Source organism: Pinus tabuliformis, chromosome X, assembly GCF_031772625.1.
Source record: "Pinus tabuliformis cultivar Carrire ecotype Pingquan chromosome X, CPIR1, whole genome shotgun sequence".
In the NCBI taxonomy this organism is placed as follows: Eukaryota; Viridiplantae; Streptophyta; class Pinopsida; order Pinales; family Pinaceae; genus Pinus; species Pinus tabuliformis.
In genome coordinates this window covers 294,929,198-295,001,286 of record NC_142308.1, presented here as the reverse complement: position 1 = coordinate 295,001,286, position 72,089 = coordinate 294,929,198, and the positions used below count along the sequence as shown (strand labels likewise).

The 72,089-nt window shown below is 37.1% G+C and overlaps 1 protein-coding gene across 1 annotated transcript in view; it reads left to right on the top strand.

The window, feature by feature from the left end:
* LOC149139562 (uncharacterized) overlaps positions 1-522 on the top strand; it is a 2,535-nt gene extending 2,013 nt beyond the window's left edge. Inside the window, exon 3 of the mRNA XM_089450763.1 lies at positions 1-522. This exon is cut by the window's left edge and continues 249 nt beyond it. Coding sequence (XP_089306889.1) covers positions 1-522 — 522 coding nt within the window.
* The last annotated feature ends 71,567 nt before the right edge of the window (positions 523-72,089 follow it).

Sequence of the window (72,089 nt, the reverse complement as noted above, 5' to 3'; positions counted from 1 at the left end):
TTAAAGCATCTGCTCACCACAGCACCCATTTTGAGCATAGCTGATCCTAATAAGGACTATGTGGTGTGTACTGACGCGAGCAAGGAGGGCGTGGGAGGTGTGTTGATGCAAGAAGGTAAAGTGATTGCGTATGAGTCCAGGAAGCTAAAAGAGCATGAGCAGAAGTACTCTGCTTACGACCTAGAGTTGGCTACTGTCATACATGCTTTAAAGATGTGGCGGCATTATCTTATGGGCAGGAAATTTCTGTTACTGACCGACCACCACAGTCTGACTAATTATTTCAGCCAGCCCACTTTAAATGCTAGGCAAGCACGGTGGGTGGACTTCCTAAGCAGTTTTGACTTTGAAATCAAACATTTGAAGGGGAAAGAAAACCGGGTGGCAGATGCCTTAAGCCGGAAGGTACAGTGTCTGTACGAAATTTCCTTCAGCGAATGGAAAAGTCCCTTCGAGGAAATGATAAGGAAGGCAGCAGGACAAGATGCTGAATATCAGCAAATAAAACAACAAGTACAGTAGTCTACCAGTGAGAAGAATCAGCAAGGATATGAGATGGATGATGCTGGAATGTTGTACTACAAAAAAAGGCTATATGTACCTGATCAAAACAGCATTAAAAATCTGATTTTGGATGAATTCCACATCAGTCATTATGCTGGACACCCAGGTTACCAGAAAATGATCACTGCAATTCGGAAGGATTACTATTGGCCGGGAATGAAGAGGAATGTGGCTGAGTATTTGGCACGGTGCTTAGAGTGTCAACAAATTAAGGCAGAACATCAGCATCCAGCGGGGCTACTGCAACCATTACCCATTCCGGAATGGAAATGGGAAACCATTTCTATGGATTTTATCACCGGACTGCCTAGAACAAAGAAGAATCATGATTCCATTATGGTGGTGGTAGACAAGTTGAGTAAAGCCGCACATTTTATACCTGTGCAATCCACCTACAGGGCTACACAGATCGCTCATATTTTCATGCAGAATGTGTTCAAATTACATGGACTTCCGAAGACGATAATTTTAGATCGTGACATGAAATTCACGTTGGCCTTTTGGAGGACATTATTTGCAGAATTGGGGACTCAGCTGAACTTCAGTACAGCGTATCACCCCCAGACCGACAGACAAACAGAGCGAGTGAACCAAGTGGTAGAGGACATGTTGAGAGCCTATGTAATGCAGCAACCAACGCAGTGGGAGGAGTATTTGCACCTGGTTGAATTTGCATACAACAACGGGTATCATACCTCGACACAAATGAGTCCCTTTGAGGTCCTATACGGACGGAAATGCCGCACACCCTCAAGCTGGGGTGGACCTGAAGACAAACTAAGATTAGGGCCGGAAATGCTTAAGGAAATGGAGGATATGGTGAAAATGGTGCGCTCTAATTTGAAAGCTGCTCAGGACAGGCAAAAGAGTTTTGCTGACCAGAAGAGGAGGTTCAAGGAATACCAAGTCGGTGACCATGTTTATATCAGGATTCAAGCCAAAAAGAGTACACTGCAATGGAGTGGGTGTGCCAAGTTGGCACCCTGATATTGTGGACCATTCCAAATCTTGGCAAGAAACGGGTCAGTGGCTTACCAGCTCGCCCTGCCAAGTCACATCCGAGTCCACAATGTCTTCCATGTTTCTATGTTGAAAAAATATGTTTATGACCCTAAACATGTGATCAGATGGCAAGACATACAGGTGGGAAATTTTTTTCAATAGACCTGTCTAAAAGTTTACTTTTAAAGGAACTAACTTGGAACGTTGTATGTTGCAGGTCGAACCGGAAGGAGAAGTCTTGGTCGAGCCACTGAGCATCCTCGACCGGAGAGAAGTACAGCTGCGGAAACGAGCTATTACCCAAGTTAAAGTGCAGTGGCGGCACTTTGGGCCTGATGAGGCCACTTGGGAAGATGAAGAGCTCATGAGAAAGGCTCAATCAGGGTTGTTCTTAGGCAGCGGACATCAAGACGATGTCCAATTTCAGGGGGGGTAGATGTAATACCCCAGGAAAAATGTAAATATTTGAATTCACTGTGGTTAAAACCGAATATGGCATTATTAAGTGTTTTTGAATTTAACAGCACTAAATATGACATTATTAAAGTGTTTTGGAATTTAACAACATTGTTATTATTATTAATATTATTTTTAATATGATGGAAAAGGATCTCTTGGAAATGTTGGCAACTTCTGAGAGAGAAGTTGGAGAAAAAAGTTGCAGTGAACTGCAACCCTAACCACCTCCTCTAACTGCGAAGGTTCCTGGAGGTAAGGGGGGGGAAAAAGGTTGGTCTGGGCTGTGAGGACAGGAGACAACAAAAAAAAAGAAAAAAAAGACTCCAAGAGAAGGAAGGTGGCTATGTTTGGTGATGATCAGATAGCCTTGCTCGAGGTGCGAGCAGCTTGCTGAGATTGAGGTCTGGCAAGAAGCAAGGGGGGAGATTCTGGTCCTGAAGGACGAATCTCGTGGTCGGGCGGATGATAGAAGACAAACCCAGTTTTGGGTGGTTGGTTGTTTTTTTTAAAAGGAGAAGGATCTAAACACAGTTTCAGAAATTCCAATTCTCATTCCTCCAGGTTATTGCCGGAAAACGACATTTCAATCAGAGGAACACCAGGTATGAGGCAGTTCTCTTGTACTGATATTAATAGGTAGCTTATAAGGGCAGTTTAATTCCTGTTCCTGTAATAATATAGAGGAGGATGAAAGAAGATTAAACTGGGAAATCCTGCTAGAGTAAAACCTAGTGGTAGAACTGTACATGGGTTTGCTATTTACTGTTCTTTAATTTATAAAGGAAAACCCCATATAACTCAGGGAGTCAATATGAGCGGAACTGTCAGGAAACCTTCTAAAAGAGCTATAGAAAAAGACAACAAAAGAAAAGAAACAGATATATTTAATTGCATATATATAACTGCATGAAATAGCAGAGAATGCATTGTACAAAATAAAATAAAAACAGATATACATAATGGCTTAAAAATAAGAGAATATGACAGTTAGCGCTCTCTGTCCAGTTTTCTTTAAATCTTCGATAATATGGAAAACAAGGGGTAGATTCATTATTGGAACTTGAACCCATGTACAAGTAATCCAGTTATATCCAATTCACCAAAAACATCAAGACAAGAATTGCTAGGGTACCTTGGCCTCGGGCTGGGATGAACATTTTAATCATGCTGTAGACAGAACTGTGACCAATGCATGCGCACATCATGCTGTAGACAGAACTGTGACCAATGCATGCGCACATCATGTTGTAGACAGAATTGTGACCAATGCATGCGCACATCATGCTGTAGACAGAACTGTGACCAATGCATGCACATATCATGCTGTAGACAGAACTGTGGTCAACGCATACAAATATATATATAAACGGCCAAACATGCGAGGGTCGATGTTTTCATTAGACACAAGCAAGTAATAAATTATGATAGTAAGAACCAGGCGAGGTCGTGGAAGGACCCCTGTAATTATATAAGTATAACCTGTAGCAAGGAATTACGCAAGCAACCTTGCCCAATTCGATGAAATAAAGAGTAGGGGGTTACCCCTTTCTATTTGGGAAATAATGCGATGTGTTCAACAGAAATTACAACTGATAAAACTAAAAATTAAATTCATTGTACCGGCAATATGGAATCACGCACAACAAGGAAATAAACCAATTTAAACTGCAAAGTGTATATATTGCTGAGCAATCCCCATGTTTACATAGATAACAATCAAGGGAAATAAGAGCAATGCCTGTAGCTTAAACAAGAACCGAAAGATAGAGTGCTCAAACAAAATTTAGGGTTATACATTAACAGTAAGGGGGAGCTTGTAGCTTAAACAAGAACCGAAAGATAGAGTGCTCAAACAAAATTTAGGGTTATACATTAACAGTAAGGGGGAGCAGCGTGCTAATGCTCAACCTGGAACCCATAAACCTCACAATGCATGTACAGGTAAATTTATATCGGTCATAAACCACATAACCCCAAACTGAGGCAATAAATGGCGTAACAATATTACAAGGCCTCTGCACAAGCTAATATGATGCAGAGTATTGAAATGAGACTAAAACACAATAATAATCCCGAAATGTATGCTTGCAGATGAAACCCTTTACCGGGTTGTAGATTGTAGGGTATGGCCCCAGAGAAGCAAAGCCGAACGAAAGAAAACTCCTCAAGCAGGGACGGGTAACCCGACCTGGCAAGGAAACGTTCAGACAGTCATTGGAATTTAACAAGAAATCCTTCCACCCTGATTCCAAACGACAGAGGCGTAGAGGAACGGACTTACCTGTGCGGATCTGCACATCCATGCCTAAGAATGGGGAGAACTAACTACCACCATCGACAACGTAGCATGATTAAGGTGAATAGAACCCTCCATACAAAACCCAACAGGTGAATAATAGCAATTAAGTGGTATCGGAGCATATAGAGTGAAAACAAAATTGGTAGGAAAAATAATAGCAGTGGAAACAAAATTAACCAGACCTGTAGGAAGGAAATCTGCCAAATCTCTGCTGGAAGGTCGCTGGTAGAGGGCAAGGAATGCCTCAGGCCTGCTAACTCACGAACAACGGAGCTCACCCGAGAACCAATACCAAATGAACCAAATGAGCTCCAATCCTGGTGGTAAGAAACTGATAGAATGTAAGGAGCAAGGTTAGCCGTCCGATGAGATAGTCGGAATTTCCACCTTCGATCAGTTTAGGAATCCCGAGGAGAGCCATATCGTTGCAGGTTCTAAACGTTTAACAGTACCGTGCAGTTATGTCTCAGGGATAACGTTGAGCCAATCCTAAGGTGATGGCTGATGTGTCCATCTCTGATCCCGTTACCAGTTAATAACAGTACAAAAGGCGCTGTCACAAGTACTCCCCTGCATTAAAGGTAAACCAGACCCCGTATGTAGCGGGGTGGCATAGTAAATGTTATGTTGATTAAACCGCGGAGTAAAAGCTTTAAACTTTAGCGTAAAAATTTTTGTTTTGTTTGGCTGTGGGGATGTGACAGTCAAGTAATTGTCAATCCTAACTACTTTAACAAGTAAAACAATATTTGTCAATCCTAACTACTTTAACTAGTAAAATATTTACAGGTAAGTGTTATTTCACTTTTGCATAATTAAATTCAAGAAATAGTTTTTATAACTTAAAATAATAAACAGCTTGACCCAATATACCTAATATGCACCAACCATCACAAAAACAACAATATAAATATATACTATATAACAAAACTACATATCTCAGTGGAGCCTATGCATACTGACCATCACAAAGACAACAATATAAAAATATACTATATAACAAAATTATATATCTCATGGGAAGCCTAGGGATACTAAGAAGTTGGAAAATGCCTTGAGTCCTATGTGGTCCCTTGAGGCTTTTTTTAGATAATACATCTATACTGACCATCACAAAGACAACAATATAAAAATATACTATATAACAAAATTACATATCTCATGGGAAGCCTAGGGATATTAAGAAGTTGGAAGATGCCTTGAGTCCTAGGTGGTCCCTTAAAGCTTTTTTTAAAATAATACATCTATAATATTATCCTATTTTCTGTAAATATGTCCAAGATTTATGTCTTTTAAATAATCTATAATTGCCTTCAATTTCTTTATCTACTTTTATTTATTTTAAAAACTTATAAAATCCCAAAAAAAAATTGTTTTTAAACCAGTCCAAAAACCACTTTGGAACCTCCAAACACCATCAATAATTTGATATGGAGTCACTTCTCAGAGTAGAAGACCCCATAATGCAAGCGAGGAGATTTGTGCTCTTCCCACCATTCCAGTGAAAATGATAGAATGCGCACGAGTGCAAGACCATATATGCTCCATTTCGACAATAACCATTGCAGGTCTCCCCGTCAAAATACCTTACGGGGAATCTGTCCCAAATCTATTTAAACTGAATCGTCTATCAGTCCTTGTGTCCACCACCGGACCAATGGCACTTAATATGAGAGAATCCTAAAGCATGTCTTATAGATGTTCATTGGGATCCCTCAAAGATACAAGGGTTCTTTTATTGAATAAACTTTATATGAATTAAAAATCTTTTTATTATCCTAAATTAGAAATATTTCTATATATATAATTGAAATATCTTACTTAGTTTACATATATGTAAATAGTAAGAGTAATTTTTTTATTTTATTTTTAATTATTTTTTTTAGATTTATATCTTATCAAATAAGAATTATTTTATGTAAAGTGGGATTTTTCTTATTTTATGTAAGTGGGGAATTTTATTTTTGATAAACATTAAAATATTTTTGTTAGATTTGTATATTTTTCAAGGGAAATCATCTCTTATTGACATTTATTTAAATATTAATTAATAATTATATTCTTATGTTTTATTTAAGTTGAGATGTGAAATATGAAAAAATTACATATCTAATTCAGGTTAAAAAGTAAAAATATAGAAAAATAATTACTTCAAGTTTCCATATAAGTTATATGTTACTAGATACAGAAATTGAAATATGTTTTTTTTTATTAATATTTTTGTTTGAAATACCACATATTAATTCTATATTGAGAATGGAAAGAGTATCACATGTCTTTGTAATATCAATATCATTTTATATGTTTTATGTAAACTCTATATTGAGTAGCAAAATAATAACACTGCTCTTTTGAACCAAAAATAAAAATAAAAAACAAATCAAAATTTTATTATTATCAATTATTTTATTTCATTTTTAAAAGATGTAAAATTATGTTATTTACCGTGGATATTAAAGTATTTCACTGATGGATGACATTAAAATAATTTTTTTTTAAATATTTATATTGGATATTGAAAGATCAGTTTATTATTAGCATTTTTAGTTTTTTAACATAAGTATCGTTTTATTCTTTTAATATAAGATTAGAAGAATAAGGTCTAGTATTATTTAATTTAAAGTATAATAAAATTTATACTTTATTTATTATTTAATTTAAAATAGATTTTATAAATTCTATTCAAGTATGAAAAAATTAAAGATTAAACTTAATATTTTGAAAATTAAAAATCTATTTTCAAATTTTATAAATTTAAATTTTTATTTTTTTATTGGTTCATATAAATGAAGTGACTAATTTTATGAGGTTATAAATAGTATTTGTGAGAAAAAGAAAAAGAAAATTAAATAAATAAAAATTATATACAACCAAGTATCATCATAATACACATGTCAATGTCAATATTTATCACCAATTTTCAATTAAATCTCGTGAGTGGTGAATATTTTATTTGACATGTTATCATTAAAACGTCATTTACAACTTTTATTGATTTTACATGTTATCATTAAACTATTTTATAGTTTTTTTTTTTTTTGCTTACAGAGGAATGGACAACTGGAGCAGCCTCATAACTCGCCTTACATGAACTCGTGACCTTCAGTATGGAGCTCGCCTTTCTAAAGAACTTCACCACATTGTGATTACCAACTCACCTACCCCTGTGGAGCTAAACTATTTTATAGTTAAAATGAATTAGTTTATATTTTTTTTTGTCAAAATGTATTGTTTACAAATCAATATGAAATATATATGTAACTTTTATATTCACATAGAGTTTACATATAATATTTAAAGAAATTAATAGTAATAGAATATTTTAATATTTATTAAATGTAAAGTATTTTAATATCTATCTTAAATAAAATATTCTAAAATCAACTTTATCTAAATAATGCAAAGAAAGTAATTGAAAACGACTATTTTTTATTTAAATTTCATTCAAAATCATTTTTATATCTTAATATTATGGAGATATATCATTTTTTAAATATTTAATATAGAATTGGAACCTGACATTTAAAAATTGTTTCAATGTTAATCATAAATTTTATATATTTTATATATTAATTATTCCGGTGTTGGTTCATATGTGTGAGGTGTAATTTTTATCATGTTCAACAAGGAATTAGCTGTGTTTACATACATGTATAAACTCACATACTAAGAATTAATGGAAATCTATTTTAACTTTGAGACTACTCTAGTAGTTTTACTAACACATTTGTGGAATTAACTTTTGATCTTTGTGAAGGAGAAATCAGTAAAAAATACTATATTTACACAAAATAATTCTAAAAAATATTAAATTTACACAAAATTACTTGACTTATATGTATTTATATGATGGTTAAACGGATATATATTTATTTAAAAATGAATATTATTTATACAATGGTTAAACGTATATGTATTTATTTAAAAATGAATATTATTTGATGATGATGATGATGGTTAACGTCCGCTGAGACCAAATAATGATCTATCGGACCTAAAAAGACAAATTATTTATTTTGATTTAAGATTTTATTCCTATGCTCAAAAAGCTTGGAGAGAAGCCTCCCAAGTTCACTATAATTTTGGCATTGTAAAAGGCTAGGAAGGTCAGTATTGTAACAAAGGTTGTGAAACTGAGATCTAATGTGGTTGTATGCAGGGCACTCTAAGAGGAAGTGGTTTTCATCCTCGATGCTCCTATTCTCACAAATATGGCAGATCCTTTCCATCCATGGCGTTTTAGGAACTACCCAGCGGCCAGTTTCACTATAGAGCTCATGAGAATTCGTTCTAATCTTTGCTATATTAATTTTCTTTTTTGAGCTAGTTAGAATAGAGAGATACTTTTGATCTTCAAGGGTGGGGTTGATGACCTTCTTATAATAACTTAACTTTCTTTTAGACGCTAAATCTTTCTCACACCACAATTTTTCTTTGAACTTAGAAGTAACAATATCTTTAATGTTATTTATGTTTTGCAAAGCATCATTCTCATTGATCTCCCAATAGTTTAACCAGGCCCTTGTGTCCTTATGCCATCCTCGGTTAAGCCTTAGGTGATTTTGACTGGAATTTAAAGCTAGCTTAGGAAGTCTATGATTGTCTATGTTATTGAGCTTATGCTTGTACATCAGAAACCTGAGCATAGCTAGGCTCTCAATAGAAGAAAGACCTGCTTCTATAAGGAGAATAGGATAGGGTGTATTACTTTTAATTTTCAGGTTATAAGTTATAAAACGCTTCTGGATTTGCTCAATCTTCCTCCATGATTCTCTGGAGATGCTGCAGCCCCAAACTTCACAGCCATATAAGATAACAGGAGTGACTAAAGTTTCAAAGAGGAACTTCTTTTTATCCCACATTACGAGGTTTGCTGTTTTACAATTATTTTCAAGACCAAAATAAGCTTTCCATCCCCCATTGATCCTTTTCTCAATGCTATGGTTCCAGTTGAGCTTGTGATGGATATCAATTCCTAGGTACTTGTAAGAATACACTTCCTCCAAGTTATTATTGTCATACGTAAAATTAGCGCAAGTGTCCTTCTTAGATTTGATAATCATAACTTTTGTTTTGTCTGTGTTAACAGTCATACCCATGGTAGAGCAGAAATCCTTAAGAAGCTTGAGTTGCTTATCAAGATCAGAAGGGCACCTTGCCAGAAGAACAATATCGTCAGCATAGAGAAGAAGGATAATGACTATCCCAGCTAAGATTGTGCCACCACATCCTGCTTCTTCTAAATAACCTTCGAGCTTATCGATGTAAATTCCAAATAGAGTAGGGGAGAGGGGGCAACCTTGTTTAACTCCGATGTTACACTTAATATCTTTTGACCACCCCTCATTGTTCTTTAGCTTGGAAATTACATTCTCGTATAGCCTTATAGCAGCAGCTCTTAACTCAAGAGGAACCTTTAGCTCTTCTAACCTATTCCAAAGGTTGTATCTAGGAACCGTATCGAAAGCCTTTCTAAAGTCTACAAAGCAGCAAAATAAATTGGATTTATCATTACGACATTCCTCCGCAATGATCCTTAGCGTAACAAGGTGGTCTGTTGTTGAGTGATGCCTTCTAAAACCTGCTTGGCCTTTAGCCCGCTTACCTTCACTTTCAAGCCATATGCTTAACTTTTTTTCCAGAATACTACCATATAATTTGGCTAAGAGAGGGTTGATCATAATTGTTCGATAATTAGAGGGGTTATTTGTATCTCCACTTTTAAAAATAGGGATAATGAGGCTCTCAGTCCAGGGTTTAGGGAACCCTTGCCTAACAGCTTGATTGAAAAGCGTGTGGATGTGGGGGATGAGGACAGGGCCTCTAATTTTTAAGATTTTTGCCTGGTAACCTTCAATGTCCTTAGCTTTCCCATTCGCGAGGCGATTAACCCCAAACTTAATGTCTTCTAAAGAGAAGACTTCTTTCGTTGTGAGCAGGGTTTCCAAATTATCCGTGACATTAGGAGATTCATAAATCTTTTTAAGATAAGAATTCTAATCGTGAAGAGCAATTTTATTATTATCCTTAGTCTTCCTAGTCAGAATCTGCCTCCAAAATTTCTTAGGAGCTACCTTAGAGAGGTGTAAGAGATTCTCCTGTTTTTGACGAATGTACTGCCTCTTTTTCCTTTTAATTAGGGCTTTGTATATTCTTATCTTGTCCATTTTAAGAGAATCATCAACAGCTTCCTTAATTGCTCTCCTCGCATTTTTACAATCTTTGTCATACTAAGGATTGGTTTTGCTATTTCTTTTATTATTTGAGACTTCAATTGAGAACTTTTTAATAGAATATGAGAGGGTTGTAGTAAAATTATGGTATAGGTCTTCTATGTTATCTATACTAGATAAAGGAGGCAAATTAGTTTTTAATTCATTTAGAAAAAGGTCCTTTTTATTTTTATCAAATATTAAGTTCTTTTGGTTGTAAGTATTATTTTCTATGGGAACTCTATGCATGACAAAATTGAGGGTTATAAGTAAAGGCCTATGATCGGAGTGAGGCTCGTGGTCGTTTAAGATGTCAAAGTTTATCATTTCGTTGTATAATGGAAGATCGGAAATAACGTAGTCTACCACGTTGCTACCAAGTCCATGGATGCAGGTCATTTATATGATGGTTAAAAATATATGTATTTATTTAAAAATGAATATATGTATGTAAACACATTTTTATTTTTTTGTAAGTAATTACGTAATTAAAGTTTAATATTTTTTATTTTTAAATTTTATATACAATTATGTTTTAATTTTATAATTAATTAATTTTTTATATTAATATCCCCTAAAAAATAATAATAATAATATTAAAACTTAATTTTTTCATAATTAATTATTACGGTATATATCAAAATCTAATTTAAAAAAATAATATTTCTAAAATATTTTTATCACCAAAATAAATAGAATTATATGAATTATATAATTAGTAATCATGTAAAAAATTATTATTACAGATCACATAATCTCTTTTATGATATTCTTCAAAAAGCATTATTAATATAATAAAAATCAATTGTATTATTAAGTACTCAATCACATATTAAGTTGATTGATCAAATTCACTTGTTGATATTTCCAATGGAATAAGAAAATAGCTTTAATGTTATTTTGATTACAATTCCTAGTTAGATATAAGACAAAATTGATCGAGAAATGTACCTCTAAAAAGACCAAAACATCCAATAATTCTACTAAACTTTGTCTATTCATTTACTATTATATATATCTCACATACACTCATATTAAATAATAATTTGAAAATATTTATTGCAATACTAACTTCCAAACCTTTAAACTCATAAAAAATTTGAATGATTTATAATTAGATTTATTAAAAAAATCAAATATATAAATATTTTTTCAAAGAAAATCAAACAATTCTTTTACATTTTTAAAAATTCCATTAACCAATTTTAATCTTATTACCATTATTATATGTGTGAACTATAGACAAATAAGACAACGGTTAAATTACAAGTAACCAACAAAATATAAACAATTTTAATGTTTCCTGAATATATCCAATATTTGCCTATGGGGCTTTGGATTGACAGTGAATGGGTGCATTGTTAAGGCACTCTTTGCAATAGGTCACCGATTCAGATCTTCCATGAGTATTTAGGTAGTATTATATATCTATATATATATATGAGATCAATAAATAAAAAAATCAATAATATTACTAGTTTTTTTAAATATGATAGTATTATTAAACAGCAACCGTGCATATTTATCTTATTAAATTAAAAACATATCACTACTACATCTACATCTACATCTACATCTACTATATGGCAAATTTTAAAGCCCATTCGAGGCACTCGCTATGTTTATCAATACTTCATCAACTGTATAGCAAAAATTAAAGCCCATTCCAGGTAATCGCTATCATTGAACGTCATTGGCTCCATCCTTTTTACCAACTCAGAGGGTTGGAATAATGAGGCGGAGATATCATCCCCACCCACACCCCCTAGGCAATCCTATCATTTACTTGGACTTGGACGTCTTTTGCCGTCTTTATAGAGATAGTCTAACGGTAACACATCTGCATAGAAATTTCGTTCTATCTTCACGGAACATTCACATTTAAAAGTTGATTCAGTCACATCAGCACATCTAAAAGGCGGAGGTTTTTCGGAAAAGTAAAAGACTAAATATTAGATACGACAGCTACTACATATGAAAGCCCATTCGAGGCAATCGCTATCATTGAACGTCATTGGTCTCCATCCCCTTTATCAACTCAGAGGGTTGGAAAAAATGAGGCGGAGATATCATCCCCGCACCTCCTACGCAATCTTATAGAGATAGTCTAACGGCGGCACATGTGCATTGAAATCTCGTTCCACCTTCAAGGAGCATTCACACTTCAAGGAGCATTCACATTTAAAAGTTAAATCAGTCACATTAGCGCATCTAAAAGGCGTACATTATTTGGAAAAGTAAATAATGAAAAATCGGAGAGTGCAGACCACGCTATTGATCTCAATCCTTTCAGTATCTCCGAGTGGAAGAGCCGCACATTTTGATTGAACATTCGAATTTTGGGAAAAGGGAAAAGTAAAAGACGCGTATGGAAAATCACATAGTGCAGTAATCATCATCACTGCATTATGTGATTAATCATGATTACTGTACTATGGAAAATCAAATAGTGCAATAATTATGATCACTGTACTATGTGATTAATCATGATTACTGCACTATGGAAAATTATATAGTGCAGTAATTGATTAATCATAATTACTGCACTATGAAAAATCATATAGTGCAGTAATCATGATTACTGCACTATGGAAAATCACATAGAGCCGCATATCTTCATCAAATTTTGGAAAAAGTAAAAGACGCGTATGGAAATCACATAGTGCAAAAGTGATTACTGCACTACCTGATTTTGCAAGATTCATTACTGCACAACTGGAAAATCACATAGTGCAAAAGTGATCACTGTTGGAAAATCACAGTGCAAAAGTGATTACTGCACTACGTGATTTTGCAAGATATGCTGATGTGACTGAATCAACTTTTAAATGTGAATGTTCCGTGAAGATAGAACGAAATTTCTATGCAGATGTGTTACCGTTAGACTATCTCTATAAAGATGACAAAAGGCGTCCATGTCCAAGTAAATGATAGGATTGCCTAGGGGGTGTGGGGATGATATCTCCGCCTCATTATTCCAACCCTCTGAGTTGGTAAAAAGGATGGAGACCAATGACGTTCAATGATAGCGATTACCTGGAATGGGCTTTAATTTTTGCTATACAGTAGATGAAGTATTGATATGTTTTTAATCTAATAAGATAAATAAACATAGCGAGTGCCTCGAATGGGCTTTAAAATTTGCCATATAGTAGATGTAGATGTAGATGTAGTAGTGATATGTTTTTAATTTAATAAGATAAATATCCACGGTTGCTCTTTAATAACGGTTTCAAAAGTAAAACTAATATCATCATATTTCAAAAAACTAATAGTATTATTAATTTTTTATTTATTGATCATATATATATATATGTTTTCTACATAATACTACCTAAGTACCTATGGAGGATCTGAACCTGTGACCTATTGCAAGGAGTGCCTTAACAATGCACCCATTCACCGTCAATGCACATAAATAAGGAAAGGTAAGGAAACATAGTTCAAGAAGTAAGAAGAAAATGAACACAAGATACACTTATGAAAAGAGAAAATTTTGTTAATTCAATACCAAATTCCTTTGAGCCACCATTCATGGCATCTACAAGATATTTTAAGCCATTTGGATAAAAAAGAAAACCTACTTTACCATATATTAATCTAAAACAACAAAACGTTGAAGAAATATTAGCAACCATTGGAGCGAAATGGGGTAGATGATGCAATTTATGATATTTTCAGTGGCTACAAAAATACTTTTAATACTATTAAAAGTAGCAACCATTGGAGCGAAATGGGGTAGATGATGCAATTTATGATATTTCCAGTGGCTACAAAAATACTTTTAATACTATTAAAAGCTAATTGTTTGAGGACATATTAAGAAAGATTAGCTGTCATATTTGATTATTCATATCTTTCAATATTCCCAAATTTGAAAGTCTTTGTACCAAAGGAGTTGAGAGGAGCAAACATGGAATGGAGGAAATATTTAAACCTATAAGGGAGATGAGAAAAGATATAATAGAGGAAATATTCATATATGAACTCTTGTTAATAATGGTTAGACCAATCATTATTCTATACCTCTTTTTAACACCCTTCCTTGTTGTCCTTAGGGAGTGATTCATTTCTCTACCATTTATTGTATGTAAAAAACAAAGATTCCCAAATATTTATTGAAATATTGAGTGACATTATCTTATTCACAGGAGAGCATAATGTAGCCCAAGTTGTCACTAATAATTTATTTACTTGTGTCCATGTTAGTGAGCTATTAATGAATCATTTTCCTAAGTTGTTTTAGATATATTGTGTAACACATTGTATTGATCTAGCCCCCCATGGCATGGTTAATACAGTTTGGGTGTAGGTAAGTATATCTCAAGCAAGACAAATGTTGAAACTATTGTTAATCATTGACCAAGTTTGAGTATATTTAGAAAATTTGAAATAGAAGTCTACTAAAACCTTGTGACAATGGGTTCACCACTCATTTCATTGCATTAGAAAGGGTGGTAGAGAAAAAATCTACATTGAGATCATTTGTATGAAATGAAAATTGGGTAAATACTCTTTTGTCAAGGTTAAAAGTTGGTAAACTAGTAGAGTATACAATCTTCAATAACTAGTTTGGTCACGCGTAATGAAAAGTACCTCTATTTGCAATCCGAACGTATAAAGTTTGGGGATAGTTGACTATAATTTTGCATGCATGAGTTTTATATATGAGATCATGAATAGGGTAAAAGAAAAAATATCATCAAATATGTAATAATGATTTATCAATATATCATACCAATATGGGTCATTATGGACAAAAGTTGGTATTTGTTGCATAGGGGTTTTGCATCCTACAACGATTTTCCTAGCACCTAATTACTTTCATGTACCTAAGGATATAGATATGATGCAATGATTTTATAATTGTACGGAGAGGATGTATCTTGATATTGAGATACAAGATTAGAAACAAGTACAATCAATATCATATAGTTAATTAACTAGTCATTCTTTCAGTACAATTAGGGAAAATGAGATATGGACTATCTATAGATCACCCATAATCGTTGATGGTTTGTCTATCAATGTGAGAGTTGACATACCTCACTTGAAAACATTTTCAGTCATAATATTGAGTGAAGTTTGTATGGAAACACTATTAGTTTTAACTTTTATGTACTTTTGCAAAATGCTACATGTAAATTATTTTACTAACATAATATTATTTTCATGTAAAAACAACATGTGAGAGGACTTGGAGCACACATTAGTTTTTCCATAAAAAGAAGATAAATCATGTTGGAACATAGGGTGATCGAGGATTTAGAGTTAAGCCAACAAAACCCCCTTAGGCACAAAAAATTTTCCACACCTAAGAACATGTGAGGTATCACTCGAGGTATGTTGATGGGTTTGCAAGAACCTTTGAAGGTTTCCAGGGAAAAGGGGCGATAAATACGACCTCAGTTCCAAAAAATCCACCTCAAACTCTGGTGTTCGTCATATGTTACTAAAAAAGTAGTCACAACACATGCTATAATATTCCCAATTAACTATGACACACATTATTTAAATATAAATTCATTGCATAATCAACAAAGTAACCATTCAACATGAGTTCAATGTACTAGCACAAAAATAACTCTAACACAAAATAGGGGAACATAGTTTCATTCATACATCAACACCATTAGTGGTATTACTACTCAAAACAAAATATCAATAGAAGAGATTCACCAAAGGCTCTGCAATGACTTCATATTTCATTCATTCATCTAACTATTTATACAATAAGCATATACAGTAGAATGATGACAAAATAGTGAAAAATTCTCGAATAGTTCATATTAGCAGCAAAGATTAGTGACACATACACAAGGGGTATCATATGCTTGAATGGAAAAAATTAGGCCGTCATGACAAACCATCATAATTAATTTCATAACATCCAACTAGAGCCCATTACAATTATTAAATGAGTATTCAAAAAAGCATTAAGAAGCCAACAAAATAGAAGTGACGATAGTTATTTATCTAATCTAATCTCTAGCATCTCACTCCTCGGAATCTTCGATTAGCTCACCTAACTAGCTCACCTGAATGAGTTGCCCATTCTTATGATGAATCACAATCAATTGCTTGACCATAATGAGCCAAATCACAGCCAAATCTCTCCATAATTAGTTGACCCATAGTGTTGGAGAGTGTGATGTTGAAAACCACATATTCCTATTATGTTGTGGCCTTCGCTGCTTTTGGCACACAACTGTGTGGTATGTCGAACATATGCACGATATGCGTTCATATATCTATGTTATGCATGGTATCCACAAACCTATACTACATGTGGTATTCCCTTTTTCCTCCTTACCATGCGGTTTCTCCATACTTAGAGCCAAAATTTCAAAAAATTTCCCCTTTTCCATCTTGGCCCCAACAGACCCCCAACACTATTTGATGGGACCAGCCCAATACTATTCGGACTGTTAATAATTTAAATTATTGTAAAGTGTTTCAACTTTGGATTAATGTGTGATTACCAACCCCTCGAATATTTCTGGAAAGTGATAGGTGGCATTTATTTTGCAATCAATGTTGTGTACTCACCTCGGGTTGTGTTTCCCGCTTCTTGGTTTGCCAAAACTTCTCCTCTACCGCTCATTCAGTCATTTGGCTTGTGGTCGCCGAGGGTTGCTCTAGTTTGGTTCTGTTAGTTGGGTATGCAGCTGCGCTGCAACTTCTGGGCACGCCTTCTGGTTCGTTTGTTGGTCTGACTGTGTGACTCTCGTACTTGTTTTCTTTATACCTGTGTGGAAGGTCTTTGGCCCTGGTTTGTTGGGAAACCGAGAATGTTTCTGCCACTGCCACGGTAAGTGGTTTTCTGTGCCTTTTTGGTTATGGTCTCAACCAGTTTTCGTTCTTTAAGCTTGTGGCCTGGTATGGTGTTGTCTTGTTTGTGAAACTTAGTGGTTGGCATGCATTCAGGGCTCGAAACAATGGCGTTCTCCGGTCTTCGGCTTCAATGCAGGTAGCCTCTTCTCTCCTTGATTCAAATTGCCACTTTCTTTCCTCCGTTTCTAACGTAACTGCTCCTTTGTCTCAGCCGTGGGTTGGTACTCGTGGGTTGACGGCTCGTCCTCTGTTCTCACTGCAAATCCTTCAGGTAAGGTGAATGTATCTTCTGTTTATTTGTTTTCATGCACTGTAATTACGTTTTCCTCTGTCAATTTTGCGCTGACACCTGTGTATGTGCTCCTCTGCAGGTGTTGGGGTTTGCGGTTGGATATGTTGGGAACGAACACCTCGGTCTCTGTCCGGTAGGCTATGCCAACGTAATTTGTCTTCAGTTTGTTTCTTGTCTTTAGAACAGGCCTGTGGGTATGAGGGTTGTCTCCCCTCGGTGCTTGTCAAATGTGACTCTCAGTCGTAGGCAGCGTTCTGGCTGTCTTGTTGTCTTAGGCTTTCACTATCTGGTGATTGTTGACTGCAACTTGCTATGTATAGAAACATTTTTCATACCCTCACCTACAGTTTGTCGTCCATTGGCTTATATGTCTGTCTGTGATTTATCTTGCAAATCTACTGTATATTCTCATACATTTGTTTTTGTAATTCGAAGAAAAACTTACAGGAAAGAATGTTGGGTTCGATTTACCTGAATTTTAATTATATGATTAGGCCATCGTTCTTTTCAATCTGGATTCTACGCCTTCGAACTTCAATTGTTGTTTTATGGTTGTGCTCATAATGTTTTTGCACGAACAGGAATTACTGTGGTTGCTCTGATAATTTGTTTGACGGTCGATTTCAAAATTAAAAGTTATCGTATGGCCTGTGGATGCTTTACCCGTCCTGGAACTTATTTGTGTTCGCTCCTATTCAATCAACGTTGTTTTCTTCTGTGGAAATACAAACCCTTGCTCTGGAATTTGCATTTCTGTCTCGCTGTCTGGACTGTCTTCTCAAGAAACAAAAAGAATTAAATGAAATGGTCTGTGAGCATCATATTGTCTATTCAAATGTTTAGTTAATTAGGAAGCACAACGAAAGTATAGTAGAACGCACAGATGGATTGAATTGTCTGCTCTGTTATTATTATTATTTGAATGCAAGAAATGTTGAACCCTTTACATGATTTTCCTTGTTACATTTATATGCTTATCTACAGTTAATGAAACTGTAGTTACTTTCGGTTGTAGATAATATAGTTACATAACTACTAAGTATTCGGTTCTGTTTACATGACAAGATTTACATTTAGGCACATTTTTCTTTTCCTCTTAAAATGCCAAGACAATTGTTAATCTGTTGTTTATTAAAGTCAGACAAGTAATAACCCTAACCGACCAACTACCTTTGACTAATACAGAAATTAAGACAAAAACGAAATCCTACCTCCTACTCTGACAAACTAAACATATAAGACAAACAAGATGTTAACTCAACTCTCCAACCTGGCAGAGACCAACACCCGGTCATGGTGCCTTAGCTGGATGCTCCTGCATCAGGCTCCCGGGGCAAAAAGAAATCATGGCTTCAGTCCATGAGCTTCTCGACTGAAGAACTTGTCTGCTCAATCTGCCTGGCATCAAGCCACAAACTGTCCTCAATAGGACGGTTCTTCCACTTGACTAGGTATTGCAGATACTCCTTCTGCCGAGTTCGTTTGGCCACCTGAGTGTCGAGAATGCTCTCGATCTCGGGAGGCTGAACGTAAGGCATCTGTCTCATCCAAGCTTCTCCTCCATCCTGGGTATTCCGTGTAGGCCGTGTGGTTCTGTCTTCTTCTTCTTCTTTTGGGTCAGCGGTGTAAGGGAACAGGTCTGCCACATTAAAGATAGGTGAAATGCCTATTCCGGGTGGCAACTGTATCTCATAGGCATTCACTGAAAATTTCCGGAGGACTTTACAAGGACCTATCTTCTTATACTTCAGCTTATTGTACGCGCCTTTAGGAAAGCGTTCCTTGCGCAAATGCGTGAGGACTTCATCTCCTACGTTGAACTGTACTTCCCTTCTCTTCAAATATGCTTGTTGTTTATACTTTTGGTTGTTGTCCTGCAATTTAATTTTCACCTGCTCATGCAAATCCCTCATCGCGTTAGCGAAATCTTCTCCATCTGCGCTTCGCCTTTCTTGCAGTCCAAGATCCCGCAACTCATGCACTCCGCGAGGATGCATGCCGTACAAGATCTGAAATGGATTGTAGCCTGTGCTGCGATTAGGCAAGTTGTTATAAGCGAACTCTGCCTGTGCAAGCACTCGATCCCACATCCACGAATTCTCACCAATCAAGCTTCGTAGCAGGTTTCCCAGACTCCTGTTTACCACCTCTGTTTGTCTGTCGGTTTGCGGGTGATAAGCAGAGCTGTAACTCAGCTGTGTATCCATTTTCTTCCACAGGGTACGCCAAAAGTGCCCTGTAAACTTCACATCCCTGTCCGAAAGAATAGACTTAGGCAACCCATGTAGCCTGACAATCTCCGTGAAAAACAAGTGGGCCACGTGAGTGGCATCACTGGTTTTTTTGCAAGGGATAAAATGCACCATCTTCGAGAATCTGTCCACTACTACCATCACCGAGTCATAACCTCGCTATGTCTTAGGTAGACCCAAAACAAAGTCCAAGCTGACTGAGTCCCACAGTCTGCCTGGAACAGGTAACAGTGTGTACAGTCCCGTGTTTTGACTGTGACCCTTCACCAACTGGCACACTTTACATCTGGTCACAAATCGCTATACATCCCTTCGCATCTTTGGCCAAAAGTAGAAATGACTGAGCTGCTCGAGTGTCTTGTCCATGCCAAAATGTCCGGCTAGACCTCCACTGTGCTTCTCCTAAATAATGTTCTCCCTCATCGAGCAGTCAGGAATGCATAGCTGTCCTCCTCTAAACAACAGTTTCTCTTGCAAGTTGTAGTCCAACCATGGACTGTTATCTCTCACCAAGGGATTCTGACATGCCTCATAGGCTTCTTTAAAATCTATATCAGTCTGGTATAAATCCTTTAAGTGCTCAAAACCCAGCACTTGTACAGTACTCTCCTACAGAAGTAAGGCCCTCCTACTCAATGCATCCACCACCTTGTTGGCCTGCCCACTGATGTGTTTCAACACGAAGGTGAAACTCTGCAAATATTCCACCCATTTGGCATGTTTGTGGTTCAGCTTGTGCTGTTGCATTACATACTGTAGCGCAGAATTATCTGAAAACAACACAAATTCATTTCCCAGCAAATAATGCCTCCAGTGTTTTAATGCCTGTATAATAGCATAGAACTCCTTGTCATAGGACGAATATTTTTGTCTACTTTCATTTAGCTTCTCGCTGAAAAATGCAACAGGTTTATCCTCTTGGCTAAGTACAACTCCAATAGTCGTACCGCTAGCATCACAGCGAACCTGAAAAAGCTTCTTGAAGTCTGGCAATCTCAGGATCGGCCTCTCTGTGATCTTTTTCTTTAGTAGCTGAAAACTTCTCTCCACTGCATCAGTCCATCGAAAAGGCTGACTGGCCTTTTTAATGGTGTCCAACATAGGTGCACAAATTTCGCTAAAATTTCTTATGAATTTCTGGTAAAAACTCGCTAGTCCATGAAAGCTACGTACCTCAAATAAAATTTTCGGAGATGGCCAATTAACTATCGCCGCAATCTTCTCCGGATCCATCTTCAGTTCATTTTCTGCTATTACAAAGCCCAAATAAATCAATTCCTTCTGCAGAAAAGTAAACTTCTTCATATTTATTTACAGTTTATTCTGCTGTAATTTTTCCAGCACTTTCCGAACATGTCGAAGGTGCTCCTCCCTTGTCCTGCTGAAAATTAGTATGTCGTCCAGGTACACTATCACAAATTTCCCAATGTACTCCTTCAACATCTCATTCATTAACCGCATAAATGTACTGGGCGCATTGCTCAGTCCAAATGGCATGACCAGCCATTCATACGGTCCTTCATTCATCTTAAAGGTTGTCTTCCACTCATCCCCCTCTCGTATCCGGATTTGATGATACCCGCTCTTCAGGTCTATCTTAGAAAAATATGCTGCCCGCTTAAACAATCCATCATATCGTCCATCCGTGGCAGTGGAAACCTATACAGGATGGTGATTTTGTTGATCGCTCTCGAGTCTGTGCACATTCGCCACTCTCCTCCTTTCTTGGGAGCGAGAATCGTTGGAACTACGCAAGGGTTCAAACTCTCCCTTATCAATCCTTTGTCTAGCAGTTCCTGCACCTGCTTCCTAATCTCTTCATTGTCCTTGGGGCTCATTCGGTACACTGCCTTGTTCGGCAAATTGGCTCCGGGTATGAAGTCAATATGATGACTTATGCTTCTTTTGGGGTGCAGTTTATTCGGCAAGTCATCCACCACTATGTCTGTAAATTCCTGCAACATCTGCTGAATTTATGTGGGTAAATCTGATGCCTCTGTATGCAACAACACTGTTTTTGCTCTTTTTACAATGGCATAACCCATCTCACTGTCCTCAACTTGTTTCAGAAACTATTTTCCGCTAACCATCAATGCTCTTGGCTCATTGGTTCTTGCTATCCCTTCCTCTCTGATGGGCACAAGCGTATGCTTTACTCCATCCTTAACAAACTTATAACAGTTCCTCAATCCATCATGCACCACCTTTCTGTCATACTGCCAAGGCCTGCCCAACAGTATGTGACATACATCCATTGGCATGATGTCACAAATGACCTTATCCTTATATCTACCTATTTGAAACTCCACCTCGCATTGTTCATCCACGAGCGACTGATGGCCTTTTTGCAGCCATGAGACTTTGTAAGGGGTGGGATGTTTCAATCGCTTCAATTCCAACTTTTCCACCATCTTTGTGGACACCAAGTTATCTGTACTACCACTATCAATAATTAACTTACAACACTTACCATGTGACTTACAAACTGTTCTAAACAAAGCCTTCCGCTGTGTTTGTTTGGTGGCTTCCTTGGCTGGTTTTAACAACACCTTGTTCAGCACCAGGGCTTCCCCTGTTTCTGGAGCATTTTCTGCTTCTTGGGGAGGTGCCTCTGCTTCCTCTGGTTGTGCAACATATGCACCCCTCTGTCCAGCTTGGTCTGCCTCAGGACACTCAAATGATCTATGTCCCCATTTATGACACCTGTAACATTGATAACCAGCTCCTCTACCTCGGCCATTTCCCTTGCCTTGTTGGTATGACCTACCACCTCTCGCACTATCACCTTTGTCTGTTGATCTGGAAGCTCTGGAACTGCTGCCTTCCTCACTACTACTAGCAGTCCGCCCTGTGCCATAGGACTGGCCTTTTCCCCTGTCGGCTCCTCGTCCTCTCCGGGCATTCTGCCTTCTCGTAATTTTCTCTTCAGCTTTCATCGCACTCTGATACGCTTCTTCAATGTTCTTTGGAGACAAAATACTAATTTCATATAAAATTTCTAGTCTTAAACCATTTACATACCTGGCCGTCGTTTCCGAGGCATCCTCTGTATATCCGGCTCTTAGGTTCACTCGATAGAACTCCTCAGTGTACTCCCTCACCGTCATTCCTTTCTGTTTCAGATTCTGCACCTGCCTGTGTAGTGCAATCTGATAGTCTTTCGGCAGAAATCTGCTCTTCAACTTGGCCACCATCCTTGACCAGGTTTTGATTGGCAACTTGTTCAATCTCCTTCTCTCTGTTTGGACACTGTGCCACCACAGGGCCGTGTTTCCCTTCAACTTCGTCGCAATGAAATTAACTCTGTGGTCTTCACTGACCTCCTCACACTCGAAATACTTATCCAGCTCGCTGATCCAATCCAATAGAACCTCTATGGATAGGCTGCCATCATAGGTTGGGAGTTCTGGTTTGGGTTTATTACTTGCAACTAAAACAGACCTCAATAGTCTCACTTCTGGGGTCTCACCATCTGATCCATCTGTTGCCGCTTCAGCTTCCTCTTTGCTATCATCTCCTACCTTAGGGTCTCTTCTTCTCCCTGCTTCGACTGCCTCCAAACGGGCAGTAAGAATCCTGATCTCCTCTCTCAGTCCTTCCTCTACTATCCTCCGAACACCTCTTCCACAACCTCTCCTTCCTACCTCCATTTCTTCAATCAATTTCACCTGATCTGACACCACTATGATGGGACCAGCCCAACACTGTTCGGACTGCTAATAATTTAAATTATTGTAAAGTTTTTCAACTGTGGATTAATGTGTGATTACCAACCCCTCGGATATTTCTGGAAAGTGATAGGTGGCATTTATTTTGCAATCAATGTTGTGTACTCACCTCGGGTCGTGTTTCCTGCTTCTTGGTTTGCAAAAACTCCTCCTCTGCCGCTCATTCAGTCATTTGGCTTGTGGTCACCGAGGGTTGCTCCGGTATGGTTCTGTTAGTTGGGTATGCAACTACGCTGCAACTTCTGGGCACGCCTTCTGGTTTGTTTGCTGGTCTGACTGTGTGACTCTCGTGCTTGTTTTCTTTATACCTGTGTGGAAGGTCTTTGGCCCTGGTTTGTTGGGAAACCGAGAATATTTATGCCGCCGCCTGGGTAAGTGGTTTTCTGTGCCTTTTCGGTTATGGTCTCAACCAGTTTTGTTCTTTGAGCTCGTGGCCTGGTATGGTGTTGTCTTGTTTGCGAAACTCAGTGGTTGGCATGCATTCAAGGCTCGAAACAATAGCGTTCTCCGGTCTTCAGCTTCAATGCAGGTAGCCTCTTCTCTCCTTGTTTCAAATTTCCACTTTCATTCCTCAGTTTCTAACGTAACTGCTCCTTTGTCTCATCCGTGGGTTCGTACTTGTGGGTTAACGGCTCGTCCTCTGTTCTCACTGCAAATCCTTCAGGTAAGGTGAATGTATCTTCTGTTTATTTGTTTTCATACACTGTAATTATGTTTTCCTCTGTCAATTTTGCGTTGACACCTGTTGTATGTGATCCTCTACAGGTGTTGGGGTTTGTGGTTGGATATGTTGGGAACGAACACCTCAGTCTCTGTTCGGTAGGCTCTGCCAACGTAATTTGTCTTCAGTTTGTTTCTTATCTTTAGAATAGGCCTGTGGGTATGAGGGTTGTCTCCCCTCAGTGCTTGTCAAATGTGACTCTCAGTCGTAGGCAACATTCTGGCTGTCTTGTTGTCTTAGGCTTTCACTATCTGGTGATTGTTGACTGCAACTTGCTATGTATAGAAACAATTTTCAAAACCCTCACCTAGGGTTTGTCGTCCATTGGCTTATATGTCTGTTTGTGATTTATCTTACAAATCTACTGTATATTCTCATAAATTTGATTTTGTAATTCGAAGAAAAACTTACCGGAAAGAACGTTGGGTTCGATTTACCTGAATTTTAATTATATGATTAGGCCGTCGTTCTTTTCAATCTGGATTCTACGCCTTCGAACTTCAGTTGTTGTTTTACGACTGTGCTTGTAATGTTTTTGCACAAACAAGAATTATTGTGGTTGCTCTGATAATTTTGTTTGATGGTTGATTTCAAAATTAAAAGTTTATCGTATGGCCTGTGGATGCTTTACTCATCCTGGAACTTATTTGTGTTCTCTCCTATTCAATCAACACTATTTCTTCTGTGGAAATACAAATCCTTGCTCTGGAATTTGCATTTTTGTCTTGCTGTATGGACTGTCTTCTCAGGAAACAAAAAGAATTAAATGAAATGGTCTATGAGCATCATATTGTCTATTCAGATGTTCAGTTAATTAGGAAGCACAACGAAAGTATAGTAGAATGCACAGATGGATTGAATTGTCTGCTCTTTTATTATTATTATTTGAATGCAAGAAATGTTGAACCCTTTACATGATTTTCCTTGTTACATTTATATGCTTGTCTACAGTTAATGAAACTGTAGTTACTTTCGGTTGTAGGCAGTATAGTTACATAACTACTAAGTATTCGGTTCTGTTTACATGACAAGATTTACATTTAGACACATTTGTCTTTTCCTTTTAAGATGACAGGACAATTATTAATCTGTTGTTTATTAAAGTCAGACAAGTAATAACCCTAACTGACCAACTACCTTTGACTAATACAGAAATTAAGATAAAAACGAAATCCTACCTCCTACTCTGACAAACTAAACATATAAGACAAACAAGATGTTAACTCAACTCTCCAACTTGGCAGAGACCAACACCCGGTCATGGTGCCTTAGCTGGATGCTCTTGCATCACTATTCATGGCTTGCCCCCCAAGCCACTCTAGTTTGTTTTTCCACCTTCAGAACAGAGTATGTCTATAGTTTTCTTCATAAATATTTTAAATGTTTTCTTGGTTGTTAGCATCGTAGCCTTGACTTCTTCTACTAGACTGATAATGTTTTATGCTACCTCAACAGGCATAGCAAGAGACATCAACATAGATTGGTTTTCTACAAATACATGGTGTGTTTTGGTCTATGTTGTAGTAATGTTCTCAATGATTTGCATTGCTTCATCTTGCAAGTGTACAAATTTTTGGGTAAGTTATTTCTTCTCCACTCTTTACTGATTTTTTTTCTTTCCCAGTGTCGTACTTTCTACCATCACGACTTAATGTTTTCATGTTGGTAGGGTGATCATATTTTCACGTATAAACTCAATTCATTTCTTTTCATTTTGAATTTGGTGTTGATCTCCTTTAATTCTACACTATCCTACAACTTATTCCAAAAATCTAGGCTAACTTCATATAACTTAGTGCATCCATTCTCAAGCTCTTATGCATTATAAAATGAATCAAAAGCTACTTGTACATTTTATTATCTTTCTATTTCCTTTGGCGAGGTAGAAGGCTTCATTTGCAACAACATTTCCTCAACTTTTTCCTTCAGGCCTTATATTATTTCTTCGATTTTCAACAATTTTTCCTTTGCAGGATTGTTAATTTCCATGTGAACACCCAAAAGTTTTCTACACACTTCCTCAGCTACCTATCTCAATGTCTTTTCTCTCCCTTCATATTTTTGTCACACTTCCACCAACTATGTGTGATTAGCTTGAAAATCCTCATGCTCACCGATGAGCTGAATCAATTTTGTTGATGTAGCATGTGCATGAAACTGCACCTCCTATGTAATACTTTATTGTAACTGATGTGAGATATTCAAATGAAATTGTGACAAAATAAGGTCTGCCTGTGGTAAATCCTGGGCCCACTAATGTATCTGAGTGCCTAGAAAGTACATTATGATGGGTGGAATAGGAAAGGTATGAATATATGTTAAGGATGTATAAGGCTACGACTATTGTGGTTGACTTTCTATCATAGGTGGTGTACTAGTTACCTCTATTGTAGTAGTGTGCTCTATTGCACTCAATGGGGTTATTGACCTAGATGATACAAACAAAATAAAAAGTTGTTTTAATTGTTGTTGTGTCCAATTCAACAAATATTTATATTCTTATGCCGCTTTTTAAATAGTAGCGATGAGAGGGGAAATTCCCTACTCAGACATCTTTCTTATCTGCACAACATTTCTCTATAAATCCTCCTCTAAGAGAGAAGGTGGCTTAGTGACAATTAGACTTTTAGCCTTTTGTTTATTCCTTTCCCCTTGTTGATGACATTGTAATCATCTCTTTTTAGCTACTAGTGTTGTTTCTTCTTCTCCAAAGTCCCACCGTGGTGTGTTAGGATGCTCTTCTTCATGATCCTATTATTGTTTCTTGGGATTTCACTCCTATGGTGAGGTAGATTTATTTATTTTTTACGATATTGGTGCTCCTCCTCCTTTCCATTTTTAATATTCTCTACCTCTAGCTATTGTTCAGTAGGAAAAGTGTGTCATTCTCGCAGGCATTCATTGAAAATTTGTGACAAAATTTTCTCATTTAGACTATATGTGTACTTCAACCATTACTTAGTTAGGTGTACATGGGCCTATATATATGGTGTGGTGTGGCATGAAACTTCACCATTACCTTGTAAGCCTCAACAACTTGTACCATCATGGGTGATACCTTTATTATAGACTGGATGATGACATATTTCCAATTGTAAAATTTAACATTGGTATTAGTTTGGTGCTTCTTATCTTAGTTTCCAAATCCCTAAAGATTTTCCTTGGCTCTAAAAGTCGGCAAAAGAGAGTGATGCAATGGTATATTTGAAAAGCAAGGGGAGTGTGCCTAGTGAGTGTGCAGTGCAATTGTGTCAAGGTTCTTCTACTGTAAAGGGGGAGAGAAAAGTGAGCCTCTAAGTGAGAGGTAATAGTACCACCCAGGAAGAGACACACATGAACCATAAGGATCTATCCCACATCCATTGGAATAGTCCATAGTGGATTTGATAGTAATTACTACCAAAAAAGAAGGGAAGGTTCATATAACATCCAGCGTAATAGTCCATAGCGGATGCCACAGTCGTTATTGTTGTGGGGAAAAATGCCTATGCAGGACGATCCTATCCACCTAAGGCGTGATAGTGCCTTAGCAACAAACGAATGCAGCTACTTCGGTTTCTTCCTTTATGAAATATGAAAGAGAGGAGATTGGTAGACTTACCGTTATCTTTCGGTTGTCCCTCGATCTAGATCCTCTCCTCTTTGTGTGTCCACAGCTACTTGCCTCCTTGCTTTTGCTCCCACTAGATCACAAGAGAATAGCTACCTGTGACAAGAGAACAGCTACATGCAACAAGAGAAGGACACAATACAAAGGCAAAGATACATATTCATAAATCATTTAGGATTAGAAGTAAATCAAAATACACTAATGCAAATCATACAATAAACACCAGCATATAGGAAAGAACCAAGAAGCTTTATTGATTGATAAACAAGGTTCAGGAAGAGATACAACCCATAGGGTTCCAACCCAGCATCTCCTTCCCAGCAGAATGGAATTCCTTCTTCAGCCCCTTTCAAAGCATAAACACCCAATGATCCAACCACAAACCAACAGCAATTCTTTGCAATACAATCCAGCCTCCTTAGACCTCATGAGAGAGCTCTATATATAGGAGTTTTGGAGAAAGGATGAGTCAGCTTGAGGCTTGCATGAAGCTGACTAGTGTCCTCTCTCACTTCAGTTCTTGAGTCCACTTGGAGATTCTCACTTCCACTTGGAGATTTGAAACCTCTTACTCATCACCAGTCGAATTCCCTGATCCAAGTGTCATTTTGGAAGCTTCCTGGGCATTGACACCTTGAGGAATGAGTCTGCCACTTGTCCAAGTACGCTCAGTGCAGGTGGCCTTCTTTGCAGTTGACATTCAGCGCAGGTACACAGTGGAGCACTTGACATTCAGCGCAGATGCTCAGTGGAGCAGTTGACATGATCCAGAAATTGCTTGTTTTTGAGTGTTTTCAGGTGGAGAACTTTTATAAACTGCTGTGGTTTGCTGGCCTTGTTCCTCTAGGGGTAGGAACAACATGTTTAGGGACTTTGGATCCCTTAATTATTGACATTTCATGCTCAGTGATGCAAGGCACAAAAATGTCTATAACAGTTGCCCCCTAAAGTATGAGGCCGTTTATCGGGTGAAATGATTTATCCAGGGGAGTCCGAAGTTCATCCATTTGCTGGGAGGAGACCTGTAATAAGATACAATACAATACATTATGATTCATTCTGCTTTCATGATCTAGCTGAGGCGGGCATTCCCATGCTCAGCTTTATAAATACATTTTGGTACATAGAACAGACGATTGTCTGATGGTAGACTGATAGTTCTGGCGAAACTATCATCCTTTGAGTAGGATGATCATCTGCTGCAATGATCTACATGTCAAATGTCTTTATTTTCCTGAATATATTATCGCAGCCCGGATGGATGAAACTAGATCCGGGGTCTTCAAACTCATTCGATCTTCACTCTTAGTACAAGTCGATCCATGTGAGAACTGCGCTGAAGTCGAACATGGAAAGACATCGCTTGATTACCGGTCAATGATGTAAACCGTTAACAAGCGCGAGAGGAATCACTGATAATGATAATGACCCTCAAGGTACTGCAGTACAATTCACGTGGTGTGAAATAAAGGACTTGGCGTCGAACACCACGCAAAATCTTCTGGTCGAAGGTCATTGATGTATACCTATCGCCGGAAGTGAGAAACTTGCCATTGAGGCATGCAAGCTTCAAAGTACTGAAGGGGTTGTTGCTAGATCAACTTCTTGGATAATGAGCTGATGTCGACAAGAAGCGATCCGTCAAAGGAGGGCCTTAATGAATCCCACATCAGTGACACGGAACGGAGCTAATGATTTTAGTGGAGGTGAAAACAATCTGTGACATATGATTCAGGGTGGCGGTCATGAATGGATGAAGGATAATGTATGGCAGTGGATGGGACCTGGTTGACTCTTTCTGAACGACTTCTCTTGAACATATGGCGACACTGATGCGATGGATCGGTAGCATTACCCCAATTATGGATGGTGTGGCAAAGACCATGGTGATGTGACCGGTGAATGAAACAACCCAACCCGATGTGGTGCGGAGGAAAAGTGTCATGTTCAAGAGCGACCTGCTACCATCAAAGACTTCTCGATTTTTTCCCAATTTTTCCCCAGTCATTGCTGACCAGTACCTCTTTATTTTTGTCAAGCTTGAGGAGGATAACATATGCTTGTTCTATAACCTGCCCTTCGGGCAAGCCCATCACTATGTTTTAACGAGCCTAGCGATAGGGAAACTCGTTCTCGTCTAAAGACAAGTTTGTCGCTATTTAGTGATTTTAACGAGTCTAACGACAAGGAAAACTCGGCCCTTTTCATTTTTAGAGAGTCTGAAAAGGTACATAAAGTTAACTCCAAAATTCCTTTTTCGTCATCTAATCCCTTAAGTTCGAAAAAGTATAAAACGATACAGAAGGGATGAGTTTTCGGTACTTTTAACGAGCCGAACAAAACAAGCGCTCGATCTTTTTGTGCAATAATCCCTCAGGTCCAAAAAGATTAAAATCTAGAGGAGGGATGGCTCTTCCGGTTGTTTAACGAGCTGGAAGGCCAAGACTCGGCAATCTTTTCATATTTTACGAGTCAATTGAAAAGAGCTTAAAGAAGACTCGTCTTTTGAGGAACGAGTGATGAACAGGGATAGCAGCTGATTCCAGGTACAGGTTGGAATTTTCCAATCACGGCAGTGTCACAAGGATGGCTAGGTGAAATCACTCTTCGCAGCTGTTCCTCAAAATGGGTAAACAATCATATGGAGGTAAACGATCGGCCAAATGAACGGTGGAGGTGAAGGTGCACAAAACACGACCAAGGTCTTTTTACGGTTGATCAGGTTACATACACAATGGTTATTTACCGAGATGGGTTCATTTTTTAACGAGCTTGAATGCGCCAAAACACTGCTCGGACTTATGTTTATTTTTTAACGAGCATGAACTATGTGCTAAAACTGCTCGGAGCTTATGTTTATTTTTTAACGAGCATGAACTATGATGCTAAAACTGCTCGAATCTTGTGTTTATTTTTTAACGAGCATGAACTTTATGCTAAAACTGCTCGTAAAGTTTGCATGCCCCCAACATAATAACGCAAATCGAGGTGCATGCCCCCCAAGCTTCATTGCATTCAACTCGGTGGTTGGAATGAAGGTTTACCTTTGAGATTTGAAAAAGGGGATTTGTTTCATTTTTTAATGAGGTTGACACAGTAAAAGAACTATCCTCTTGACTCCTTGTTTCATTTTTTAACGAGGTTGACACGAGATAAGAACCGTCCTCGGAGTCCAAATCCATTAGATATAGAAGGTTTCATATTCCACTGTAGCCACTTCTGCCAGATTACTCGGAGGTGGTAGGGCAAAAGTACCCATTAAGGCAGGGTCTTTTAGGAGACCTACTCCGATATTTTGGAGCGAATGATTCCTTCCATGGATCATTGGAATGCTTCCCGTAACTTGCGAACTGTTGGGGAGAAAAGTTTGTTGGTCAACGATTGTAATTCCTCCTTGGAAGGGAAATGCAATCTTCCTAAAATAGGTCGACACAACAGCTACCATGGCATATATCCATGGTCTTCCTAGTAGGATGTTGTAATCAAGATTCCCATCGATGACTTCAACATCTATTTCTACCGTTTTTCCCTCTAGTTCAACTTTCAAGTTATTTAGTATACCATATGGGGTATATGTCCTTCCGTCGAATGCTTTTAACGTCGTCACAGACCTCGACAAGGTTGGAGATCCTAAAGTTTTCCAGCAACTCATCGACATAATGCATGTATATGCCCCCTCATCAATAATTGTTCGATGAACAGTTTTGTTGAGGGCTTTCACTTGAATAAGGAAAGCTAGTTGAGCTGGTAACTGAGGGTCATATCCTTTATGATCAAAGGCCACAAGATTGGAATCCATTGGGTCAATTCCACATATTGCTGATAATAAAGCTTGCTCTTGGGAGAAGCAATTTTGCGGTACCTCAAGTGTCGACATAACGGACGGCGATTGGGCCAGGTCCTCTATCTGTGCTATTTTCGCACAAGGATTAAATGTCGATTTGTGTACTGCTCCCTTTTGCGACTTTATCATTGGCTCAGGGACGATGGGTGGCACAACTTCGGTCAAAGTTGTTGTCAAACTACTAGGTTGTTCATTAGCCTTGTTGTTCGACAGCTTTGGATTCTTGTAATCCTTATTCCTCGTCAAAGCATCATTTTGCTGCTTTGATACAAACAACATAAGCACTTGGGATCGGGAAGCATTTTGATTAGCAACCAGTTCGGTTCTCGAGCTTGGAAACGGATCAGTCAACACAGCTGAGGTTTTCGAACTCTTAAAGAATCTTTTAAGCTCAGCTTTGTATGGACAATCTGTTGTCCAATGATCCTCATCGCATATATGACACCCTGTAGGGGGTTTCCTTTTTCTCCCTTTCTTTTTCTTCTTGCCCCCTGGTTGCTTCAGTCGTTTGCCCTTGTCTTCCGACACGGCACTTACTTCCGAGGCAAGAAGTTCCTCATTTTCATTTTGACCGGAAATCATACGGGCCTTTTTAGATATAGCCTTTGTCGATTTCATGTCTGTTGCGCCAATCACGCCATCGCCGGCGTGAGAGTCACTATTTGATTTAGGAGGAGGAGGAATTGAAAATTCCGGTCTAGGGGCGTCAGGTATTTTATCATAGAGCGTGCCAGACTGAGTATATACTAAGTCTAGATATTGTGCACGAGCAATAAATTGCTCCTCCGTTACGACTCCCCCCTTGGCCACATCTTCCGTTATGGCAGGAAGTAACGACTTTATAAACCATTCAGCTAACAGATGATCTGGAACGTAAGTCTTTACCATCCTGCGACGACGACGCCACTCATGTATATGATCGGATATATGTGTGGCCGTCGTCTGCTTGAAGTTGGTTAAGATTTCCGTTCCAGTTTCATACCTTATCGGTAATTGAAAATGGGTTAAGAAAGTCATGGCTAGGGAACTGAAATTGTCGAAAGAGGCTCTAGGTAATTCAATATACCATTTAGCCGCTGGACCCGTCAATGTCCTCTGAAAAAGGCGAAGCCTTATCGAATCATCGTTCAGGGTGTTCGACGAACACCACAGATGAAAAGTCATGACGTGATTCGATGGGTCTTCACCTGGATTTCCATTGAATTTAGGAATGTCCGATGGAAGTTTATGCGGAATCGCTGGCCACCAAGGGGCATAAGCAATTGGATCATTCGTCAGCCGGTTTAGATCTGGTAATTCTAGAGTTGCTACAAAGGGCAACTGTTGATTCAGGTTAGGCGGAGCATACCCAGGATAAGATGGAATCGCCTGAGCAGTGGGTCTTTGCATACCAGCATAATGTATTTGATGTTGGCAACTTTGACAAGTTTGATGGGCATGATCGTTATTATACGGTTTCCCATTACTTACAAAGACTTGTTGCTCGGGTCCTTGATATGATTGCTGGAATTGCGGTTGTTGAGTTTGAACCAGCTCCAGTTGTTGGACCATTTGCTGTCGTCCAATACTGGATGATTGACCAAGATGAGGAGTCATAGTACTTGTTTGAGCCTGAGTCGATCCAGATAAGGAGGCACTAACCGAAGGTTGTGATTGAGTTGTCAAGACAAGAGGCTGTTGTATGGCAACCTGAGAAACTTGGGGTCGACATACAACAGGTAGCGCTTGTACTTGCGACGCAATCAACATACCGGGTATAGTGGCAACATTCGACACAGGGTGGACTAGTTGCATTGAATATGCAACCCTTGGTTGCTGAGGCAGTATTGGTACCCATCCGCAGGATGTAATTCCAGTTTGACCTGAACTTTGTTGTAAACTCCCATATGGTTGTTCTCCGGGGGGGAACAATGAAAAGGCATACTGCCCTCCATATGGTGGCAATCTAGTGCTTAAAGGGTAGATTGGCCCTTGAAGACACATTGGATCAAGTTGTTGAGTTTCAACATAAGAAATACCAGATGATAATCCGGATGAAGAAATAGGAACTAACCATGTCGTCGAAACAGTCTCTGATTGGACTCCAGCTTGTTGTTGACAATTTGCCGGGACAGATGGTATACCAGCGAACATTGTTGGAGTAGCAGCAGGAGGCTCTGCCGCTGCTGTGTCGGATGACACAGTCCTGGATGTCGACGGTTGTTCAGACATATTTAGTCTATCCAAAAGATTTCCTAGCGATTCTACAAGAACTTTGTGATGAAGGTAGACTAACTTCGAAGATCAACGCAGGAATAAAGGGTGATTGTTCCGTTTAAAATAAATTGTTAACGACGCTTTAGATACAACTTGCTTTTTCAGTTTTAAAGAGTCGAGAAAAAGCTAAAGATGACTCTAGTCTCCTTCGATGTTTTAACGAGCCCGAAGTGGCAAATGTTCGGTTGGACTTTTTCTGTTATAGAGTCTGAAAAAGGCCAAAATAAACTGCTCTGGAGATCTAGGCAGAGGGTGTGCCAAACCTTTCACAAAACCACAGAATACGTTTTACGGTACGGGTGGTCGATCTTCGTGAATGCTGTGTTCACTGCATTGCGATCAGTAGGGCGGCCGACACGGCTTCCTAAGGATAAAGGATATATGCCTATAGGGGTCTCCCAATATATACGCGACGGTACGTGGGAGCACAAGTTCGTATTAGTGCTATCGTCTCTCAGGAGGAATCACCCACCTTCGTAGAGATCGACAGTCACTACGTTTAACGACGCCGGAACACGTCTCTACCTAGACCTCTACTGTGAGCGTTATGTTGCAAAGCGTTGTTAGGTTCATTCAATATATTTTAAGTTGATCTTTTTACAGTTTGTCTTTCAGGATCACCACGAGATGTATTGGTAAAAATTCCTAAATGCAGTCTAAGATGATAAGCAAGCTTTATAATCTTTCAACTTTGAAAATCCTAGCTACTAAGGGAAAAGAGAGTGACTATCTTTTCTCAAAGAGAAATCAGCACACTCTAATGCACTCTTCCTAAATCCAACATGCAAACTTATCAAAATGCAAATGCACAATGAAGGTGTTTGTTTTCACTTTCTTAGTATAAATGCCTACACAGAAAGCTTTTTGCACAACTTCGAATTTGCTTTTAAATGACTGAAAATAAACAAGTTTACTTTTTCCCAAATCAGCAAGGGTAGAAGAGATTACAATCACTTTGCGATTTTTCGAAAGAAATACTTGTTTCGACACTTAAAAGTAACAAATTCAAACCAATAAGCAAAAGAAAAAGATAAATCAAACTGCAAATAGCCAATGAACTCTCTTCTAAGATCATAATCAATCACTCAATCAGATCTGAATCAAGGCTACAGGATGACTATTTCGCTCATGCAAAGGAAAACTGTAAATGACGCCACAAACACATAAAAACACTTACAGTCTTTTTGTACAAAAATGAGGTGGAATACAAGCAAAGAAAAGGGGTTTCAGATGTGGTACCTGTTATCACAAAATCATGTTCTGATGGCTGCTAATCAGTTAGACTTTATGTAACTATTTCAGACCAGACTCTTGGCTAAGGATTAGCCTCCCTAACCTGAGAGGGCTCTCTCAAAACAAACTACTGATTGTGATTAACACTAAGAGGGCTAACTCTTTTAAAAAGTACATGAGAATAAGCTAGTTGGGAAAAACAAAACAACACATCTTTCATTGGGCTCATGGAGTCAAATACTTCTGCAGTAAACAAGTAGCTACTCAATCATGGAAACCAAGGCATATAATGTCTAGATGCTCAAAACATTTACCAAGAAGAACCTCAACTCAAAAAACATACACAGGAAGTCTGAGCACTAGGTGAATTCAGAGTGATTGCATGTTTAGTGAACTGTAAAACAAGATGAATAAAAACCAAACCACATATACTCTGAGCATTTGAGACACAAGATGAATCTTGGGAAGAAAAAGTATTCTTTCTATTACTGTCAAAGTCTTTTTCTCTAAGTCAATATGAAAACTCTGTTTTTATATAAATCTCCAACCCATGTTGGAATTCTAGCAGCATATTTGCTAGGGAGATCATGTAGGACAGCAGGGAGGGCTAGAGGTGCATACCTAGCAGGCACAGCCATAATGAAAGGAGGAACAGTGACAATAGTGTGACCAGAAACAGTATGAGATATTGTTTGAGGGCTATTTGGACTTACAGAGGCTGATGACAAAGTGTGGGTACGAAAAGGACTATTGGGACTTTGTAAACCACTAACAAAAGCACTCCAGTTTGGTAGAGGCAAACCAGTTTTTGACTTTATCAAGACTTCAAAAGGGTCAAGTTCCTTAAGCTGTTTCAAATCTTCTTCCTCTAATAATAATTCAGAAGTAACTATTTTCCAGAAGTCTTCTTTATCTTTTTGGGACACTAGAGATGAGGTATCAATACCTCTTTTTTGTAAATCCAAAATGATACCAATCAACTCTTCTTCATTTTCAGACCTCAATAAAACTTCTTGAACTTTATCATCAACAATTTTGTCTTCAAGACTCCTAGAAAACTCAGGAAATAAAGACTTTGAAATACTAGAGGTACCTGGTATGTCAGAAAACTTTTGTTTACTCTTTGAAATGATATTAGGATTCTCCACAGGACTAGGTGGGTTTGGATCAGGATTGCTCCTTGTATACCTTCCTCTCGAAGCCACCTTTACACTTTAAAAATCAATGGAGTCACCAAGGTAGAATGCAGCCTCGAAAAACACTTTGAACTCCTGCTACCTTCAGAAATTCAATCTTCAAACTTCGGGAATAATTAATCATCAGACTCCCGGCAGACGCACACTGAATCCAACATGGCATTATGAAGAGTCATCTCATGTATATTGATGCTGATATAAAAAGGAGGAAATTCATCATTTTGCTCATCTTCAAGCCTTGGACCTAAACAAATGATAGGATTATCCTCTTGCACATTCAAAATATCAGCCCCTCCTGGTGGAGAATTAAGCATTTCCACAATCTCATGCCTAAAGTCATTATGGAAAGGTTGGAGATTTTATAAAAAAAACAGAGTTTTCTACCAGCTGATGTAAAAAGACTTTTGATAGTAATACAAAGATTACTTTTTCTTCCCAAGATTCATCATGTGTTCAATGCTCAGAATATGTGTGGTTTGGTTTTTATTCATCTTGTTTTACAGTTCACTAAACATGCAATCACTCTGAATTCACCTAGTGCTCAGACTTCCTGTGTATGTTTTTTGAGTTGAGGGTCTTCTTGGTAAATGTTTTGAGCATCTAGACATTATATGCCTTGGTTTCCATGATTGAGTAGCTACTTGTTTACTGCAGAAGTATTTGACTCCATGAGCCCAATGAAAGATGTGTTGTTTTGTTTTTTCCAACCAGCTTATTCTCATGTACTTTTTTAAAGAGTTAGCCCTCTTAGTGTTAATCACAATCAGTAGTTTGTTTTGAGAGAGCCCTCTCAGGTTAGGGAGGCTAATCCTTAGCCAAGAGTCTGGTCTGAAATAGTTACATAAAGTCTAACTGATTAGCAGCCATCAGAACATGATTTTGTGATAATAGTACCTATGCTGGTTAAAGGCAGCAAAAACAGAGATCAAAACAGGCAAAAGACAGCAAGGAACCCCAACTGCACAAGGTCACACTAGTTCAGCGCAGGTACAACACTGTCAGTTTGACATTCAGCGCAGGTAGCCTTCACGGGACCTGCGTTGAAATGCAGATTGCCTTCACAGTGCCTGCGCTGAAAGGAGAAACTCTCGTTTCTCTTGGTTTCCGGGTCATAAAATGCTCAAAAATCAACTGTTTCAGGCCAAATCAGAAACACAAGCAAGGTATAAACAGAGGGATACTTTGAAAGGGTACTAAAGACTATCACAAAGGATCATCAAGTCATTTATGAGTCCATTGTTGAGATCATAGACAAAAACCCAGTGAAGGATCAAAGCAGCAACATTCTACTTTGCAAAGCAGTTCGATTGTTTCCGTTGAGTCTATGAAGTAAACAATGATGCAAACTCAAACAAAATGACTAAAACAAAGTTCTTCCCCAGTGGAGTCGCCAATTTGTTGTGGGGAAAAATTCCTATGCAGGACGATCCTATCCACCTAAGGCGTGATAGTGCCTTAGCAACAAACGAATGCAGCTACTTCGGTTTCTTCCTTTATGAAATATGAAAGAGAGGAGATTGGTAGACTTACCGTTATCTTTCGGTTGTCCCTCGATCTAGATCCTCTCCTCTTTGTGTGTCCACAGCTACTTGCCTCCTTGCTTTTGCTCCCACTAGATCACAAGAGAACAGCTACCTGTGACAAGAGAACAGCTACATGCAACAAGAGAAGGACACAATACAAAGGCAAAGATACATATTCATAAATGATTCAGGATTAGAAGTAAATCAAATACACTAATGCAAATCATACAATAAACACCAGCATATAGGAAAGAACCAAGAAGCTTTATTGATTGATAAACAAGGTTCAGGAAGAGATACAACCCATAGGGTTCCAACCCAGCATCTCCTTCCCAGCAGAATGGAATTCCTTCTTCAGCCCCTTTCAAAGCATAAACACCCAATGATCCAACCACAAACCAACAGCAATTATTTGCAATACAATCCAGCCTCCTTAGACCTCATGAGAGAGCTCTATATATAGGAGTTTTGGAGAAAGGATGAGTCAGCTTGAGGCTTGCATGAAGCTGACTAGTGTCCTCTCTCACTTCAGTTCTTGAGTCCACTTGGAGATTCTCACTTCCACTTGGAGATTTGAAACCTCTTACTCATCACCAGTCGAATTCCCTGATCCAAGTGTCATTTTGGAAGCTTCCTGGGCATTGACACCTTGAGGAATGAGTCTGCCACTTGTCCAAGTACACTCAGCGCAGGTGGCCTTCTTTGCAGTTGACATTCAGCGCAGGTACACAGTGGAGCACTTGACATTCAACGCAGATGCTCAGTGGAGCAGTTGACATGATCCAGAAATTGCTTGTTTTTTAGTGTTTTCAGGTGGAGAACTTTTATAAACTGCTGTGGTTTGCTGGCCTTGTTCCTCTAGGGGTAGGAACAACATGTTTAGGGACTTTGGATCCCTTAATTATTGACATTTCATGCTCAGTGATGCAAGGCACAAAAATTTCTATAACAGTTATAACCAATAAACAAGGAAACATCTGTTTAGTATCCTGCATAATAATCCACAAGGATGGGACAACGATAACAACCATTAGAACAAATTCTCAACAAGATAAGCACTAAAATAACCGAAATAGTTCAACTATCTTAGTATATGTGAAAGAAAACACAAAATAAAAACATCTATAGAATAGTCTTACAAGCATCCATAGTTCATGTGTGAAGATTGTGTTGGCCTTAAAAGGCTTCTATTATTAAGTAAAAGTTCCAAGACACATATTTACATGGTACATCACTAGCCCCAGTAGTGGGACATTGGAGCCACTCCTTGCACCTCAAAGAACAGCTGATCTCTCTGATTCCTTGCGGGAGGATCCAAGGTGAAAAATCAATTACTTATATAATGAGGGGGTATATATAACCAAAGGTGTGATGCTTTCCCCTTGTGCGCCTTTGACTACCGTCATGATTGTTCAACTTCCTATGACTTTTCAACTTACATGACTCTTTGTATTCATGTGTGTCCTTAGGAATTCCACTTTACAATAAATTTGATTACAATATACATGGTCCACACTAGTTATGTGGCATATGAAAATTCATGACACGACTTGACGTGACACTGCTGACATGGACTGGCTTGATGATGTGGCAATGTCAAGTCACTATTGTTGTTGAATGCTAGATGTGTTCTTGGATGTGCTTTCTCTTCTCCCCCACATAGCTTGATCATGCGGGGTGTTCAGTGATCATTGGTCTTAGAAGGTGGTTGCAAACTTCTATCCCTTTGCTTGTTCTTGATAGGTCCGCTTGTAAGTTCAACTACAAGTGAGTCTTTAAGCATGATTTCCTTATTCTTATTCTTCTTCATGATGTTTGCATGACTTGATAGTGTATTTGTTCATGCAATTCACTCATGACGAGACGACATCACTCTGAAAACTACCTAGTCTAAGATGATGCATTATTATTCATAAATTGAGCCCAGGACAAGTCACAGACTGGGAGGAAGGGCTCAGTGACTACACATTGCGTATTCCAGCTAATAGGGAGAGAGATTGATCACTGAGACTACACAGAGCACAACTTAAGCTTGATTGGGGAACTTTTCTGCACAATCCTCACAGAGGAGAAAAATTGCGTAGCTCCCACTGAGGGTCTGAATCACGTAGTTCGATCACGAAGTGGATGCTGCGGGATGAGACTCTGGGAGGACAGAATGCATAGTTTTAAGAGGCAAGGAGGACTGGGTAGCGAGAGGCCTGAAGGAAAAATCTGTGCAATTTATGGGGGCAGTGAGCTCCGACGGAGGGAAGGGAACTGGAGGAAGCATCTATGCAGGTTTGGAGGCCAAGGGAGGCTAGCATCTCTGTGCATTACATAGTTCCAACATGAAAGGGAAAATATTGAGGACTGAAGGTGTGAAGTGCACAGTTCAAGGAACACTGGCAGGCACACCTGTGCAATTATGGAGGTCATGGGAGGTTGTTGGAATCTGAAATTGTGTAGAGCCATAGCCATAGCTCTAGAGGATAGTGAGGATAGTGACTATGTCATGGGATGTTGTTGGAATCTAAGTCTTAGGGTCTACTGTGCTTGTTCGCTCGTTTCAATATTTAAGGTTTGTTGGTCAGGGTTTTGGCTATGCCGACATTTTGCATATGTGTCCTGATAGATGGAAAGCTACTAGTATTACTGTTACTGTTTTATTTCTTTTGGTGAAGGCGAGGAACCCTCGCGTAATCTAGCTGTACATTTTGATAATTGGAATACATTGTACACAAATTTTCCTTATGCATTTTGTGGAAATTTCCTACTGTATTCTCTAATTTTCCATGGGTTACTGTTGTAATATCAATGAGTGGATTTTCTGAGAGATCTTATGCATTATCTATTAGATATATAAAATCTTCAGGAACACTGTTTTTTTCAATTTTCCTAAAAAGGGTTAATTTTTTATTTACAGAATATCAGAGCTGATCTCTTCTCTTTCTTATAAAGATATGTATTTATAGAGCCGTGTACATCTTTTCTCTTAAGGCTTGTATAAATCTGCTAAGTTTTTGTGATCACTCTTTAAATTCTATTAATGTATCTTGTAATTTATAATTTTTGTTTCATGCTCTGAGATTTTACTTGTTACCTGAAGAAATAATGACTAGCTATATGTATTTACCGGTATGTTCAGAGCCGAGCTATATGCTTCTCTCTTTTATAATTTATTCCACTCAGTATTGGTTATTTTTATACTATATTCAAATGTAACAGAGTTACCCTCAGTGTTTCCTTTCGCTAGAATTTACATGTACAGGTATTTAAAGCTTAAATATATTATAAACATGTACTTAACCAGATATAGAGTAGTTATACTAATTCTATCTTTAGAACTTAAATAGCTCTATCATCAGCTAAACAAGACAATCTTTCTAGATTAGTACTTATCTGGTTATCTGAACCGAATAGAATTGTTAAACTCATACTAATCTGGTTATCTGAACTGAATAGAATTGTTAAACTCGTCTTGCCTCCCAAACTTGAGACTTGCGCCACAACGCCTCTGTCTCCCCCTGAGCTGCCAGTTTCCGAGTCTTCTTTTCAAGAAGCTTTGATCTTGATCCGTAGTAGTTATCTCGTCCTAACCAGACTTAACTACCGCAGTTCCTGCCTATCCTTACAACGCAGTTCATTTCTTTCCCCCATAAGATTTTCTCCCTCCCTAATCTCAAATGCCCCATCCTTTTGGTCTTTTGGATAAAACCTTTTTTGAGTAGGTAAGGCGCCCAACTTAACTATTTCTTGAAAATTACATCCATCCCCTTGTGACAGATGTCTTCTTATGTGATTATATTAAATCAGCTTTTTATCAAAAATTTCAGCACTGCATTGTTTTTAATAATGTAAAACAAAAGTTATATTTATTAAAAAAAACTTAAATCAGTTTTCCAATTTATTTTAATATGCGGTAAATAAAAGAATATTCATATTTACGGGAATATCTCAGTGGATCAAGATCTAAGACGTCCAAATAATAAAATGTCCAAAATGTCCAGGTTCATGCTCGTGACAAAAAAACTGAGAAATTCGATGTGTACGTTTAAGTACTGCCATGACCTGTGCCGGGTTGGGCTATCGACGAAACAGATAAGAAATTTCGAAGAAAATGCGGGGATATTTTCGATATTAATAATAACAAATTATCTATTAGTCAAGCATCTATCGTAAAAGCAATTTAATCATTATCAAGATTTAGAATTGGGCTAAGTAGAGGTGAAGTTAATGGCGTCCTCTTTGCCTAGTGGAGAATTGATTGATATTGTTTGCACGGAATCTCCTTAGCGTTAAACTTGGATAGATTTTGATGGTAAACATATTCAGCATTTTAACTCATTAAAAAAATCAAATAATATATTTTAAAATTATTAATTTTGATAAAAAGAAATTAAAACATGTTTATGGAGTAAAGTGACTTTTCCATTAAATTTCAAATATCGAGTAAAGTGACTTTTCCATTAAAATTCAAATATGAATGGATATGCATCATATGCTTCTCAAAAACCGTGTATCCATCTCATGGAAGTGGGCAAGCAATATCCAGCGGCAACCAATAGATCCCATGCTATTGGGCCATTAATGCTTACCCCATTGGAGGGCGATGTGACATTCCTATGGATGTTCATACATCCATAACATTGAAATTCCGGCAACGACGTAGTTTCTGATAATGCTTCGACGTCCGCACCTTGTCGCCATTTCCGGCCTACTTTCTATCCAATCTCGTCCCGTCCTATGTACGTCTAACGCCGGCAGCTGTAAACAGACTCAACCAATGCACCTGTAAGCGGTAAATTTTAAAAAATTTCGACCTGTTGTTTACCGCTCAAAATTTCAAAATTTAAAATGTGCAGTGGGCGGTTTCAATTTTGATATTTCTCCGCGCCCATTTGAATTTTGCTGCTAATGCCTCGACCAAAGCGAGTGGAGCTATCCATGGAACTCGAAGGGTCTTTCATCCTGGAATTCAAACGTATTACAATGACAGCATGTTCCTTCATCAAGGGGTCTTTCACGCGCTATGTGAGAATGGCCAATGTTGCAGGTGCAATTGTCGTTTCTATCAATTACAGGTTGCTATCAAACATAACCTCCCGCTGCCTGCCAATGATTATCCACTGTTAAATTATTTTGAGAAAATATTCCCGTGGAATCACAAAGGCAATCTTAAGGTAGATACTAGAATGGAGGATCCAGATTATTGAAGGATAAGTTAATGGAATGGGTTCACGAAGTTGTAGCTTATGTTTGTTGCACATATAACCTAAAGATAGCGAGAAATATAAGAAGCGAACGCCCAAACTTGGGAGCAAGAAACTTTGTTGAAGAAATAAAAAACTGCAATCCTGGCATATTTCAGAAGAAACTAAAATACAGTGAGTGAATTAGACAAGAATTTTGTCCAGTTGATACATATCCATTTTACACAAGGAACATGGGGTCTCCATGACCGACGGTGGAGGTGAGACAAAGGCAGTGGTTTGGTTTCTATTTGGTTTATGGATTTGTGCATAAGTTCAATAAAACTTCACTTCACAGTGAAGTTGAGATATTCGGGCATTTAATCAATAAAATCTGTGCAATAAACATGATGCATTTTGCGTGCATGTCTTGGAATATCATATGTTGCATGCCTGTACTCTATTTCATAGATTTATGGGTTTGTGATTTGTGCATTTTCCCAATGGTTTGTCGGTGAGCGTGAATGTACGACTTGCGCCATATTGTAATATGTTTCTGGATGATTTTGCCAATGTGTTTGGAATATCATATTTGGCCCTGTGTGCGTGTCTTATTTTGTAAAACCATCTGGTAAAATTCAATAACAATTCAATTATTTTATTATTAAGCAGTAACTATTTCCTCATGTAATATATAATTGGAGATTATTCATATTTGACCATTGGAGATTATTCATATTTGACATTTTAGTGGCCAACGAAATGGAAGCTTTTATGGTTTTCCTTACGGAGGAGAGGGAATTTCACAATTTTCCTATGGAAAACTTAATGGGGTTAGTAAGAGGTTATATGGAAAGTTTAATGTTTAGTTAGTGTTACTAGGAGGTTATATATCTAATTTCAAGGAAATTTGAAACAATATTATATAAATATTTTTAATTTTAATAGTAAAAAGATAGAATTTTGTTTTTAAATTTAATTGTTACTTTAAGATTAAATTATTAATATAATAAAATAATAAGTTTTTTATATTTAATTATTATGTAAAAAGTATGGAGTGAGCTTTTAGGTAAAAAAGTATTTGAGAAAGCTCTATCTGTAAGAATATGTGTTTCTCTATAGAAGATTAGTTGTTTAAATTTTCCATAAACTTTACCAATAAAATTCTTGTGTGGAGGGGATCCTTTTTCCTAAAAGCAAGAGAGTATCACTCATGAATTTGGTAGTAGAAAAATTAATATTTGATTATGATGATTAATATCCATTGTGGTCAAACTCGTGTACTAAGGACATTATTTCAATTATTAGATTTTCTTTTGGAAATCAATTTGGTTTATTAGATTAAATGTTCAATTAGAATTTTTTAGAATTTTATTTTTATGTTGTTTAAATTCTCCATAAACTTTACCAATAAAATTCTTGTGTGGAGGGTATCCCTTTTCCTATAAGCAAGGGAGTCTCACTCATGAATTTGGTAGTAGAAAAATTTAATATTTGATTATGATGATTAATATCCATTGAGGTCAAACTCGTGCACTAAGGAAATTATTTCAATTATTATATTTTCTTTTGGAAATCAATTTGGTTTATTAGATTAAATGTTCAATTAGAATTTTTAGAATTTTATTTTTATGTTACAAAAATATTAAGGGTAGTGTTTCAAAATTCCCATAATTTTGTTGACTTAAAAGGTTAGGAGGATTGGCCATGTGACCAATCTTTTGAAAATGAGATATAACCTCTATATACTTAGGAGATTTGAAGAGAATTTGTTTATTTATCTTCAATCTTTTTTTGGTGAGAATTTGTTTTTCATTTTAAATCTTTTTAGTGTCACAAAAGCAACAAGCTCTTTCAAAATAATTTTGAGAAATGAGCAATACTCTATTTCACTTTAAAACTCATAAGAATTTTTATTTTTTTTTTTACAATAAAAATCATAGAAATATAATTATTTCTATAAATTTAAAAAAATATATAACTATTTATAATTTAATTAAAAAATTATTCATATACATTTACTTTAATCTTAGATTCATTAAAAATATAAAAATATCTCCAAAAAACAAATTCAATTTGAAATCATTAGCAAACATGTTTATTTGTCTTATGGTTTATGAAATTAATGTTAAAATGTATTTGTATTAAAAATATATATTTATTTAATAAAAAAACATTATTGTTTATCATTTAAGAGTTAATATTATAAAATATTGGCGTGAAAAAGTTGTTTTAGGCGTAGTCTAACGAGGCGGAGGAGTTGCCCGGGAAGTTAAGGAAATTCCAGTCATATTTAGAGAAAATCCGGCAAGGATTTTTGTAAATCCAAGTTATAGTTGTTAAACTTCAAAATTTTAGGTGTCCTAGACATTTTTGATGGTGCTGAATCCATTTCCACAATCAAAAACATGATTCAAACACTGCCTCTACAAGATTTTTTGAATTTTTTTTGCTCGGATTTTGACCACTTTTGGCCGTCCGGGCAATTCCTTCGCCTCGTTAGACGACTCCGTTGTTTTATTATGATTATGTGTTTTTTATAATTTAATATGAAATAGATGTGCAATTTCTTCCATGATCAACATGAAGTTGACACATGAGATTTAAAAGAATATTAATAAAACAACTCACTCCTTTGAGACCAAGGTAATAGAAAGTAGGTTAGATTGGGTTGATGAGAATGGGAGTGTAAGTCAAAGGGACATCCCTAGGACAGTCAAAGACAATACGCAAATCCATCAATCGTGGGAGGAATAAGTTGGGAAGGCATAGAAAATCCTCCTTTGCAAATCTTGTAACACCAACAAGCTTGGATGAAATCACTGAACATCCTACTACAAAGTGTCATATTTATCATCTTTGTCCATCTTCAGATGGAAAAGTCAAGACGACACTTAGTAGATGCCCAATCATGTTTCCAATGCCATAGGTAAGGCTAGAATTTGGACAAATTCGCAAGCACTTTTGGAAGCTTTCAACACAACACTGATTTTGGCACAAGTATTTGCACTTCAAATTTGCACACTTTATGGATACATGAGAGGATGACCTTCTTGGAAAAAAGACGACGTTGTTTTCAGGGTATCAGTTAAATGTATAATTTTTGGTACAGTGTACCCACAACACATCATTGTTCGTGTGCACGGTGAGCAATACATCGTGTGCAAGAGTACCCACCAATGATTTGATGTGATACTTGATGAAGTGGTTGGAATACATTCAATTATTTTTATTATTAATATTTTTTTATCATTGAGATTCACCCCTATTTTAATATGAATATTTTTCAATTCACCCTCATTTTAATATGGAGATTTTTTACTTATCAATAGGAATCTTTATAATACCATGATTCAATACCATAAATCCATCTTAACTCTGGATCTAGTAAGCATCGATAAATTCTCTCAATATGCAAACCTCTTTTTATGTGCAGAACATGAAAAAAAGTTCACATGTCGATATTTGATTCCTCTTAACTCTTGGTAGATATGGAGAATTTATGTTGATAAAATGTTTTAATTATAAGACTTTTTATTTTATTTTATATATAGAATGTTGGCATTCAAATATTTTATTTATGATTCACAATTTTCACATTAAAATGTTAATACATGCTCGCGCATATTCGGAAGTAGAAACCATCTCTCTATATATATGAAAATAAATATAAATATTACATGTCAAACTCCATATTAAACATTGAACAATTACAAATATCCCTCATACCTTAAATGAGGAAGAAACTTCTAACTTCATCTTCCTCTATGTGATGGACACCAAAATAAACTTCTAACTACTGCAAGTGGTGATTTAATTTCAAAGGCATCAATCTCACCTTGATATGTCTTGATGCCCTTCACTTCCATCTTGAACAAGGAACGTGAATGGTTCGTGGCACTTGAACTAGGTTGTTATATTTAAGGTTCTTTCCTAGGGTCCTTCTCTAGTTCTTCTTGATCCCGTGATGTTCCCTCTATGTTGTAGCGGCTACAACCATCCTCCAAAATTTTGCCTTGGCTTCGTTTTGGAGCATCCCTACCAACCATCCTTAGCAACATGTCTTGCACTACCCAAGTACTTATGCTTTCAGTTGAGTTTCTTTGGCTTATCGTCTTGTGTTCGCTAACTTGTTTGCCTTTCCCCCGCAAACTGACTTCTCGTGACTTGGTCTTCGACCGGTTCTTGTGCTAACATGGAGAATTGTGCAGAACTGGAGGGAAACCAACCTTGCTCTCCGGAATTTCACAGTGCATCATGGCAGCTAGCTACTCTCCAAAATTGCGCAGAGCATATGACTGCCTTCCCCATGAAAATTGCGCAGAGCATGCGACCGCCTTCCCCAAGAAAATTGCACAAAGCAGCCCATCATTGGGCTTGCTCTCAGAATTTGTGCAGTTCTGGCTGGCAGCCTTGGCTTTAGTCTAGAAATTGCGTAGAGCTTAAGGGGAAGCTAGAGCCACTCAGCCTAGAAACTGCGTAGAATTCATCCCAAGGCTTGTTGTCTGTTGCATGTGCTCACAAGTTGACTGGTTCCCTCCAGGACTGTGCAATCTTGCCTTGCATGCATGGGCGACTTTTTCCTCAAAAAGTAAAAGGAAAAAAGAAAAAAGAAAAAAACATCCCTAGATTTTAGGGATCTATTTTTAGCAACTGGGGGTTACATGCAAAAGCCTTTTTAGAAACCTCTTGCCAAGTGTCACTTTTTCCTAGAATTGTGGCATACACGTCATAAGCCTCGATCTTGTCAAAAGTATTTATTCGACGCTTCAGAGCTCATTCTTCACTTCGATCTTGGAGCTATGACATTCCCAACGCATCTAGGAACCTTCGGCACACTCATTGCAGCTTTTCCAGGAAAGTCTGCTTTTCATGTCCTTTGCTTCTTTTATGTCACTTTTTGTATTTCACTTTGTGTGAGTGTTGTTTGCTTGGTTTTATTGAACGCTTGCTTTAGTTTTAATGCATGTTATCTTGTAGGAGCATCCTTTCAAGTTTTGCATTGTATTTCCTTGTTGTCGCATGCAGGTCATTTTCTCATGTGTCCATAAAGTGTGCAGATTCAAAGTGCAAAGACTTGTGCCAGTATCAAGGTTGTGTCAAAAGCTTCAATAAGTGTTTACGGATTTGCCAAATTTTAGCCTTACCTATGGGATTGGAAACACAATTAGGCATCTACTAAGTATCACCTTGACTTCTCCATCTCAATAGGATGAAGATGAGAAATACGACAATTTGTAGTAGGATGTTCAATGATTTCATCCAAGCCTGTCGATGTGACAGGATTTGCAAAGGAGGATTTTCTATGCCTTAACTTAGTCCTCTCATTGGTGATGAATTTACATATTGCCTTTGACTATCTAAACAAAAACAATAAGATAGTGCTTGGTAACAAGGCGGATCCTGGGGATTTCTCTTTGACTTAAACGCCCCTTCTCATCAACCCAATAGGTTTCCCCATCTTGCAGCTGATTTCAAAAATTATCATTTGCCTTGATGACTTCCTCATGTTGTATCTTTAGATCAATGATTTTCATGTCATTACTCTTATGGCTACTCTCACTATCTTCTTGAGCTAAAATTGGATCCTCTACTGCTATGAATGTGGAGTCCTTTTTATCATTCTCTTTCTCTTCAATAATGCAATGGGGTTTTCCAAAAATTTATAAATCATGAACCCTTTCTCTTCCATAAAAACTATGTAGCTTGTCTGTCCATGATTTCTTTTGTAGTCACACAATGTCTCACTTTAGCGACATCATGATATGATAGTCCTTTTAATATTATATTCCTGTCTTCCTCATTAAATTCATCCTACATACCATATTCAAATGAGAGAGAAAATATTCACATCAAGAGTTAAAAGATAAGCTTCAAATTTCATCTTCCAAAGCATATAATTTGGTCGATGTGTTAGTGTCCTATTTTAAAGTAATCAAAGTAAAGCTTAGTATTTTATATTATTTTGGTCAATTTGTAAAGTGCTACTATGATCCGATAGAGATCAAGACTTAGTGTCAATAGGGTATACTAAATTTTGATTGGTAAATAAATTCAAGTTATCAAAATTTTAAAAGGATTTAGGTTTAATAAGTCTAGGGTAATGCATAATCCAAGTCATGAGTGAAATTTAGTTGTGGGTCATTATTCTCTCATCATTCAAGAAAATTAGTGGTGTATTTTTTAGTTAGTTTCTAGGTCAAATTAAAGATTTCAATCATAATATTACCACTGTAAGTTAATGTTGTGCTTTCCTTTTTTGTTGTGCATCTCTTTTTTTCTATGCTTCAACATTCCAAATTTGAAAAAGAAATCATTTCAATTAAAGGATAGCTTCTTGGCTTCAAAAAAAGTGAGAACTAGTTGAAGGAACTTTTCAGTGTGTTGTCGAAGCAGGGGAGGCTAACTGTGATGCCATTCTTCCCATGTCCTTCTTTGTTGAACAGGCCAGCAAACCCAATGTTTGTGCCTTGATTCTAAGCATTGGGATTGCCTAGAATAAGCTAAGGGGAAAACAGAGTGATTAGGGGGCTAAGGGGAAAACATAGTGATTAGGGGGCTCCTTGTTGCACAAGTCTGCCACTTTCATTTCAACCTTTTGGACTTGGACAATGTTTTGCAAGTGAATATTTACACAGATCAGGGTACGGACATAGCAATAAAATAATTGTTCAGTTTGTGCTTTGCTACGAAGTGCTTCATTTCTTTTGTTCCAAATCAAGTAGAGGAGTTTGATCCTAAGAAGCTGCCACTTTGCTTTAAATTCAACGAACAAAAGGAGTTTGTCACTTGTTAAGGTGATTTTCTAGGAGATGCCTATTGGGAGTATATGGCTACAAAGTTTAGATCCAATTTCGGGTGTCATATATCTTCTCATTGCAGCCCACAAGTTATATACATGAACTGTTAAGTTTAAAGAAACTGGAAATGCAAAGTCTCTGGTTCAACTGTTTCATGGAAAAAAATTAGAAAATAACAATCGACATGCACGCATTCTCAAAGCAGGTGGCGTGCTCTGGAAAATCTCTATTTGTTCAAGGTATCCAACATGAAACTGTGAAGTCGCTGTTGAAAATCCTGCCAAATTCTTTTTCTTTGCACCTAGAAGCTGCACATTACAAGTTGACATTTTAGCTAGTGAAGAGAGACCCCCTGCAGTACCCATCAATTTCACTGCAACCGGACTCCCTGCAATAGCAGATAAATTGGGGGCAATGTGTCCCATCCTACTCTCAACAAAATCCAAAACCTTCTTTTTTGCTGCATCAACTGCAAGCGCTCTATCACATGCATCTAAAGTATTTGGCAAGTTTTCTTCTGATATAGGCTTACCACTAGTGGTAGATGCAGTGACAGAAATAACCATAATGATTGCCGAAGGTAAAAGACCCTCAATATCAACCAGAGTTAAATCGATCTCATTTCCAATTTTCTTTACAACTCGAGCATAATCAATTGGATGGTGTACAAGAGATTCTAACTCAGGAAACTTCAACCATGAGTAAAGGGATAACCATGAGCGTAACGACTTATGATGGTTCTACTTATCTTGTCATGAATTAATTGCTTAACTAGGTGAGATGCATTGGATTAGGTGTTGCATTTGGGTTGTTGGTGTGACAAGGGGTTTGGGGGGAATTATGGTTGGAGTTTGTTGGCACAAGACTCATATAAGTTAGTTGAGTATGAAATTATTTGGTGTGGTAGTGATTGCATGCCCATAACGCATGAGACAACTTTAGATTAGCATGTGATAGCAATACATGTGAGATAATTGCATTAATGGAAAATGTAGAATTTGAGGTGAAGTTGGAGTTCGTGGTTTAATGAAGGCAAGAAGTGCATAGACATAGCTAGATGTGTGGTGACCAAGGTGACACCATTTTATCAGAAAAACCTTGGCCACATTTGTTTGGGTTAGACAGGCCCACTGGTAGACCATTATGACTTAGATGAAATTTTGTCAATCAACAAGTTCAAGTTTTTCATATTACCCTTCATAAAATTTTATAAATCTTCTATTGTTAATCACATTGGAATGTGATAGTTGCCAACCAATCTCTTTCTGTTTTGAAGCTTCAAGGCTTCTCTGTCATTGGTGGATTCTTTGTGAGTTCTTTTAGGTAACCATCTAATCAATGGTGATTGCTTGAAAAAGAGAATCCCTTTTGATATCCTCTCCCTGGAAATGCAGGGGGAGGTAAGTAGAAGAGAAGGGAAGGTCCTAAACATTCACATGTTTTGTTCCAATAAGCCAGGATTGCATGCCACTTTGCTTTAAATTCAACGAACAAAAGGAGTTTGTCACTTGTTAAGGTGATTTTCTAGGAGATGCCTATTGAGAGTATCTGGCTACAAAGTTTAGATCCAATTTCGGGTGTCATATATCTTCTCATTGCAGCCCACAAGTTATATACCTGAACTGTTAAGTTTAAAGAAACTGGAAATGCAAAGTCTCTGTTAATCTAGGTTGTCATTGATGTCAATATAGCAGTGTTTGTGATGGAAAATTATTTGATACATGACTTCCCATTGATCATAATGCTCATAGTGATGATATGATGAGATGGAGGACCCAAGTCAATTAAACAACAATTGAACAGCAAATGACGCAGGAGGTCAATTGAACAACAATTGAACAACAACGTTTGTGATGACAAATTCTTTGATACATGATTGCCCATTGATCATAATGCTCATAGTGATGATATGATGAGATGGAGGACCCAAATCAATTGAACAACAAATGATGCAGGAGGTCAATTTAACAGCAATTGAACAACAATGTTTGTGATGGAAAATTCTTTGATACATGATTTCCCATTGATCATAATGCTCATAGTGATGATATGATGAGATGGAGGACCCAAGTCAATTGAACAACAAATGACGCAGGAGGTCAATTGAACAACAATGTTTGTGATGGCAAATTCTTTGATACATGATTGCCCATTGATCATAATGCTCATAGTGATGATATGATGAGATGGAGGACCCAAGTCAATTAAACAGTCGATCATGATGGCTATTTGAAATCATCATAAGGTAACTTTGCAGACTCTGTGTGGGCAATATGAAGAATTGTGAAGACTCCTTCATATGAAGACAGGTTGTCATTGATGTAGCAGTGAAGCTGTAGATTGACAAAACACAGTGAAGAAGATTTTGAGAGCAGTGTAATACAATCAAAACATTTCTTGACAAAGCAAAACTATAATGTCGGAGCCCTTGGGGTTGGTGCCTCAAAATTGGAAGGATTGATGTCCTTGGAGTAGGTGATCCTAAACACAAGGTTGGTGCCTTGAGAAGATAGGGTTGGAGCCTCACAAATGACCAAGTTGGTGCTTGGCAACAGATTGGAGCCTTATATATATTGTACCTGATTTATTGTAAAGATTATATTAATAAAAGAATTTATTCCTATTGATCATTTTGTGTTCTAAATATAAATAATTTAACTGGTAAAAATAACAATTGAAAAGAAATACTAATTCACCCCCCCTCTCAATATTTCCAACAGTCTCTGGTTCAACTGTTTCATGGAAAAAAAATTCAGCAACTAACAATCGACATGCACGCATTCTCAAAGCAGGTGGCGTGCTCTGGAAAATTTCTGTTTGTTCAAGGTATCCAACATGAAACTGTGAAGTCGCTGTTGAAAATCCTGCCAAGTTCTTTTTCTTTGCACCTAGAAGCTGCACATTACAAGCTGCCATTTTAGGCAGTGAAGAGAGACCCCCTGCAATACCCATCAATTTCGCTGCAACCACACTCCCTGGAATAGCAGACAAATTGGGGGCAATGTATCCCATCCTACTCTCAATAGGTTAACTAAATATTGTAGTTGGCTACCACCCCCACCCCCACACATATATCATGTGTTTGTACTTGTGTATACTACTGTTTAATGCACGTTTACATGCATATAATTTAATACTATCCATTTCACATATATGGCGTTTTTATTTAATATTTAAACATATAATTTTATAAAGTTCTTACATTGAAATTGGATTAAGCTCAATATTATACAATGAAATTACACAAATTCATGGCATTTAATAAATTATTCATATTGAAAAAAATTAATAATAAAAATGAAATGAATTTGAAACCATTAAAAAGGAACCAATATGAACTAGCAAATATACTACATATTGATAATAATTAACAACTCATTAAATTAGTAAATATGCTATAAATTGAAGGCAATTAATGGCTCATTAAACTGGAAAATACACTACAAATTGGTGGCATTTAATTACTCATTAAACTAGTAAATATATTATAGGATAATGAATCAAATCAACCAATTAATAGCTAATAGAAACAAAACTAAAATTTATTAAATTAGTAAATATGCTATAAATTGAAGGAAATTAATGACTCATTAAATTAGTAAATATGTTATAAATTGAAGGCAATTAATGACTCATTAAACTGGAAAATACACTACAAATTGGTGGCAATTAATTACTCATTAAACTAGTAAATATATTACAAGATAATGAATCAAATCAACCAATTAATAGCTAATAGAAACAAAACTAAAATCTAATCATGTTGTAAGGGACTGATCATGTTACCATTAGTCTCCTCCCTAAACATAATAACTCATCTATATGGTTTAGTCTCCTCCCTAAACATAATAACTCATCTATATGGTTTAGTTTTTTTGTAATAACAAATAATTAAATTTGTACTTGTTAGTAGACCATTGTATATCTACCTTTTGTCAACAGAATTGGCAATACAATTTTAGGTGAGATTCTAATTTTGTTTTGTTTAAAATATGTTTTTTAATGCATAAATGGATTAGGGTTCTTATTAGGGTGTTTTTTAATGCATAAATGGATTCTCTAATTTTCTAGGAGAATTTAAACAACTAATCTTCTATAGAGAAACACATATTCTTACAGATAGAGCTTTCGCAAATACTTTTTTACCTAAAAGCTCACTCCATATTTTTTACATAATAATTAAATATAAAAAACTTATTATTTTATTATAATAATAATTTAATCTTAAAATAACAATTAAATTTAAAAACAAAATTTTATCTTTTTACTATTAAAATTAAAAATATTTATATAATATTGTTTCAAATTTCCTTGAAATTAGATATATAACCTCCTAGTAACACTAACTAAATATTAAACTTTCCATATAACCTCTTAATAGCCCCATTAAGTTTTCCATAGGAAAATTGTGAAATTCCCTCTCCTCCGTAAGGAAAACCATAAAAGCTTCCATTTCGTTGGCCACTAAAATGTCAAATATGAATAATCTCCAATTGTATATTACATGAGGAAATAGTTACTTCTTAATAATAAAATAATTGAATTGTTATTGAATTTTACCGGATGGTTTTACAAAATAAGACACACACACAGGGCCAAATATGATATTCCAACACATTGGCAAAATCATCCAGAAACATATTACAATATGGCGCAAGTCTTACATTCACGCTCTCCGACAAACCATTGGGCAAATGCACAAATCACAAACCCATAAATCTATGAAATAGAGTACAGGCATGCAACATATGATATTCCAAGACATGCACGCAAAATGCATCATGTTTATTGCACAGATTTTATTGATTAAATGCCCGAATATCTCAACTTCACCGTGAAGTGAAGTTTTATTGAACTTATGCACAAATCCATAAACCAAATAGAAATCAAACCACTGCCTTTGTCTCACCTCCACTGTCGGTCATGGAGACCCCATGTTCCTTGTGTAAAATGGATATGTATCAACTGGACAAAATTCTTGTCTAATTCACTCACTGTCTTTTAGTTTCTTCAGCGTCCTTCCTCTTCGCTCTTCTGAAATATGCCAGGATTGCAGTTTTTTATTTCTTCAACAAAGTTTCTTGCTCCCAAGTTTGGGCGTTCGCTTCATATATTTCTCGCTATCTTTAGGTTATATGTGCAACAAACATAAGCTACAACTTCGTGAACCCATTCCATTAACTTATCCTTCAATAATCTGGATCCTCCATTCTAGTATCTACCTTAAGATTGCCTTTGTGATTCCACGGGAATATTTTCTCAAAATAATTTAACAGTGGGTAATCATTGGCAGGCAGCGGGAGGTTATGTTTGATAGCAACCTGTAATTGATAGAAACGACAATTGCACCTGCAGCATTGGCCATTCTCACATAGCGCGTGAAAGACCCCTTGATGAAGGAACATGCTGTCATTGTAATCCGTTTGAATTCCAGGATGAAAGACCCTTCCAGTTCCATGGATAGCTCCACTCGCTTTGGTCGAGGCATTAGCAGCAAAATTCAAATGGGCGCGGAGAAATATCAAAATTGAAACCGCCCACTGCACATTTTAAATTTTGAAATTTTGAGCGGTAAACTGCAGGTTGAAATTTTTTAAATTTACCGCTTACAGGTGCATTGGTTGAGTCTGTTTACAGCTGCCGGCGTTAGACGTACACAGGACGGGATGAGGGACGAGATTGGATAGAAAGTAGGCCGGAAATGGCGACAAGGTGCGGACGTCGAAGCATTATCAGAAACTACGTCGTTGCCGGAATTTCAATGTTATGGATGTATGAACATCCATAGGAATGTCACATCGCCCTCCAATGGGGGTAAGCATTAATGACCCAATAGCATGGGATCTATTGGTTGCCATATCCAGCTAGCTCTAGGGCATTTAATACGCTAGCAGGCTCCACCCATACATACGTAATGTTCAAAAGTTTTGGAGAGTTGGAATGTTGAAGTCTCCTAAGTGGGCCAACAATCTTAGTGGGCCAACAATCTTAATGTTCAAAAGTTTGGGAGAGTTGGAATGTTCAAGTCCCCTGAAGTGGGCTAATAATATATAATATCTAGCTATCTAGCTTCTTAGAGGGCATTTAATAAACTCCATAGCGGTTGGTTTTCCAAGAGAGATTTAAAACTTGAATTTCATTTTCCGACTCACAATTTAAAAACATGAGCATACAATCATGTACTCTCAGGGGTTTATGGATATATGTATGGGTGAAGCTTGTCATGGGGCTTATGGATATATGTATGGGTGGAGCTCGCTATAGGGTTATTAAATGCCCTATAGTAGGCTGGATATTGTTTATTTCTAAAAACTTTTAAATGTATTTCAAGGATTGGTGGGTGTATGTATTGGTGAAACCTGTTATGGAGTGTATTAAATACCCTATAACAAACTCCATATTGCTTACCCATTTCCATGAGCTGTATTAAATACCTATAACAGACTCTATATTGCTTGCCCACTTCCAAAGACTTTTGAACATTCCAACCGTCCGATTTAAAAAAAAAAAGTTCAGACACTTTTTTCCATCCGTACAAAAATGTGTTGTTGCCCAAATTCACCGGCTCGGCAGACAACGCGGAAACGTCCTATCATAATATGTAAACATTTAATTAAAGTAAAGATGAAAAATTCGTCTCTTATTGCTATAAATCTTTGCGGCCGTAGAAGGCGTTAACGCTTTCTGCGCTACTTGGTCTTTCTGCTCTCAAAAGCCAGCGGTGCCCCATTTCATTATCTCTATACTAATAATGGACTCTATACCTCCTAGAGGCGATCCTCCACCTTGGTTTTCTGTGTTATTTGATATAGCGGGTCTGTTGATCCAGTCATTCGGCATGGGAGGTCTGCTGCTATCGCTCAGTCTCGACGCATGGCGCTCAAAGGCGAAGAAAACCCATTGGATTCCGAGCAACTCTCTTGTCCTCGGAGCTGTCAGTCTCCAGTTGATCGCGTTGTTCTACCGCCAGGGCGACACGTTGCTCTTAGATATCATGATGCTGAATCGCGGCGGAAGGGTAGCCGTGTGCGTCTTCTTTGGAATCTTGTTGTCCGACGTCGCCCGCTCGCGCGACAGGAACGTGTTGAGCGACATGTTGGCCTTGTCTATTAGCGCCACCGCTGTGCTTACTCACCTCTTTTATGAGATTTATGTGCTATACTCGTTATCTTATGGCTCTGGTGACAGTGTCACACCCAGTTACACGTATTGGATGTTGATATCGAATATAATAATTTTCGCTTCGATCGTGCTCCTCGTCCTTCTTCTGGGCTGTGCAGTTTTGGCCAGCAAGAGCATTCAGCGGTTGGTGACTCGAAGAATTCCCGTGCTCTTATTCCGGACGGGGTACCGAAACCCCCCATCAGTGGTTCTTTGGAAAGCAGTCGAAACGTACGCAGTGCGGTCATGGATCACGGTACGGACCCACCAGCCTCAGTACATCATCGCCCGATCGGTTCTCAGCTCTTCCATCGGTTTCCTCGTCACTGTTTGCGTTGCTGTTTCTGTAGGGGATTTAATTTGGAGCCTCTACAATTTCCAGACCACCTACGAAATCCAAATAATGAGCTGGTTGCGGTTCATTTGTATCATCCTACAATGGATTTTCATCTTATTGGGTTGGGCAATCGTCTGCTGTAGATGGCTCACGGCCGTTGTCTACTTTCCAAGAGTTATAGGTGTGAAGGGTTCAGGTCTCCGGGCATATTTTCGTGTAGAGCATTTATGGAAAACAGCTATCGTGGAGATACAAGAAGAGCTCATGGGACTGGACAGAGAATCAGTCAAGAAGTTTAGCTATGTGAGGAGATTTCTGTTTATGTTGTTTAATAAACTCCGGTTGTACAAGCTCTTGCCCATCTTGCTTCCTCTACAGATATTTTTAGTGCTTTTGAGCAAAGCTTGTTGGTTGATTTCAGAGATGCTTTTCTCCAATTACTACATGAGGAGGCTTCTCATGGGTCGGGCTAGTCATATTGAGTTTTCAGCGGTCTACAATCTGCACGACAGCGGTGGAGCTACAGGACCAGGAAATCCTGTTGATTTCTTGAGATACTCGGACGTCCTGATGCACATGCCCCAAGAGAATCCTGCAAGGTCAGGAAATCCTGTTGATTTCATGAAATACTCGGACGTCCTGATGCACATGCCCAAAGAGAATCCTGCAGGGGTATGGATAGCCAATAAAACATCTATCCAGGAAATAATGTCACGGCTTGAAAAAGGGAAAAAAGATGGCAAAAATTGCAAAGCACTGATTTCATTGCTGGAAAGAACAGCCAGAGGGAACTTGAGTTCTACGGGTTCGTTTGTAGTGTCTCTAGGGGATTTCAACGTGGGTAAGAGCTCTTCAAAGATGATGGTGGTTTCCCTTCTAACCATTGTCATCCAACTCTCTGCATTCTATCAAGATTCTGGTGGGTCTTCTGCCGGTCCTCCCACCGATACCGTGAATGACTGCCTGCAGGCCTGTTGCGCAGCATGGAAAATCATGGAGCTGGTGGGAAGTTCGGATCCTGAAACCGTAATGGTGAATAAACAAGCCGACAAACTACTCGACGGTTTGAAAGAATGCCGCAATTGGTTGGGCCAGGCTCTTCCCACTCACAACTTCGAAGCTAGAACTGTCGAAGCAGCCAAAGGAGCCCTCCAGGTGCTCGCAGACATAGGAAAGGAAAAGACAAAGACTGGTTATGAATCCAAGAATTGGAAGACAGTAATTGCAGGAAATAGCTTGTACAAGCTCTGTGAAAGGGTGAAAGATCATTCGGTTAACGTGGAGGAAGTATTGGATGGAGTACAGAATTCGTTGGCCGATGTAATTAGCAGCTGTATGTTTAAAATGGGAGAGATAATAATCGATGAGTGCAGGTTGTGGGCAGAGGCATTCATGGAGGAGAAACTGTGGGATGCTTTTTACGAAGTGGGAAGGGCCAAGGGAATAACTCAACAGTTGCAACCAAGGATAAAACTTGGAAGGAAACTTGACAGGCTACGCTCGTTTTAACCTGCCCACGTTGAGATGATAACTCTTTTGTTTTTCCACAATTTGTAGTCAAAACTATGAGATATAAAAATGTAAACCACTGAGTTTAAGTTTTCTTTTCTTTGGATAGATTTTGATTTAAAATGAATGAATATGTGCGCATGAATATATGCTGATTATGATGATTAACATTATATGTAAATTTTTTATTAATTAGTAATTAGTAATTCTTCTAAAGGTCTACTCTTCGATTTTTTCCTAGTGATGTGGGACTTACATCGCCCTTGGGCATATGGAGGTTGTAGATTACAATGGACAACACCACCTGCCAGATCGAAGATTTCTCCATGTCGGGTACACAATTCACTATATTGTGATGTCAAATCTGATAAGTTTTCTATTCCCCATCTTATGTCTCATATATATGTGGTTTTTTCATACTTAGCATTGGCTCATCGAAATCTATTTGTAGATATGTCCGTTGCTATATTTTTCCTCTTGCACTCTTTGTACAGTTTTTGACCAGGATACACATATCCTTCTCCATGAGGTTTATGTGTTTATTTATCTCTTACCAGATCAGAAGCCCCATATCTATAATGTTGTACATTTTCTGTTTTGATTAATACAATATATCTATATAGCTTTTTAGATCATTCTGAAAAACTAAATCACTAAATATAATATAATATAATAATTATTAGATAAAAGATTATTTGAAAAAAAAATTGAGATAATTCTATGAGAAACATTTTCTTTTAGTTGTTGTTTACTTATTGATGAAACGTTTGTGGTTACAGTATTTGGTTATGCCTAGAGTAACATGATTGATGGAAAATTAGTTAGATAAATAGGTAAATGACCACATAATTTATACAATTCCTTATTTTATTATTGGTGTATTGAAAAATCCCATGTTGAGAAGCGCAAATTGCGAAGACAAAATGGATTAATTTTTACACTCTACTTAATTAGTAAATGTACAACAATTTTAACAATAATACATTAAACTAACTTTTTAGATTAAAAAATATACGCAATGAATATGCTTATATGACAATCATATTAGAATTTTCATATTTAAATATAAATATTTACAATAAATTTATATTTCTAATAAATATAAATGTTATTATATTTTTACTATTGAAACAGTAATAATCACTTCAGATAATATAATTATTGTTTAAATTCTAATTACATAGATGGGCTAAGCGTTGTTGCTTTAGATACATTACTTTTTTCTTAATATTTAATATAATTAAATATTAGAATTTTTATATTTATTCCAATATTTACTTCAGTTAATATAATTATGGTTTAAATTCTAATATAATTATGGTTTAAATTCTAATTACACAGACACACATGGGCTAAGCGTTGTTGCTTTAGATACATTACTTTTTTTCTTAATATTTAATATAATTAAATATTAGAATTTTATATTTAATTATATAATGATTTGAAAAAGCAGCCTGACCTCTCTCTTGTAATATTCTTTAGGGATATATTAGTTGTTGAGAATTTTCTCTCACATAAATATAAATGTTTGACGTTGAATTACACATCGTAACCATGTGATGTAGGAGGAGAGGAGGTAAGCCAGACATTTAGTTGGTAATATTTCCCAAGGGCTCTTGTAATATTCTTTAGGGATATATTTAGTTGTTGAGAATTTTCTCTCATATAAATATAAATGTTTGTCGTTGAATTACACATCGTGACCATGTGATGTAGGAGGAGAGGAGGTAAGCCAGACATTTAGTTGGTAATATCTCCCAAGGGCACATAGGAAATCCTTAAGTTGGTTGGTCTACATAATCATTTAAGGCATCTAATGCTCTTCAAGCGTATATCCATTGCAAAAACTTGTACTTTTCTACAAGCACAAAACCTAGAGAGAGATACAAAGAAAACACAACTATGTGATTCAAAGAAAACAAATGAGCAATATGCTTCCAAGAAGAAAAGAGGTGGAAAGGGAAAGGCAATGAAAATGTCAGCACTATGCATCAGTGCAAGGATCCAAGTAACCTTTGCAACCATGATAACCATAAACACTAATACCAAAGAAAAAAACTTGGAAGCACCTCCCACATTGAATACAAGTAATTGTAAAGGGATCCTAAGAAGAAGATCATGCTAGGTATGGATTCAAGAAACCAAAAGAGAGGAAATCAAATGTAGACAAAAAGATTGAGAAGATCAAATGTAGGCAAAAAGATTATTAATAAAACAATGGAAAGAAGGTGAACATGAGTAGCCTCCACCAGAGAAAATAGAAGGAGATGACCAACTCTTTAATATTAAGATATAGGTCAGGAGGACAAAGGTGGATGCTCCCTTCAACTTCAATTTACAAGCCAACCTCATATTTACTATTTTTCCACTTTAGTCGCGTATTCCTTTAATTACATTTCCACTATTGCCTTTTTAGTTAACAAATTTATCACACTAACACTTACAAAAACTACTACTTCAACATCAAAAGCATGGGAATTTTTCATATTGTACCATGTAAGAAGGTTCATCCTAGCAAGGAAAACACCTCTGAGCATTTGCTGTCTCAAACTGAGTAACTGCCATATTCTTTTTCTCACCATTGATCACATATGCACTGAGGCATGCAAGTCAGCAAGTCAATTCAACTACTTTTTGTTAGAAGTTTGTAGCATCTTGTAGCATCCATAGCCTAACGTGAAAGTATAATCCATTTCAGTAGGAGCTCGTATCTAAATAAATTTAAATTTAATTTTCTAAACAATAAAAATCTCTCAGCATTGGACTTTACCCTTCCAAAAAACTAAATTTTGGAAAAATGAAAAAAATAAAAATGTGAAGAAAAATGAAACAACACATGTACCTTCGATAAAATCCTTTCATCTGATCATTTACTGTACCTTGAAATTCAATGTTACAAATTGTCTCATTATGTGGCAAGGTTTCATTAAACTCCAATACCAAAATTTCATCTTTTGCATCAACATTGACATTAGACGGAATTATCACTTGCATAAAGAAAAGACAACAAGGCTCCCTGAATACCATGTCCATAGCACTCAAACATAATTATAAATATCCCAACATCAAAACCCTAATTAACCCCAATAATATAGACAATGGTTTTTTCCTTCCATTTTAGCGCAAATTACTTAAATGGAAATTCTTTAAAGAGATCATGAAAGATACCATACAAAATTAAACTATAGGTGGAAGCATCTGCCTCTTTAAAGGTGGCCACTGCTCAATGCTTACTTGAAGGACGCTTGATCAAGTTTCCAAACTACAAGAGAGATTGGGCACAATTCTGCCATCTAAACAATAATTCAAATTTCAAATTGAATCCAAGACAGAGTGGAAAAAGTTGGGATATCATCTCTCTTCCTCTTTCTCTTTTCTTTTTTTCCACCCAAATGAAGCTTGATCAAATCAGAAAATTAAAAGAGATATTTGGCACAATTCCATCAACATTTGGAATATGATCTCATTTTCATATTTTTGTACAGGAATGGTATAATCAAGGGTACGCCTTTTGTCTCATAGACTAATTGGTGCCGTGGAGGTTAAATTTTTATTTATTTATTCTATTATATTATATTTATCCATTCCTTTTCTAGGTTGCTTCTACGAATGCAAACACACATGGAGTTAAATGCTAGATTTGAGGAGCGTCTATTATGTCAAAATTATATGGTACTTACACCTAGGCTCATCAGTCCTTAACATGTTATCTGGTGTGACAAACCAAACAAAAATAAAACCTCAACTCAGAACTTGACACTCCACGCAACACATCAGTGAATCAAGAACCCTTGCAAACCATGTCCATCTTAACATTGCAGCATGTCAAATAATCACAAGGCTTTAGAATTAGCATAATAAAAATACCTCATTGTGATATTTTTCTCAAATTAACCATGTTTCTTTATTTTCCTTTAAACTCAACGGAAACATTATTGCACTCAAGAGAATCATTATTGAGAACTCAATCACAAACTCTACCACTTAAGCAGAAATATTCCATCAAGTGAACCCAATACCTATCTCTATAACATTACTATTCCATCAAGTTCCCCCAATACCTAGACATGGCCTAAAACACTTGTTCTTCGTTGGTGTAATTGAATTTTGGCGAGAGACAAAAAAAAGAGTGTGCCACCACTACTGAACAATAACCCCATTGACCAATAACCACATAATAAATGGAAAAATCCTTAATTAGATGTTATTATTTGACTTCCACGAAGCAGTGCTCCGTAAATGGACAAAATTCTTTGCAACCACCAAATCCGCAACATTGAGAACCAGAGACTTTGTATCTTGGATGACATTCAACGCGACGGCCAATTTGCTGTCAAATTTAGAGACATTGAAATCAGGCCTAAGCTCCAGATCATAATGGCACGAAATTGCAAACTTATGCAATCTCGGTTCATGAAAGCAAGCATTCTCTCAAGAAAGAGGTGCATGGTCTAAAGGCCTCTTGCCAAAAGCACTCTAAACTGGACAAGTGTAGCTTGATGCTAAGGCAAATAACATACAAGTTGCTGGCAACCCCAACGAGTGCGAATTCAAGCAAGGTTCAGTTCCTAGGACAAGAAATTTTATATGAATCCATAGTGATGACGATATTCGTCTATGGTGGTCTCATAGATTCTTTGTCATTCAAATCGAAACGGTGCATATAGTCCATTCTTCATCTACGTTGATGCTTCATATTTTTCATCGTAAACTGAAGGAAAAGATCGATACGAGAGGAACCCCGATTGATGTCTCACTGCATGACCAACATTCCTATGGAGGATCTCGCATGAATCTGGAGTTCCATGTGTTAATATGCGGTATGCCCATCTCTACAAAAGTCCTTTTTGCACGCCATCGTATTTGCGGAGCTATGAAGGCCCCAATCTAACACAGATTCTATCCCGTAGCATTGTACATGCGGAAAAATGTCATGGGTGAGCATGGTTTCTAGCCCGTAGGAGTGTACACATGGACAACTTTCATTGGTGTACATTGGGACAAAGGTCAAACTAAGATGAAAAGGGTAGACAATGCTTAGCCTGACCAATTTAAAAAACAGACACCTTCACTGTAAATATAATAAATTGAATTTTATCATTTTTATTATTTTTAACTTTCATAATTAATTGAGTCAATATTTAAATCTTTACACTTATTTATGAACACCATGACATGTCTCTTTAATTGCCTCTATATTTACAAACATTTACATCACTACAACATAACATATTAATTTTAACCTTTTATTATTTTTTAAATAAACCCACTTATAAATATTTACAAATATTTACATCACTACAACATAACATTGTAAATGCTCTCTATACAATAATAATAAAAATATGATAAATTGATAAAAAAAAAATAAACATTGCTTTACACCTATATTCTTTGACTTGCTCCATTAAAGAAGCCCTAGGGATTAAGGAAGTTCCCCATCTTACTCCGTCCATTCAAAAGGAAAACGTTCAACATAAGTGAATCCGCCCGCGTCGCGTCATACCGATGTTCATGAGCTTTTGTATGATGTTCATTGTAATGAATAGGCATTGCTACACCCATCATCACATAATAACATTTATGATCCATTTCTCTCTTACTCACTCCAATTTGATTCAGCGGGAGAAAAGTGGTGGAAAATCTTTCCAAACGTTAATTGTGCCATTCATATAAAATTCAATTCTAAAGACCTTGAAAAAGGTGAGGAAAATGGGCCTCTCGACATCAGTGGGTAAAGAGTTTGGGTTAAACCGGAAAATCTTTGGTAACTTCTTCGAAATTTTGTTCGATTATTAGAAAATCGATCCTACAAATACGGGGAAAACAAAGAAATTAACTGCGTGGAGACCGGATTTTCGGGATATTATTGGAATCTTGTCTATAGATATTTAATTCTGCGGACATATATAATTATATATGTCATGGATGTACATCTTGACAGATGTTAAATTTAAATAAAAAAGTAGACAATGCTTGCACTCAGCAATTTCAAAAAAAAAGACACGTGTACAAATAAGGTGAAAAATCAAAGAAATTAGCGGAGTGGAGCCGGAAAATCCTGATATTATTTGAATTTTGTCGATAGAAATTTAATTCCGTCGACATAAATTATTTATGTCATGGGTGTACATATGGACAGCTGTCAAATAGAAATAGAAAAGGTAGACCAGGTTTACATTGATCATTTAAAAAAAAAGACACCTTTGGTATAAATAATAATTTTTTTATTTTTATTTTTTGTTTTATTGTTTATAATGCAACTTTTTGGAGATTCTGGTGACGGAATCCGGCGGAAGAAATTGAGGTTAAACCTTGATTTGTTGCAGTTAAAATGGTTTTTTAACTGCATATTTGGATTCAGCACCCTGAAAAACCCTTGGGACGCTTTGATTGTGCAGAAACTAGCTATCAAACTAGCGATTCCAATAAACCGCCGCTGGATTTTGACGGGAAAAATCCATCAGAAAGGCTTCCAAAAAGTCGCATTATAGACAACTGCTTTTATTGGTTTTGAATATTACATCATATGTTAAATTTTTATTAAATATAAAAGGATTTTTATATTTTATCGGTTTTGAATAATATATCAATAAAATATTTTAATCATAAATATATATATATATATATATTATTCTATATAATTATGTAAATATTAAGTAAAGTTTTTTGGTAGAAATTATATAAGAGAAAGTTTTGGCCAACTGATTTGGAACCAACAAGTGTGGTTCATCATCATCTTGTAATGATGATCATTCTCCTAAAAAAAAAATAGATATTTATATTGTCTTATAAATAACACCACATGAAATATATTCCCCAGATTATTTCATTTCAGCTACTCTTATTATAGATATCACATCCAACTATCAAACAAAAACTAGCCATTCCCCAAAATATACAGTTATTTATTAGATTTGAAAATTGTTTAAAAGTACATAAAAATAACAAACAATACATTTGTACTGACTATGTGACACATCTAGAAATTGTCACGCATCCACATGTCAAAATATAATACATATGTACTGACTATCTGTCACATCTACAAATTGTCACACATCCACATGTCAAGATATGTAAAAAAAAATATTTTTACAAAAATTACTTGATAATAAGCCGACATCATTTAACATTAACGTACATATTTATGTCAGCACGTAATTTCTTACCAATGTTATCTTTTTTAACATTTCATGGGAATAATAAAGTCTCGTGGCTTTTCTTTTACAAAGTCATAAAACATAGACTTATGACCACTAACGTTTTAACGTGAATATACATTGGTTGGATTTCAATCCAAGTCAACTAGTCCACTTACCGTCGAACCATGACTTAGCTATTTCGTAAATTTAAACCAAAATATTTAATTCTATCATGTCAATGAGCTGTACTTTAATTATTTAGCTATTTCGTAAATTCGACTGTGACTAAACCAATATATTTAATTTTATCATGTCATTTAGCTGTACATTAATTCGCCACAAGTCCTTCACTTACGCTGCATTAACTTTAAGGCTATTGGATTGCCCTAGGTGTGGAGTTATGCATTAACTTTAAGGCTAAGGCTATTGGATTGGGCAATTCCTATTTCCACCTCCATAGCAAAGTTAATGCTATGGAGGGTACCTTTGTCAGAGCCCGGCGAGCATCGACGGCATCGACCATACCTTTCCGGCTGCCCAGCAAAAAGCCCTCTCCGACCTGCCCGCCGCCACATTGAATGCCTCGCCAGTTTATTTTTGCAGCCAACATTAATATAAGACTGCTCCTCCCACGCCCATTTGAATTTCACGAAGTTGCCTCCCGCGCCAATTTGAATTTAAATTTTACTACATCTCGGCGCGCAGTTGAATTCTGTTGTTAATGCCTCGACCAAAGGCAGTGGAGCTATCCATGGAAGTCTGATAGCGTCTTTCTTCTGCATCTCTCGCAACGAGAGGAAAACGGGCATCCGCATGCTCTAACTCCAGAGAGTCTATCTCTTGTGCTAGTGTCATTATAGACTACTCGGTTCTGGGTACTCTGAGTTACCAGAGTTGCCAACAATGGAAAATTTGGTATTTCTGGAGGAGCTGTGGGCATTCAGGTTGGTGAAGCTGAAGAATATACGAGCGTTGGCACAAGGGTCATCATGGCTGACTGACGGGGTAAAAATGTACAGCCCCACCCTCTGGCTGGGCAAGGCTCATCATCTGGTCGTGGTCGTCGTCATGAAGAGGAGGGAGAGGAAGAAGGAAGAGGGAGAGAAAGTGGGGGCAATGTGTTTGCAGGGTTTAGCACGCGCTCTTTGGCCGAAACGTTGGGCGTGAATGATGAAACTGCAAGGAGGCTTCAACAGAATCAGCGATCACGACGTTTTGCGAGGGTTGAACGCGGCCGACGACTCAGCTTACCCGCCCCTCGATCTCGCTCTCGCTCTCCTTACGAGAGAGAGGCAGAGGGATGATGTTGCTGCTGGATTGGATCAAAATAATTCATCTGTAAAGGAGAATGGCGTGGAAGAGCTTGTGTGTGCAATGCGTGTAAGGCACAATGCTGACAACCCGCAGGATGCCGATGTCTACGTAAGAGATGGGGGACGGATGAATATAGTCAACCGCTACAAACTTCCTGTACTCGAGTATTTGAGATTAGGAGCCGAGAGGGTTGTTCTGCGCCCGGTTGTATACCTTCAAACGATGCAATATCTCTTTAAAAAAAATCAGACATGAAACAGAGAGGTCAGTTGTGTACCTTCAAACCATGCCAATGCCACTGAAAAAATACATTCCTATCACTTTTAATGGTAATACCCAAAAGTGCATTAAAAAAATTGGCGCATTAAATATATAAAAGATACATATATTTTTGGCATTGGAAGTAATGTTTTATGTGTTTTAAGTTGTGAATTGTTATGTGTGAGTTGTTTATTATTTTTATATATGTTATTATTTCTATATATGAGTTGCTTACAAATTATAGATCTACTTTTTTCAAATTTTATCATCTAAAAATTCCTCTAACTAATATGCATCGAAGGTTTTTTTAAGTATATATTTTAATTTTAAAATAAGTTACAAATAAATAATTTTTTTGGTTAATAATAATATAGTATATGTGATTTTATATTATAAATGAAATGCTCAGGATATCATTTTTCCTTTTTTAATAAAATATTTAAAAACTTGTTTTAATTTTATGTTTTATTTTTTATTTTTTTTCCTTCAAACTTATTTTAATTTTTTCCTTTGCCGTTTAGAATACTAAGATAAGAAAGCTTATTAGATGTAATGTTATAAGTAAATTAAATTTGGACTATATTGACACTAATGATAATTATATTGATAATATTAATATAAATATGTTCATTATATATATATATATATATATATATATATATATATATATATATATATATAAACATATGGGTATAATTATTGATATATAAATATTTTTAATTAATAAACATTATTTCTCATATATTAATATTAAAAAATATTTTTATTTATTACTAATTTATGATTGGTTATAATGTTATAATATTGAAATAATTTTTTATTGTAATAATAAGTGAAATTAATTGTGAACAGTGGCATTTGTCGATTGATTGAAGGAAACAGTGATTCGGACGCGGGGAGACTGACGAGCTAGGGTTACAGTTGTTAGCTGACGTTGAATGCCATGGAAGGGCACAAAGGAGGGAGCTCCACTCCCTCCTACAAGCAAGCTTAATCAACTGACGTAAGAAGCCAATAGAAGAGGTCAAAGGTGCTGCTAAAGTAGGGAAAGAAAGCATGGAAGAAGAGCAAGAAGGAAATACAGCAAAGGAGAATAATAGCACAAAGGACAAGGAGGAAGATGACAAGGAATAGGGGGCAAAAACCAAGGCACGAAAGGGTCAATGTAAACCCAAAACCAAAGTTAGACCCAGAGTGGTTCTAAATGATTCTGCTCTACAGGCACACAGGGACCACATGCGGACATATGCTATTATCTGTAAATTCATGGGAGTATGGCCCACTAAAAAAGCATTACAGACACAGATTAAATATCATTGGAAACCAAAAGGAAGCATTGACCTACATCTTGGGTCCAAGGGATTCTTTACTGTGGTCTTCACAAATATTGAGGATAAAGACAAAGTGTTTGAAGGGGGGCCCTACTTCTTCGCGGAAGTTGGCCTCTATATGAGGCCATGGATGATGAACTTTGTCCCGGAGCGGGAGACATTTATCTCGATTCCGGTATGGGTAAGGCTTTACTCTCTTCCTCTTGATTATTGGCAAACACAGTCATTAATAGCCATAGGAAATAAATTAGGACATTTTTTCAAAGCCTCTGAAGCCACTAGAAGAGGAATATACACTTCCTTTGCACGAATTTGTGTGGAAATGGATCTTTCCGGAGCCCTACTGGACGAGGTTACTTTGGAGGTTTTTTATGAAGAATGGGTTCAAACAATTGATTATGAACATATTCCTTTAGATGTCGAAGATGCCATGAGCATGGACACCTTTTTAGGGACTTCCCTCTCAGTAAAATAGAGAATAAGAGCAAAGCGACCACCATAAAAGATACTGGAAACTTTCATAAAGTGAGTCATAAAGGAAAATGGGGCAAAAGGGGACTTAAGCAACATCAAGCAGAAGGGCCTCAGGTCAGTCTGAACAGGTACCAAGTGCTCGAAGAAGAAGAAGAAACAAAAAAGCAGATCAAACAATGGAGGGATGTCTAGAGGAGAAGGAGAAAGAGGCAGACAAGGAGCAAACAAAGGATAATAACAAAAAGAAAGAGGTTATGATGAGTGATGCAAAATTGGATATGGACCAAGAAATGACCCAGAGTGAGATGGAAATGGAGGACCATGAGCTACAGGAGATTCTTGAGAGAGAAAACCTAGATTCGGAAGTGTTCTTGAAACAAGGAACCATGGGAGGGATAGACTCGTCACCTCAAGAGGAGTTCTCTAGAGTATAGCAACTATACTTATGGAAAACCCAGACTACAGGGATGGACAAGCAAAGTATTACTGCAAGACAGGGTGGCGAAGGGGTGAAAACTTTGAAAAACACATCAGGATTAGCACCTAGATGCCCAGGAAAGAAAAGAGGCAGAAAAAAGCAGAATGAGCTGTTGATGGAATGTGGAAAGCTAATGATATATTTAGGTAAGATGAAAGACCTAACCAGTTACTCCTTCACAAATCTTTAATAATGAAGTTCACTTCTTGGAATATAAGAGGTCTTGGTAGTAAAAGGAAGCAAAGATTAATTAGTTACAGAATGAAACAAGAAGCTCCGAATATGATTTTTATCGAGGAAACTAAATGTTCCATTCAGAAAATTAAAGAAATATATAGTAAATGGCTCAGTCGTTTTGAGTTTTTAGAAGTCAAGGTAGAAAATTCAGTAGGTGGCATTCTTACTCTTTGGAAACCCCAAAAGATTGGTATGATAGATGTTGAGGCTTCTAGAAATTATTTATTAGTGGTTATTCAACCTGTGGGGGATAGGGAGATCTATCTGGTCACAATTGTTTATGACCCTCAGAGAATGGATGATAAACTCAGGTTTATAGATTCTCTGGTGGATCTCAGAGCAAGATCTGTAGATATACCCTGGATTTTGGGTGGTGATTTCAACATGATCAAAGCACTATCAGAGAAAAAAGGGGGCACCAGAACCCTAAACAAATACTCCTCAGCCTTTCAAACCTTTATGGACTCTATGAAGTTAGTTGATATTGTTTCCAGTAATGGTCTCTTTACTTGGAACAATAAAAGAGGAGGAGAGTCTCTAGTTGCATCGAAGTTAGATAGATTCAACATCTTAGAGGACATTATGCTCAATAATAAGGAAATGGCAGCGAGTATTCTCCCCTTTGGAGGATCATATCACTGACCAGTCCAACTGGAGGTCAAAGGCATAGGCACCCCCAGGAATAGACCTTTCAGATTTGAAAATATCTGGCTCACCCATCCAGATTTCATGAAACAACATTTCAGGTTGGTGGTCTGAAGATTTACACATTCAAAGTACAAGTATGTTCCTTCTTCACAAAAGATTAAAACATATCAAATGCAGGCTAAAAGATTGGAATAAGAACAAATTTGGCAATATTTTTGAAGGAAAAAAAGTTGTTGAAAAATAAAATACAGGAACTAAATCAAACCCTTATCACAGTTGGCTTTGACAAAGTCAGAAATGATAAAGCTACCAAACTACAGCAAGAATGGGAGAACTTTTGTAAACAAGAAGAAATATTTTGGAGACAAAATTCTAGAGTGCAACGGCTAAAAGAAGTAGAGCGAAACACCAGATTATTCCACAGGTCCACCTTGGCAAACAGAGCACATAATAGAATCTCTTTGATCAAGGATGAGGGAGGGAAACTCCTCAGTTCTCATGAAGAAATAGAAACTGTGTTAGTCCAGCATTTTAGTGGGATAACTAAGGTAACCATTTCGAACAGTTTCATCAAGGACTTAACAAGACATATACCAAGACTTGTGTCTAGAGAGGATAACTTTAACCTCAATAGGCCAGTGATTGAAGAGGAGATCAGTCAGGTCCTCAAGGAAATGCATAATGGTAAAGCGCCAGGCCCTAATGGTTTCAATGTTGATTTCTTCAAAGCTTGCTGGGATATTGTTAAACAGGACATTCTGAATGTAGTAGAAGATTCTAGGAGGAACAGAACTATTCTGAAAGCACTCAACACCTCTTTCATCTCTCTAATCCCTAAACAGGATAATTCCCTTACTCCAGATAAGTTTAGACCCATTGCATTATGCAATGTGGTTTACAAGATAATATCCAAGGTGGTGGCCAATAGACTCAAACCTCTTTTGCCCATTCTTGTGTCTGGGGAACAATCTAGCTATGTGGAAGGCAGACAAATTCTCAATAATATCATTCAAGCACAGGATGTGGTGAACTCACTGACTAGCAAAAGGAAGGTTGGAATGATCATGCAACTGGACCTAGCCAAATCTTATGACAAGTTGAACTGGACCTATATTAGGAGAGTTCTTATTTCTTTTGGGTTTGATCATAACTGGGTCAGATGGTTCATGGCCCTGGTAACTTCTCCCAGTTTTTCTAT